A 71,485-nucleotide genomic window follows, 5' to 3' on the forward strand; every position below is an offset into this window, starting at 1 on the left:
TGGGGGTTGCATATCAGATATTCACATTACGATTCATAACAGTAGCAAAATGACAGTTATGAAGTAGCAACAAAATGATTTTATGGCCGGGGGTCACCACAACATGAGGAGCTATGTTAAAGGGTTGCAGAACCACTGTCCTCGGCAGTCTTAGCCACTTAGCCTATTCTGCAGAGTTTCTTCTGATCTATTGGTAAATCCATACTGCATCCAGAAATCCAAATGCATTTGCAGCTGTTGGGTTTGTGCCAGGGGCAGAGGGTGGGTGGGCAGCATGGTCTTAGAAGCATCTGAGAGTTGGCCGGGTTGAATGCAGGAAGTGTGACATCCTAGGAAAAATGTTCATGATCAGAACAAAAATGTTCTGATCCTACCATCTCACGTCTTAGAATGTTTGTGCAATGTTAGTTGTGACAAAATGTATTATAAGTAGGGAAAATTAGAAACAGCACAAATCTGCATCAATGGATTTTTAAATTAACTTATTATGGAGATAGCTTGTTTCTCTTTTCCTACAATTCCATCCTCATCACCTGGACCTGCAGGTCTTACCATGAAAGTATGTATACTCCCATCTGGAAGTAGCCTGCAGGGTCCCACCCCCATCATTTGTCTCAGGTGCCTGGGTGACTAAAGGGGTCTAATAGTTCCCACCTTTCTCCAGTGGTGTCCCTCAAGGCCATTTCTATACACAGTCAATGGTTCCCAACCCAGGGGGATGGCATGGCCCCAGGTCCTACCTCCCTACGTCCTTCAGATGCTCATTCTCTCCCCGATGGAGCCTCAGCCTTTGCTGCTCCTGCCTTGACTGTGCTATTCCCTAGTCTTCTCCTTCTCTTTCTCCAGGGAGAAGTAAAAGTGTCACTGTCTGTTCCAGCCCAGTATCTTTCCACAGCTTTGCCTAGCTTGTGTTCTTTGCATAGCATTCAGCATAAAGTGATGCATTCTCTATTGATTGTGTTCTTATCTCTCCCACTAGGACTGGGAGTAAGGATTTAATAGGCCATGCGTCCTTCTCTGGTATCCTTGCTTAGAAGTTGTTCACTATACATTTTGGCAAATGAGCAAATGAGAGAATGGATGTAAGTTGTTTTTTTTTTTTTTTTTTTTTTTTTTTTTTTTTTTGAGGTCTTTTTATGAGCTGTCCCAAATACACATGGTAAATAAGAGCCTACTTATGGAAAACACGAAGATTACCGGCTTAGCACAGCTGCCTGTTTTCAAGAGCTCACAATCACTTGGGTCTAGTCTAACTGCTTTCATATTCATTGACTTACATAATTTGATCTACACGATAACTATCTCAGGTTGGCATGGTGTTTGAGACCATTAACAAAGGAGAAAATGGGCAGAACGATCAAGAGACTTGAATAACTTTAATCCCCACACCCAGGAGGCAAATGCAGGCTGATCTCTGTGAGGTCAAGGCCAGGTTAGTATCTGTATTAAGTTCCAGTTCAGCTAGGGCCACAGAGTAAGACCCTGTCTCCAAAACAAACAAATGAACATCTAAATAAATACTGAACATTTTAGGAAGAAAAACTTGGACAAGAACAAGACATAAGGCCAGGAATAGATCTAGGAAGTCTGAGGGTCTAGCCTCCTGAAAGACATTCACTAAGTGATTCCAGTAGTCACGTCAGTGAATGAGGAGGTGAGAGCCAGGAGGCTGTAAAAGTCAGGAAAAGGTGCCTATGCCTGTTATATCCCCATAGCACCAAGGGACTTGAAGGGATCACCTCCCTTTTCTGTTCTCACCTGAGAACCAGAGCTGCTAAGAAGAATACCCGGGATCATGTGCTCAAAGCATCCATCTGGGCCCTCAGCTCTGTGGACGATAACAGGACAGCAGCAGACCTGTGGGAAACAGGCCTAGAAGCTGCATCCCAATACATTGACCGGGTCTCTGCAAGCCTGGTGGCTTGGCTTAAGGCATGAGTCTCTTGTGGAGCCCCAGCTGTCACCAATGCTGTTGTTCCTGTGTGGTAGAACATGACACTCTTGGAGTCTCCCCAGAGGAATGTGCCTGGGCCATTTGTGAAATAGCTGGGATCCAGGCAGTCTCCAGGTGCTAAGTGCAGGTGTGACCCCAGAGAGCCTCTCCAGCAGCCTGGGAAAGATGAGCCCTCACAACCTGGCTGCAGCAGAGCGAATCTCAGACATCAAGTGTCTGAGAAATGTGATACATGCTGGGCAGCAGCTTGTTTCTCGAAGAAATCTCCCATGAAGAGTAGGCTGCGTAACTCTCCATTTACATTCCTTCTTCCTTCCTGCTGGGGACTTGACACTGACTATGGTTCACAGTTCTTTTCCTTTTCCTTTCTTCCTTCCCTCCCTCCCTTCTTCTCTTCCTCCTTCCTTTCCTCCGTTCTTCTCCCCTTCCCTTCCTTCTTCCTTTCTTCCTGAGATAGGCAATTGTTACGTTGCCTCCGCTGGCCTCAAACTCCTAGACTGAAGCCACATCCTATCTCAGCCTTTCCAGGGCTAGGACTATGGACATACACCACATTATCAGGCTCTGATGTAATTTTGATTACTTGGAAATTCCCTTTATCTTCACCAAGGCCTTGGGTTTCTCAGCTGCTGTCCATATTCTGACCTGAAGTAGGCATAAATCAAACAATGTTCTAATTTTTTTTTCCTGCTCATTCTGTCCTGTTGGGAAGGCCCTGGAAAGAATGCTGCCTTCAACAATTTCAGGAAGCTACACGTGCACTTTGTTTCATCTTTGATCCATGATCCTCCTGCCTCAGCCTCCCAAGGGCTAGCATTACAGGTCTGGGCCACCAGGCCTGGCTCTGAAACTTGGCTTTTAAGTGGCACTGGGCACAGGGATCAGCCTGCCTGTATTTTAATCCATGCTCCATCTTTTACCAGATGTCACCTTGAGAGAGTTTTAAAATCTTTGTTGTGCTTCAGTCTCCTCAACTTGGAAATGGACCCACATGATACTTGTCTTAGATGCGTTTCTATTGCTGTGATTAAAACACCATGACCAAGGTAACTTCTAAAAGAAAACATTTACTTGGGGCTTACAGTTTCAGAGCATGGCAGGGAGCATGGCAGCAGACAGGCAAGCACCATGATAGAACAGTAGCTGGGAACTCACAGCTATAGCTAACTGGGAATGACATGGGCTTTTGAAACCTCAACACCCACCCCTCCTCCAAGGCCACACCCCTCAATCCTTCCCAAACAGTTTCACCAACCAGGTAGCAAGCTTTTAAACATATGGTGCCTTTCTCATTCAATCCACCACAGCACCTCTTCAGAGACTGGTGTAGGGAATATAAATGGATTTGGCATAAACAAAGAGCTTACGAGAAAAACTGGCACACAGTAGAATCGAATTAATACTTACTGTTATATTATTTCTCTTAAGATGATTTTATTAAAGCATATAAATAGTGTCCCAATTTTGAGTTTAGTTTGGCCAGCTCTGCTATCCAGACACTCCCACTGAAGCTGCATACAACATTCAAGGCACAGAACTCTTCCACCTTCTCCAAGACCCCTCAGCCACTTCTGGTCCCTCTCTTCCCCCAGTTCCTGACAGGGGAGCTGCACGGTCTCTTGGTTCTAACACTTTACATAAAAAAGGATACATGCCTGAGTGCTGGCTCCTTTGGATCAGCATCCTTTTTTGTGATTCCCTCTCTCAGTAGTTTACACCTTTTCTTAAATTGCTCTAAGTCCGATTATAGCCAATTATTTTCTTGACCTGAGTTTCTTTATTTGTAAAACAAGGTTAATGCCTTCCACTCTCTTGAAGACGGTAAGGTCACTGAGATTTACACTCTTCTCTAAGAACATGCTGTCTCCCATACTTGCCCTACTTCTCTGAAAGAGGTGTCTACTTGTTGGGGAACTTTGAGCCCAGAGGGTCAAAGGCATTCTGGAATCGAGCAGGGAGAGAGCTTCAGAGTAGATTCACAGCTGCAAAAGAATGGCTTTGTTTATCAAACAGACTGTTATTTTTTAATTTTTTTTTATTTTTGTCTGGGTAGCCTTTCTACCACCTCCCTTTTCTGAGCATAATTAAAATGCAAGCTGGCACTCCCCAGGAGGAGATAGCTGAACATTTAATTGCCCTGAGCAAATACTGCTAGCAAAAGGTCATGCTACAATGGTAACCCAGGCTCCTTTGCATTTCTCACACAACATCAGTGATAATGCATTAGTTTGCATGCATGTGGGACCCAATCCCGAGACAGCATCAGTCAGGCTACAGGGTTACCATTAAACACTCACCCAGCCTCATTTTGAAGAGTGTTTCTGTGGCTTGGATTTATGCCATTGACTGTGACTCCAGCTGACCCTGCCTGAGTGGACAGGCAGGGTCAGAAGGCCTTGGCCAGTGGGGACAGCTCTTTTTACCATAATGTCTTGGCTTGTTGTCCTTGAAGTGGGGCCAGGAAGACACGTCTGCTGAGTGACAGACAGTAGAACTCTTAGAATTAGGTCGTTACCAGCTGGGGCCGTACAGTCTTAGGATGTCAAAGGTTTCTTGCGTTCCTGTTTTCTTTTGTTTTTACTTTAACATATTTAAGAAAGTGGAAAAGTAAGATAAATATAAACAAAAGCCCGTTCTTAAATTGATGGCATCTTGTGGCTTCTGCAAAATCACACCTGGTACAATATCCTAAGTCCCTGTTGAAAGTCAAGGAAAACTGGGTGAAGATTATTTATTGTTTTGCTTTTTAGACAGGGTGACCCAAAATCACTACATGGGTGAGGATGATCTAGAACTTCTGATCTTTCTGCCCCCACCTTCCCTAGAGCTACTGTACCTGGTTTTCGAAGTTCTGGGACTCAAACTCAGGGCTTTGTACATTCAAGGCAAGCACTCTACTAGCTGAGCCACACCTAGAGCCTGTGAAGTTTACTTATAAAGAGTAAACAGAACTTAAATAACAGGACCTAAGGATAGAAGCCAGTCTCAGGATTGATTTAGGTACTCACCGATACCACCAGAGACAAGGGTTTTTCCATGTTTTTGCCTCGTTCTCCTCAGCAAGACGACTTCCAGCCTCATCTCACGCTGATACTGTGAATACTAAGCCCCCGTTTCTCCCTTCCCCAAGCTGTGGTAGCCACTGTTCTATTTTCTGTCTACACATTTGAGTATTCTCAATGTCTCATTCAAGGGAATCAGATAATACTCTCATGTCTGGCTTCTGACACTGTAACGTGCCAGTCTATCTGAATAGACTTTTCTCAAAGGAAGACATAGAGAAGGCTAACAAGTCTATAAAAATGTTCAAAACCACCAGCCATCAGACAATTGCAAATTAAAACGGTAAGGTGTCACTTCACACCTGTCAGGGTGGCTACTAGCAAACAAGCAAAGGCTATGGGAGAGAGTGTGGGAAAAAAGACAACCTTTGAACATTGCTATCGGAAATGTAAAGTACCTATGAAAATAGCGTGGGCTTTCCTCAGAAAACGAAAAGCAAGGCTGGGGAGGCTGCTCAGTCAGTGATAGGATACTTGCCTAGCACACACGAGGCCTTGGGTTTGATCCCCAGCACTGTTAAAATAACAAACAGAACCATCATCTGATTCAGCAAACCCACTACTAGGTATATAGCCAACAGGAGAGGGAATCCATTTTGAAGAGAGAGCTGCAATCCTAATTTCATGGCCACATTATCCATGACAGCTAAGATACAGCCTCAAGTGTTCATTAAACAGTATGCCTAATAAAACCTTTAAAGGTCCACTTTAAAAATAAGAAAGGAATGTGGTTATATAGGCAACAACAGGGATGACTGAGGAGGACATCATGTTACATGAAATAAACCAGACACAGAAAGAAAATTACTGCATAGCCTCACTTGTGCTTATAATCTGAAAAGGCCAAACTCACAGAAGTGGAGAGTAGAACAGTGGTTACCAAGTGGGGTGGGTGAGGAGCTTGGGGAGATGTGGGCCAAGAGTATAGTTTTAGTAACTCAAGCTGGATAAATTCTGGAGACCTATTTATAGTGTGGTGACTATAGATAACAATATAAAGTATTCTTGACAGTCGCTTAGGGGATAGATTTTTAAGAGTTCTCACCACTAAAAAAGAAGAGTAAAACACCCACTAATTAGCTTGATTTAGTCATTCCAAGATCTATGCATATCAAACATCTTGTTTGTGACATGTACCATTCTTGTTAATTAAATAAGCATTTTTTAAATCCAAAAAAAAAACTCCTTCTTAATGCTGAGCAACATTTCATCTATATATTAACCACATTCATTTGCTGATGGACCCTCAGGTTGCTGCCACCTTTCATCTGTTGATATTGATACTGCTGTGAACGAGTAACCACCGTTCTACTCTCCACTTCTGTGAGTTTGGCCTTTTCAGATTATAAGCACAAGTGAGGCTATGCAGTAATTTTCTTTCTGCAGTAATTTTCTCTCTGCAGCCTTGCTTTCAGTTATTCCAGCTATGCACACAGAATTAGAGCTGCAGGACACAAGGAGTTTTGTATTTGTTTTTGGAAACCATGTACAGCACCTGCACCATTACATGTCAGCAATGAATGAGTTTTCCAATTTCTTTACATATTTGCCAGTGCCTGTTATTTTTTATTTACTTGACAACAACAATGCAACAAGTGTGGGATGGCATCTCATTATACCACTTTCCCAGTGTTGTGGTTTGAGTGAAAATGGCCCCCATAGGTCCACAGGGAGTGGCACTATTAGGAGGTATGGCCTTATTGGAGTAGGTGTGGCTTTGCTGGAGGAAGTGTGTCACTGGAGGTGGGCTTTGAGATTTCAGATGCTCAAACCAGCCCCAATGTCTCACTCTCTTCCTGCTACCTTGTCTACCTGTGTGCTGCCATGCTTCCCTCCATGGAAATAATGGACTAAACCACTGAACTGTAAGTCAGCTCCAATTAAATGTTTCCTTATGAGAGTTGCCATGGTCATGGTGTCTCTTCACAGCAATAGAAACCCTAACTAAGACACCCAGTAAATCTGAGCATCATGTCATATCATTACTGGTCATTTGTGAATCTTCTTTGGAGAATTATCTAAAGACCGTGCCCATTTTAAAATATTATTATTATTGTGTTATTATTATACATAGTATTTATTCAATGATGTTCTATACTTAGTTACCACATGCTCTCTACCTGTTTCACAGTTCCCCACCTTGGATTGTGAGGATCACAGGGCTGGGTAGCTAGCTGGGATTTATAGCAATGAACACAGGGTCACAAGGAAAGAGTTTTGAGATGTTTGTGAATTGAAAGAATGAGAATGACATTGTGGGTCCTGAGTAAGGAACCAGACAGGCTGCCCAACCCACAGAACCTGAGGCCTGAGCAAGGCCTTAGAAAGTCCATCTAAGGGAGAATCTAAGGCACTGTGTGAAGGACATGATTGGTCCACCAAGTGTGGTCTCCTGGCCTCATGGCTGCCCCTTGCCTGGAACCGTGGCATAAGCCTTCCATTTAGAAGATCTTCCTGAACATCTGCAAGCAGCATTCCCTAATGAAAATGAAGAAAGGCCATTCTTGGAAGAGTGTGCCCCCAGAAGACACTCTATGTCACAAGACCAACCAGGTCCCTTTCTAAGGTCCCTGAGAATAGCAGCCTGGGAGCAACTAAGACTTTCAAAGGCTGACAAGGCATGGGTAATAATACATGGAAAATAAACTTTGGCGTATAAAACTCTAACCTGAGGCAGGGACAACAGTGACAACCAACATGCAGAAGCAGAAATGAGTGCAGCAGAGATGATCTCAGAAGTTGTCAGCATCCCCACACTGCCCGAATCCCAAGCCCAGCTCTCCCTCCTCCCCTGTACCCCAATCACACACACACACACACACACACACACACAACCACACACAGACACTCACACAGACACACACACAGACACACACACAGACACAGACTCATGCATAGACATACACACACAGACACAGACACAGATACACACACACACACAGACACACAACCACACACAGACACTCACACAGACACACAGACACACAGACACAGACTCATGCATAGACATACACACACAGACACAGACACAGACACACACACAGACAGACACAGACACACACACATACACACACACACACAACCACACACAGACACTCACACAGACACATAGACACACACACAGACACAGACTCATGCATAGACATACACACACAGACACACAGACACACAGACACACAGACACACACACACAACCACACACAGACACACACACAGACACAGACTCATGCATAGACATACACACACAGACACACAGACACACACACACACACACACAACCACACACAGACACTCACACAGACACACAGACACACACACAGACACAGACTCATGCATAGACATACACACACAGACACAGACACAGACACAGATACACACACACACACACACAGACACACAACCACACACAGACACTCACACAGACACACAGACACACAGACACACAGACACACACACAGACACAGACTCATGCATAGACATACACACACAGACACAGACACACACACACACACACACACAGACACACACACACACACACACACACACACACAACCACACACAGACACTCACACAGACACATAGACACACACACAGACTCATGCATAGACATACACACACAGACACACAGACACACACACACACACACACACACACACACAACCACACACAGACACTCACACAGACACACAGACATACACACAGACACAGACTCATGCATAGACATACACGACACACAGACACACAGACACACAGACACACAGACACACAGACACACACACACACACACACACACACACACACACACACACACACACTCTACAGACCAAGATCAGCAATTAAGGCCTGACATCAGGAGAGACCTCTTGGCACCCTGCACTGCTTCACAATGAGTCCTAACCAGACAGTGAAAGGAACTCTTGCCCAAGCTTGACTGAAGAGTCTTGGTTGAGATGTTAGGTGGTGCTCAAGACAGCCAGGTCTAGAAAGTCTATCACTCCTTCTTCGCTGAGTGGCTGCCACCCTGGTTGAAAGTCAGCTTATACTGCAACAGGATAGGTTCTGGTGTGGATTGTCAGGCAGCAGCACCTGAGCTATCGCAGCTGGAGGCATCATAGGACTGAATGCAGGGAGCTTGGAACTGGATGCTGGCCGCAGCTTCACTCGCATTGACTTTGGGAGAGCCACCGGAAACGTGATATCCCAGACAGGCTGGGTGGCGGTGCTCATCATGGTCAACAGCAAGACCTGCACATCTGGGTGGCCAGGGCCCCAGTCTGGGGAAAGTGCGGCAGAATTCTGAAGCCATGCTGGTCATACACGAGGATGGGCGGCAGGCTGCTGGATGTCACACACAGTGGAACAAACATTTGAGCCAGAGGTGTGTTCTGTGAGGCTGGGGAAGAAGCCGATGGTCTAGCTTCCCAAGACCAACTTGGAGAGGACTTGGTACCTAGTGGCACCTCCTTGGAGATGCTTTGCTTTTTTTTTTTTTTTTTTTTTTTTTTTTTTTTTTTGTGTGTGTGTGTGTGTGTGTGTGTGTGTGTAATATAATTCAGTGGTCCTGGAGGCAGCTGTGGTGAGAAGAGATCCAGCAAGTTCCTGTCTGAAGAAAGGCTCTCAACTCTACCCATCCAGAAGTGCGATGGCAGCCGGCTGCTTCTTGTCTTTACAGAAACTTGGAATTACAACCTTGTTCCTAGCAGGAACATTGTTGATATCCAGAGCTGCCAGGTCCTGATAAGCAAAATTGGAGCTGCCAGGTCAATGAGGGGACAGTTCTTCCCACAGGCTGTTTGATTCAGAAAGACTCTGAAGACAGGGCTGTCTCCCACTGCAGAGGGTCACTGGGCTGACTCATCCCTCCACCACACTGACTCATCCCTCCACCACCTGTTTGCACAGCAGAACCCCCTGGGTGAAAAGGTCATTTGCTTGAAGAATCTCTGCCAGTGCATCCTCATGGGTGGTGTCACTTGCTAGCTGGAACAGGACTGGCCACAGCTTCTCACATCTTTCATACACAACCTGCATGCAGGGCCTCCTGGTCAGGCAGGCCGGGCCTGGCGTGTGGTACACGCTCAGCATCTCCTGCAGCACCCTTCACATGGCTCCGTACTTCCTCCACTGAACTGACTTTCCTGGAAACCTTCTCAGACTTTCTTGTTTCTCCTTGAACTAATTCTTGATCGGCTGGTTGCTCTTGAGAAGTCTTGTCAGAGGCTTTGACATTTCCTCATCAACATCAAAGATGGAGCTCTTTGGCCAGGGAGAAGGTGGGGATAAGATTTTATCCATCATTAGTCTAGGATCTTGCTTTGCTAGTCTTTGCTTCTTCAGCATCTGATAAGCATCTCAGATCTTGATGTCTGCTGGAAACCAGACTGTCCCGCTAAAGAGGAATTCAGTTACTCTTCCTTTAACCTTCTCCATTGCCCATGCCCCTAGGTACTTTGGGGATAATACTTTGGTCAGCTTGTTCAGGAAGAAGAATTTGGCTATCTTGTTGTGGATCTTCCCTGCTATGGTTCATTCACATCTCCAGCACAGTCAGGGAATAAGAGGCTTCCTTCTCTTGTGGAAACTGGATCTTGTGGGCCAGTAGCCAGGAGGCATGCATCGGGTCATTGGGGGTCACAGAAATTCTGGATAGTCCACCAATCCTGCTCCATCATGCTTGAGTCTTTGTTGAGACATAGCTCCAGCACTGTGGTGGGGTTAGGGCATCCTCAGCCAAATTGGTCCCCTCCAGGGCTCTGGTCTCCACTGCTACTTCTGTCTCTGCCATCTGCACAGCCCAGTGATGATGCCCCAGTCACCCCTGTCCAAAAGCTGCAGCCACCGCCACTGCCTAGCTCTCTCTCCATCTGCGGACATGGCAGCAAAATTTTTTTATTATTATTAAGGTTTTCCCTTTTATTTTTGAGATTTTAACAAAATTATACCACTTCTCTCTTCCCTCTAAACCTTCCCTAAAACCCCTCCCCACTCTCCTTCAAAATCATGACCTCCTTTTTCATTAATTGTTGTTATATGCATATTTGTGTATGTATACACAGATACACTTCTAAATGCAATCCGTGTAGCCTGTGTAATGTTACTTGTATGCATGTTTTCACGGCTGACCATTTCCTGAGGAAGATTATCCCTTTCACTCTTAGCATTCCTTAGTTGCCTATAGTTCTTTGTGTAGGCTTGAGGCCTCGTGGGCTTTCCCTCATCCACTTTGGCTTGTCTATTGGTGCCATTTTTGTTCAGCTCATGTTTAGGCAGTCACGTGGGTTAGATTTTATGGGTGTAACTTCTGACATTACTAGGAGACACAACCTCACAGAAAACTCCCTGATCTTCTGGCTCTTGCCATCTTTCTGCCTCTTCTTCTGTAATATTCCCCGAGCCTTAGATACAGGGTTGTTTTGCAGATGTATCCATTGGGACTGGGCTCCAGAACTTCATATTACGAATGGTTGCGGATTTCTAGGATATTCTGTTGCAAAGACAGGTTTTCTTGAAGAGAGCTGAGGACTATACTTATTTGTGGTTATAAGGACAAAGGTTTAGATTGTTGTTTTGGATTATTCTGGTTTAGAAAAGTGGGTTCTCCTCTAAGACCCATGACTTTATTAACCCTAAGTAGTTAGCTAGGTTTCCAGTACCAGGAATGCTTCCACTCTTATTGAGCACATCTTAAGTCCATTGAGAGAATTGTTGGTTACCACGGAGTATGTATACCACTATTGCAACTCTAGGGTTATTCTGCCAGGCTGGTCATTGTGGATCACAGCCATCATTGTTGCTCCCCTCCTTTGGAAACTTGCATGGTATCTTATTGTACTATGAAAGCTAGTCCTAAGGGAGGAAGCATTCAGGTCAGTTCCTGCTCAGGGGCCTCTAGATCCAGTTTCTGAAGTGCAGGGTGTCTTCAGTAAGCCCCTATTACTAGAGGACGACAGCAATAGGCTGCATGTTTTGGGGGTCCTTTGGAAAGCCAGATAAGGGTTTTTCATGTCTACTACTGGGGACTAACTTAGAAGGAGCCTTTGGTTCTTGGAGGGTGCATTGTCAGGCCAGATGAGGAAAGTTTATTTGAACTATACATGTATATTTGTACAAGGAATTACACATATTATAGTGGCTTGTTTAGATAAGTAGCTGATTATATGATTTCTTATGATCTTTTCAGACATCCTATTGTTATTTTACCCTCTGCCCTCACTAAAGAGCCCACCCTTTCCCCACCTCCACTCTCAGATCTCTGCATCCTGCCATTCCCCTTTACCCTCCTCCTGCTTCCTGCTGTGTTTACCTCCTTCCCTCTCACTTAAGAGCCCCCCTTACCCCATCAACCTGAGCAGATCCCTTGTACACTGCTAGTGCCCTCTATATTGCTTCCCAACCCCACTACTCCAGGAATGGCCCCCTTTTACTAAAGGGGTGTCCCCTTTTACCTTCCTGCTTTCTGTTATTTACTCTGAGATATGTATCTGAGGATTTGGAGCTAGGGAGCCTGCTATGAGAGATAACTGTGATGTCTGTCTGGGTCTGGGTTACCTCACTCAATAGAACCCTTTCTAGTTCCATCCATTCCCTGCCAAGTTCATGGCTTTAGTTTCCTTTACAGCTGAATAATATTCCATACCACATTTAATAATCATATACCACATTTCATTATCAATTTGTAGGTTGTAGGGCATTTCATTTGTTCCCATTTCTTACTGTGACTAGAGCAACAATAGACATAGCTGAGCAAGTATGGGTACAATAAGATGTGAAGTACTTTGGACATATGCCAAGGAGTGGCATAGCTGTATCATATGGTAGATTTATTTTTAGCTCTTTGAGAATTCTTCCCACTGATTTCCATAGTGACTCTACCAGTTTGCAATCCCACGGGCAGTGAATCCATGTCCCCCTTCCAGCATTGCTTGCTAGTTGTTTTGTTGATCTTCGCCATTCTGACTGGGGCAAGATGAAATCTCCAACTTGTTTTGATTTGCATTGCCCTAATGGCTAGCAATGATGAACATTTTGGGGAGATATTCCTTAGCCATTTTTTCTTATTTTGAGAACTCTTATTAAGATCCCATGTCAATTTTTTTTGAATGGGTCATTTTTTTTCTAATTCTTTGGTTTTCTTTCTTTTTAGTTCTTTATATATTCTGGATATTAGTCCTCTGTCAGATGTAGAGCCGGCAACAATTCTCTCCCATTCTGTGGGTTTCATCTCCACCCAGTTGATTGTTTCTTTAGCTGTGAGGAAACTTTTTAGCTTTATGAAGCCCCCTTGTCAACGCTGGCTTTAATTCTTGGGCAAATGGAGTTTTATTCAGAAAGTCTTTCCCCACACCTGTGTCATATGTTTCTTTTAGCAGTTTCAATGTTTCAGGCTTCAAGTTTAGATATTTGATCCTTTGCAGTTGGTTTTCATACAAGGTGATGGCTAAAGTGTATCACTCTCCTGTTCCTGGACGTTCAGTTTTCCCATTTGTTGATGGTATTTCTTCTCACCAGCTTGTGTTTTGTGGCATCTGGATCAAATATTAACTGACTGAAGTTACATGTACTTCTGTTTGGTTCTTTGGCTTTGTCCTATTGGTCTATATGTCTGCCTTTTCACCAGTACCATGTTACTTTTCTTACTATGGTTCTTTAATGTTCCTTGAGATCTGGGATGATAATACCTTCAGCATCCTTCTTTTTTTCTAGGGATCATTTTAATTATCTGTGGTGTCTTGTGGTACCAAGTAAATTTTAGAATAGTTTTTCTATTTCTATGAGGAATGAGATAGGGGTTTTGAATGAGATCTCTTTGAATCCTTAGCTAGCTTTTGCAAAGTTTCCTGTTTTTATGTTACTCCAATCAATCCATGAGCATGAACGTCTTTCCCTTTCCCTTTCTCTCTCTTTCTGCAGAGGTTTAACATTTCCATTGTAGAGGTCAGTCTCTCCCTCTGTTAGGCTTATGCCTAGATATTTCATTTTCTTTGAGGCAATTGTGAATGAGTATGTGCCCATGATCTCCTTCTCGGTGTGTTTGCTGTTGATGTACAGAAAAGTTACAGATTTGTGCAAGTTAATTCTTTGTCCAACCACATTTATGAATTGATTTCTCATTTCTAGAAGTTTTATAGTAGAATTTTTGAGCTCTCTAATGTATAGTATCATGTCATCTGCAAATAGGAATACTTTGACTTTTTCTTTCCATTTTTTATCCCTTTAATTTTCTCCTCTTATCTTATTGCTCCAGCTAATACTTCCAGGAAAGGAATGGAGACAGTAGACATCCCCATCTCATTTCTGACTTCAGTGAGATGATTTCAAGTGTTTTTCCATTTAGGATGATGTTGGCTGTGGGTTTCTAAGAATGTTTAATTGTGTTGAGGCCTGTTTCTTCTAGCTCTACATTCTGTAGGACATTCATCATGAAGGCATGTTGAATCTTGTCACAGGCTTTTTCTGTATCTATTGAGATGATAATGTGATTCTTGTCTTTAAGTTCATTTATGTGATTTATAGCATTTAATGACTTTTGTATTTTGAACCATCCCTGAATTTCAGGGATAAAGCCAATTTGGTCATGGTAGATAATCTTTTTGATATATGTCTGTATTCTTTTTGTGAGTGTTTTATTGAAGATTTTTGAGTCTGTGTTCATCTGGCATGTTGGCCTAAAACTCTTTCTTTCTTATGTTGTTTCTTTACCTGGTTTGAGCATTAGAGCCATACAAGGAGTTTGGAAATGTTCCTTTTGTTTCAACTTTAAAAAAAATTGAATAGTGTAATAAGGATTTTCTGTAGATCTGCTTTGGATGTCTGGTAGAATTTTTTTGTGAATTAATCTGGTCCTAGGCTTCTAAAAGAATTTTTTATTACTATTTCAATCTCCTCACTTGTTATGGGTTTGTTTAGTTATTGACTTCTTCTTGGTTTAATTTTGGTGGTTTGGCTGAAACTAGAAATTCATCCATTTCTTTTATATATTCCAGTTTAGTAGAGTACCAATTTTTAAAATATTTGCTTATAACATTTCAAATTTGTTTGGAGTCTGTAATGATTCATTGATCATTTCTGATTCTGTTTATTTTGGGTCCTCTCTTCCTTTCATTTGGCTAGTTGGACCAAAGGTCTTTTAATTGTGTTCACCTTCTCAAGAAGAGAAGCTCTTAGATTTGTTGACTCTTAATACCAAGGATAACAATACAGTTTCCTTGTTTCTATTTCACCAATTTCTGCTCTAATTTCTATTATTTCTTACTATCAATTAGGCATGGATTTGTTTTTTCCAACTTTTGAGTTACATCATTAAGCTATTTACTTGTGCTTTTTCTGGCTTTTATGGGGGCTTTTTTTTTTTTTTTTTTTTTTTTGGTTTTTCGAGACAGGGTTTCTCTGTGGCTTTGGAAGCTGTTATGGAACTAGCTCTTGTAGACCAGGCTGGTCTCGAACTCACAGAGATCCGCCTGCCCCTGCCTCCCTAGTGCTGGGATTAAAGGCTGTGCCACCAATGCCTGGCTATGGGGGCTTTTGTTGCTGTTGTTTTGTTTGTTTTTGAGTCAGGGTTTCTCTGCTTAGCCCTTGCTGTCCTGGAACTCATTCTGTAGATCAGGCCTTGAACTCAGAGTGGTATGCATGCCTCTGCCTCTCAAGTGCTGGAATTAAAGGCATTAAAGGCATGTGCCACCACCACTTGGTTCTTTCTGTTTGTTTTTGTTTTTGTTTTGTTTTTGTTTTGTTTTTGGTAGGCATTTGGAGGTATAAATTTCCCTCATCGAACTGCATTTAATGTGTTCCAGGAGTTTTTTATTGTGTTGTGTTTTTACTTCCATTTAGTTCCAGGAAATTTCTTATTTCTCTCTTAATTTCTTCTTTGATGCATTCATCATTCAGTCACAAGTTATTTAGTCTCCACGAGTTGGTGTATTACTAGAAGTTGTTCTCTCTCTCCCTCTCTCTTTTCTCTCTCTCTCTCTCTCTCTTTCTGTCTCTCTCTGTCTCATTTGCTGTCAGTTTCATTGCATTGTGGTCAGATAGTATACAAGGAGTGATTTCAATCTTTCTGAATTTGTAAAGATTTGCTTTGTGTTCCAGGATGTGGTCTATTTTAGAAAAAACTTCCTTGAGATAATGAGTAGAATGTATGTTCTTGATGTTTGGGTAAACCATTCTATAAATATCTGCTAAGTCCATTTGATGCTTGATGTCAAATGATTCTGATGTTTCTCTGATTATGTTTTTGTTCAGATGACTAATATATTAGAGAAAATGGGGGTATTAATATCACTTACTATGAATGGATTCATATGGATCCGTGTCTTTAAATCCAGTACCAGATTTTCTTATGAAACTGTATGCTCTAGAATTTGGTACATGTATGTTGAGGACGTAATGCCTACTTGTTAAATGTTCCCTTGATTAGAATGGAATGTCCCTCTTTATCTCTTGTGATTAATTTTATTTGAAATCTATTCTGTCAGGTGTTAGGATAGCAATGCTAGCTTAACATCCTGGTCCCATTTGATTGAAGTACTGTTCTCCATCCTTTTACTCTAAGGCAGTGCCTAACTTTAAAATGAAGATGTTTCTTTTTAATAACAGATAGATGGCTTTTGTTTCTTGGCCCATTCAGTCAGCCTTTGTCTTCTGATTGGAGAATTGAGGCCATTGATATTTAAAGTTATTACTGAAATGTGTGTGTTAATTATGGTCATTGTGTTGTTGACTTTTAGTGTTGTTTATGTTCTCAGTGGTATTTTGTGTTTTAATAATTACATCTTCATATTTCCTTCCATGGTCTCTCTGCTGTGCTCTTTCATCTATCTTTACAGCCTGAATGAATCTTTCCTGTATTTTCTTTAGTTTTAGTTTGTTGTCTATAATTTATTTAGGGTGTTAATGTTGTAAAAAATTTTCTTTCTCCTTCAATTATGGCAGATAGTTTTTCTGAATACATTAGTCCATGTTTGCCATCATAGTTTTTTAGAACTTGGAATTCATTGCAAAGAGTCATTGGTCTGGTTGGAGGCCTCTGGTTTCTGGGCCCTCACTGGGGCTCCTCTTAGATACCCTGTTGTTGCCCCGTGGTGTGGAGATCCTGCAGCTTTGGGTCTGCAGGATGTACCCCTTCTCATGCTCCAGCAGATCATAGATGGGATGGATGTTGGGGTGGGTCAACTCATAACTCTGGTTCTGGGCCTGGGTAACTGCAGGGTTGGTCAGCCTGCCAGTTCTCACTGGTCCTCACTGTCAAGGTGAGCTCTCATGCATTGTCCCTACTAGTTCACCTTTTGCAGTGATGAGCAAGGGTCGAGACTGCTCCTCCTGCTTTCATGTCCTCAGGGTGGGCTCTCCTATGGTGACATCTTGCTTGTACAAATAAAGCCTGTCTGAAGGTTAAAAACTGGAGCTTGCCACTAGTTAACCATAAAGGTCTGGAGGTCTGTACAGACAGACAGGAAGTGAGGTAGCTAAGAGGTAAGGTGTGGCAGTGGCTTGCTCCTTCTCTCTGATCTCTCAGCATTTCCCTCTATATCTGACTCCAAGTTTTTATTATCTAGACCAATTAAGAACTCCATTTACCCTCACCCACACTTACACCATCAGGTTCTCTCTCTCTCTCTCTCTCTCTCTCTCTCTCTCTCTCTCTCTCTCTCTCTCTCTCTCGATGTCAGGGCCAACTTTTCCACCTGCACAGGCAGAGAGGGATGGGAGTGGGGTGGAGTGGGGAAATCTCTTCCCAGCCCAAGCCACCATATGGCCGATAAGAGACAGGGCCAGCTCTCCCAAGTTTGCATTCTTGGATCTGGTTCACCAGCACCCCAACCAATAGGGTCAGCTCCACAGTGCTGCCCAGGCAAGGTGCAGGGCCCTCTTTCCCTAGTGCTGTATCTGGCAAGGGGGAGGGTCAGCTCCTTTATCTGTCACAGGTAGTGAGGGGCAAGAAGCAAGGGGAGGCGTCTTTCTCCCACCCATGCTGTCATATGGCAGCAGAGGTGGGGTCAGATCTCTCACTCACACCTTTATCAACAAAGGTCAGCTCCTCTATGCTGCCCAGATGAGGCACAGGGCCTGCTTTCCAGAGTGTTGCAGCTGGCAAGATCACCACCACCATTATTTGAGACAGGGTTTATCCATGTACCCTTGGCTGTCCTGGAACTTTCTCTGTAGACCACACTGGACTCGAACTCAGATTCACTTGCCTCTGCCTCCTGAGTGCTGGGATTAAAGACATGCACCACCACCACCCAGCTCTGCTTGATTCTTTCTACTTGTACATCTTTCCAGTTAAATCATCAGGTTTTCAAATTCACCTTCATTTCAAATCAAGTCCTTTCCAATGTTACTATCAAATCCTTCCTGTCGTTATCATTTCCATCTGCCTCATGCTGTGGGTTTTTAATTTTTTTTCCCCATCACTCGGGTATTTATATTCACTAAGTTCTTCCTCCTTAATTTCTTTTTTTATTCATTGAAAAATTTCTTTTTCATATGGTAGTATTCTAATCATGGTTTTCCTCTGCAGAGGCATGAATGGGGGACCAAGGAGACTCACCTGGCTAGACCCTGGAGAAGGAAGTGGGATGTCTGACTTGGTAGGATGATTGTAAGAGCTACACTAGAGATCTGTGGAGTGTTACAGGTAGGGAGAGTCCTGGTGGAAGTCTAGGCTGACTGCAATGCAGGCAGGCATGGTTAGACCAGGTTGGGGCATTAGACGTGAGACCCAAACTAGATCTGGCAGGTTTGGGAGAAGACATGGATAGGGAAGTCAGTGTGGGCTAGGCCAGAGAGGTAAATGTGGAAAGTTTTATTATTGGCTTTTAGGAATTCTTTATATATTCTGTATGTTAATTTCTTAGCCGACGCATGACTTATAACTATTTTCTTGTATTGAATAGGTTGACTTTTTATTTTGGTAATAGTGCCCTTTGAAGAACATAAGTGTTTAAGTTTTTGTTTTTGTTTTTGACATGGGATCTTTCAATTTATTCCTGGATGTCCTGTGACTTACTGTGAACACCATGATGGCCTCAAACACAAAGAGATCTGCTTGCCTCTGCCCCACAATGTTGGGATTAAAGGCTTGTGCCATGATGCCTAGCACGTTATTAATTTTGATGAAGTCCAACTTGGGTTTTTGTTGTTGTTGTTCTCTAGAGGTTTGGTATTATATCAAAAATGTCACTCTTATATCCAGAGTCATTAAGCCTCCTCCTATGTTTCCTTAGATGAGCTTTATAGTGTCAGCTTTTATATCTAAACTTTTGTCCATTTGGATTTTTGTATATGGTAATGACAAAGTGAAAATCTTAGTTTAATAATTTATTTCTCTAAAATCTATTATTTATTTATTTTGTGCATATGAATATTTTATCTGTGAGTATTGCAATACATTCATGCTTAGTGCCCATGGAGGTCAGAACAGGGCATCAAATCCCCTGGAACTAGAGCTACTGGTGGCTGGGAATTGAACCTGAGTCCTTTGCAAGAACAAGTGCCCTAAATTGTTAGGCTGTCTCTCAGCCTCAACAATATGTCTTTTATTTAGTATCATGTTTAAAACAGCAATTCAAATATTTATCTTGTATGCCCTTTAAAATGTTTCCTGAGTTTATTTGAGTGTGGTTGTATTCTTTCATCCTGTTTTCTATGTATAGCCCCAGCTTCCCAACAAGAGGCACCAAGGGCTTAAACAAGTGTCACTGGCTCCTTGCCAGTTGGGAAAATGTACCCAGGACCATGACAAATGACAGAGAAGTTTAGTGGGAAAAGCTGGGAAATTAGAGCTTGAATCTAATGATTATCCTGGAAGTTAGGGGGTTTTAGTGTTCCTAAGATGCCAAATAGGCTTCAAACTATGTCCTTTCTCTTCCCTCTTCCTTTCTTTCCTGTCTTCCTACCTGCCCATCCATCCATCCGTCCATCCATCCATCCACCCACTTACCCATCCATCTTTTCATCTAGCAACCCATCGACTCATCCTGCATCCTCCTACCCTTTTATCCATTCTCTCACTCCCCCCAAACAATTATTTGTTGGATGCTATCTAGGGCTGGTCATGGGAATTGCGTTAAGGAACATAGTCCAATACCCTATTTATAATCAGGCAGCCTCCAGGGTACCATAGGAGAGGGATGCTAGTCAACCAAAACAAGACCCATGTGTAATTACAAATTGTGATCTGGGTTCCAAAGAATTGCTGGACAGCTATGGCGTGTCTAACAAATGAACTAGGCTTACTCTTCTGATTGGAGGGCAAGTAGAAAGTAAGCTTTCTGGGCAGAGCAACCATGTACAAAGACCCCGTAGCCCATTTTCCAAGCTGTCAGGAGGATGATTGCCTGTGCAGAGGTGACACAAAGAGTAACACGAAGTGGGGCAGCTCTGGTGGGGCCAGTACCTGCAGGGAAGGCTGGGCTCTCAGCTCTGGTGGGGCCAGTACCTGCAGGGAAGGCTGGGCTCTGCCTGTACAACATGACTCATTTGGGTCTCAGCTTGGGGATTCCCTCTCCAAAAGCTGCTTTGCCTCATGCAGGCTTAGGAAATCCGTGCGTTTCCATCTAATAAGAAAAAGTACCCCCAACTTAGAAGTAAGGCAAAAGGAGGGGGTGTTTCTCCTCCTCATCAGAGTAGAGCAGTCTTTAAACACACTACTGAAGGATTAGTCACTCCTGACAAGGAAGACACCTGAGCTTGTTTCTGTTGTTTGATTAGAGCCCAGATTATATAAAGTTATGACATATGCCCATTTGTAGATTTTGTCTTGGTGAGGGATAACTAATTTGTTTAGCAAGAAAGATAACTCTTGAAATCTGGCTTATCGCCTTGGGGATTGTAAACATGTTGTATCTCTAACTTGACGTTTTTTTTCTCACATCCCCTTTGTGAGAGCCTGTGGGCATCCATCTCCTCTGGGCAGCAGGGCTGCCCTCCTGCAGGGTACCCTTGCTCCCTGGCTGACGTTCTCATTCTGTGTTTGGGCCATGGGCAGTCACAGCAGCTGTTAGGACTGCTGGCTCTCACTTCCTCTTGCCCCATGAGCTCATATGGGTGTGGCCCACTGTCGTTCTCAGAATTTTTCGAAAGGCCAGGTTCCCAGCAGGATCTTGAGAAACAGTTATTAATCCAGCGAGTGATCTGGAGTGTGTCACTTTACCTCCCCAGCCACATTTTCCTTCCTGTGAAATGGACATCACAGTACCCATCTGCCAAGGCTCCATGAACTGAAGAATGCAAAAGACCACAAGATTTTCAGGCACACTGTTTTGCTTAGAGAGGAGAGAACTCTCCCCAAAGGCTTATGTGGTGAAGGCTTCATCTCTAGCTGGTGGGTGGAATCAATGGGAGGGGATGGACCATGAGAACTAGGTCTGATAGTCATAATCTGTTGGCATTATTAGGAGGTGGTGCCAGAATGGAGGAAGCATGTCCCTGGAGGCATGTCTTTGAAGGGTATGTCTTGGTCTCAGACCCTTCTTCCTGACTGCCATGAGGTAAGGAATTTCTGCTGACATGTTCCTCCTCCACCGCCATTATGTTCTGTTTTGCCACAGGCCCCCAGCAATGGGGCCAGCTAACCGCAGACAGAAATGTCTGAAACCTAGAGCATTAAGTTATTTTTCCAGATGTTTTGACACAGTGACAAAAAGCTGACTAACACACAAGGTGGACCAATGCCTCCCTTATTCTAGGGCCTGGGCACTAAAGATGGGGTGTGAATTTCTGGGGTGGGGAGCTCATGGTCTGGTTGAGGGGATGCCAAGCCACAGGGGGATCTCCTCTATGGCCTCAGCATTAGTTCCTGCCCTGACTTCCTTCGATGATTGACTATGATGTGTGTAAGTGTAAGCTACATAAACCCTTTCCTCCCCAAGTCCCTTTTGGTCATAGTGTGTTACTGCAGAGATAGAAAGCCTAGGGCAGGGGTCATCAACTCCATTGTGCAGGCAGAGAGGGCCAGCCCAACACCCAGTGCGGACCTGCTGTAGCAGGTGTTCCTTTAATCCCCAAGGAACCCTGGGAGGGGGCACAATTAAACCCCAATGTACATCCAAGGTGCCTGAGGTAGCAAGTGGGTGGGCAAAGTGTCCAAATCCCCACAAAACTGTAGTGGAGAAAAGATAAAATCTGCATTTGGGACTCCCTCCCATCTGTAAGGCCTGGAAGGGACCAAGTTACACAGAATGTTTTGAAGCCTTGGCACAGTCCATCCTCATTCCCAGCTCCAGGGGACAGGCAACTGGCAGACTCCAAGGACAGGGTCCCAAAGACAAGGATTGCAACACCCAAAGGCATCATTGTTACCCAGAAATCTTTATTACAAAAATATTTTGCAAGCCAAAAATTTTAAGTTGCAACTATGTACAAAATGGGGCCTGTTTCCTTCTCATCTGGTCTACAGATAAACTGGAATCCCACTCCTCTCACAGGGCGTTTTTCGCCTCTTCCTTCTACCAGGATTCCATACATACATTTGGGGGCCCTTCAGGCTGCCCCACTAAAGCTATAGCTATACACCTTCCCTGCCTCATTCCCTTTCTCCCTCCAAAAAAACTTAAGACAAAATCTGATGTCAGTGAGAGGCTGTCCTTTCAACTGGTCTATACACCTGTGTGTACTCTCATGTGTGCTGTCTCTAGGCAGAGGGGAAAGGGATGGAGGTTTACAAACCAACCCTTTGGAATTAGAAGACAGCCCAAGAAGATGGCAGGGCCACCAAGGGTCCCAAATGTCAGAGACACTTCTGGTTTTCCGGCCCAGTGCTGCCAACACAGTCTATTGGCTCAGCTAACTCCTGGATGCCATCATGGGAAGTATCAGGTCACCAACCCTAGAGAGCTGTGTTCCTGACATCCCCCTGTTGCACCTATAGAAACAGGCAGGTTGGCTCAGTTTCTTACTTGAATAACCGAGCCAGGAATCCCCAGGGATCAGAGACATTAGGGTCTCAACTTACTGAGCTACATGTTAAGACCAGATGGCCAGGTTGTAACATCCATTTGCCATGGGTCCAGCCAGGCCCCGGCATCCAGTTTGAAGGGTGTGGGTCAGACAGAGCCTCTGCCTAGATTTGCTAGCCAGTGACAGAGGGGTTTGCCCTGGCTCACAGCTGTGTGGTCAGTTATGACCAGGTTCTGTCCCAGGGTGACCCTGCTGAGGTTTTCTGGCAATAATGGATCACCTCAGAGTGCTAAACGCCGGCTGCTGGCCGAGCGTCCTTTCTCTCTGCATGCCTCTGAGGTGTTTATGAGTGAAGGAGGTTGTCACTGACCTTCTCCCTTCAACATGGAACGGCTAACATTAGGTCAGCATTGGGTCAGACAAGGCTGCACTTACCACAGCAGCCATGGAGGCAAAGAAAAGGCCAGCCAGTCACGTGGCTGTGTAAGAACCGGGCCCGGTTCGTCCCAGTGAGGCTGAGTGCCTGAAAGTAGCAGCTGAGGGATCCCTTTTGGTCCTCAGAGTTCTGGGAATTGGAAAAATCGGTTTCTGCTGTAAGAAAATCCTTCCAGGACAAGAAACTGTTAGACCTCAGACTTCACAAGACCCAACCATTCAACACATGACAAAGAGCCAAGATGCTGCTGCTGTTGTCTTAAGAAAAAAATAAAATAAAATAAAGAAAAAGAAAAAAAATGAACCAACAACAACGAAACAGCACAAATCAAATTTTCTAACACCTTAGCTTCAAGACTGCACAGTTCACATTTCTCAATAATTTACAGGTGTCCACAGAGCGATGCTGCTGAGTTAGTGCTAGCTGGAGGAAGCAAGCTGGGACTGGAAAGGAGGCGGGGCCACACTGAACATGCCCAGGGAGTCTGCTGGTCTAGGAGAGAGGGTTCCGTCTCCCCCGGGGCTAGTCAGCCTGGCAGGTGGGAGGCCAGCGCTGTTGGCTGAAAACTTGCTGTCTCCTGATGTAGTTCTTCCATGGACGGGGCAGTCTGATCTAAAGGAATTCTTGCCCCACAGCTCAAGTTGGGTGGAGGTGAGGGGGGGGGGCTCTTCTCCACACAGAGAACCAGCATCAAGGAAGCAACCTGGAGTCGCCAAGACCAGGATCCAGACCCATGTGTGATGGGCTGAGGCACACTTCCTGGATTCCAGGAAGCTTCCTCCAGTTCCCCCTCTGGTTCTGCAGCCTCCAGAAGAAGGGGACATGGCTGTCCTACAAATGTTGGAGAGCCAAGGAGGGAAGACAAAGGCCACCCTTACTCCTGGTCCTAGGACCTGTGCCATCTGGCCTTCTGGGGTTGTCCTCATCATGGCCACTCCATGTGAGATAAGAAAACATGTGGATATGGGCCCTAGAGCCGACCACAGTCCCATTCACTTCCTCTGGACCTGGACACTGGCATACTCTGAGAAGGAGGGCTCAGGCTTGGGGCCTGGCTGTGCCCGGCTAAGGTGGACCATGTCCAGGTCGGCATAGGTGAGGGTATCCTCTGGCCTAGGCAGTTTGCCTGTCTCAATGCTCGCATATTCTGTGTGGTTGTTGGGCTCAGGGACCCTGGGGGCAGGCTTCTTCTCTTTAGGCAGATTCAGGTCTGCATATGTGATGTCATTGATGTCATTTGTGTCCTGGATCTAAAAGACACAGAGAGAAAGTCATTCTGGAGCCCTATCCTGCTCACCCATCAATTGACTACAAAGTCTGCCTGCTACTTTGCCAGTGGACTCAGAGTTAATTCAGGTCCTGCCAATGTGATTTTATTTTCAGCCTTTCTCCCTTCAATTCACCTTCCTTCACACAGAGCTTGAAGGGTCTTCTGAGACACTAGGTGGTCATCTCATATCCCTGCTTCATGTCATCTCCTTCTTTTTAAGTGGAACCACCACAGCTCTCTTCTCCCCTTTTCCATGTCCTTTCCTTGGCCTGGAGTACCGAACCCCACTTCTCCTTGTAAGAGATCCAGTGTACTACATACAATTCTGCTCTAGCCTGCTCCAGCCTAAGGTACTTACTTCTTGGCCCTCAAAGCCTCTGGCTGGGCCCAGAGCCCCTCTGAGCTCTTCAGCTCACATCTCCTTATCATGGCCTCTGCCACCAAAGACTTTGTCTGTTTTGTAACCTTAGTAAATGTGATCTCCCAGGAGACAGGGAATACTTCATTTTTCATGTTTATCCCACAACTTTTTTTTTTGGGGGGGAGCAGTTTTCAAGACAAAGTTTCTCTGTGTAGCCCTGACTGTCCTGGAACTCACTCTGTAGACCAGGCTGGCCTCAAATTCACAAAGATCCACCTGCCTCTGCCTCCTGAGTGCTGGGATTAAAGGAGTACACTACCACTGCCTGGTTTATCCCACAGCTTATTACTGGGCATTTTTTATACCATAGACAACAAGGCTAGCACAGAGGCCTAATCCATGGTGACAGGATGGATGGAAAGATGAATAGATAGGAAGACAGGTGGCTTGCTGGCTAGATGAAATCACACAGTCGCTTAGGCTCAACTACAACTCTGCTCAGGAAGAATTACTGACCCTATTTTACAAGGGGAAAAAGGTGACCTATGGAGTAGATGAAAATTCAATAATTTGGGCTAAGTCACTCAGTTGAAAAAAGAGATAAAGCCTATTGGACCCTAAAGTGGTGGAGTTCCCATACTGTGGCACCTCTACCCTGAGCCCTGTAGGTAGCTGTCCGGGAAATCATGTGGACTGAACTGGTGTCCCTCCCTGAGCAGATAGCATTGGGAACCTAAAGCAAAAGTGGCCACCTTGATCCGGGTCTGGGCACTTAGTTGCATATTCAGTAAGTCTTGGGCTGTGAATTTCTACAGGCTTCAGTAACCAATTCTCATCATCATCTCTTACCTAGAAGATTCCAGAAGGAAGCTCGAAAACAAAGTATCGGGGGAAAGGATTCTGGCTGCCATGATTAGAAACTGTTTTATATTTGCTGATGGATTGCCACTCATCGTATGCCTAGGGCAGGTAGGGACTGGGCAGCAAAACAAGGCGTCCAGCCTCCAAACACCGAATCTCTCTCAGCCTGGCTGTGTCAGCAGATGACACCTAAAGTGGTGTCAACTGCCCTGGGACTGGCAGGAAAGCTGGTGCTTTCATTCCAAGTCCAGGACAGGACTTGTCATGTTACCAGGCTCAGAGGGACCCTGTGTGCCCAGAGCCGACATGGTGGACAGAGATTATGGGACTCTGGGGTTTGGGGTATACACTAACAATGCTGCCTATAAAATCTCCTTATCAATGCAGGGAGAAGCTACCAGGTCAAGAAAGGTGCCCTTGTAACCCAGGTAATTAGTGACACGGGGCCTTTCCGCCTCCGCAATGACTGGCAGCGAAGAGCCAGGCCACAAGTAGGTGGGAGTGAGCTGCTGCTGGTAGAGCAGGGATGCGCAACACAAAGGAGGCTGTAATCTGATTCCAGGGCACCCTTTGCTTGGGGCACTTTGCTCTTGGTACCCCCGGGAGTTGTGCAATGGCCAGCAATGAACCAAGCAGTCCCCAGACTGTGGGCTGGAGCAGAGAAAAGGGTGCAGAGGACTCATGGGTGATTCAGTAATGCACAGATCCTCCCTACCCCCAGAGTCTTAATTTAGAACTAGATCTGCAACTCCGGCTGGAGCAAGGAAATCACACCCCAAGTTTCCCAGGAAGGGCAGCTCACCAAAGACTGTACCTGGGTTATTTCCCTGGCATTCTTCTCGGGCTCGTGCAACCTAAAACGGAAAGAGACACAGATAAAAATATCCATCGCAAGAGCTTATGCAAATCACAGTCAGGCCCTACTTCCTATACCAGTGGGGGAGGGACCATAACTGCTTATCAAATGTCTGGACACAGGAGCCGGTGTCACGGAGGGAATTCTAAACAACACACACTCACTTTTGTAAAAGCCTCTGTGGGAAGGATCTTTAAAAATGGTGAGGGAGAGCGGAGGAAGAGGCACCTCCACAGCCTGCTGTGGGGGAGGCAAGCCAGGGCTAGCCTTTGGGAAGTAGGGGACAAATCATGAACAAGGAAAATGTCCCATCTTTTAATGCGCGACTGTCCTTTCCTGTGCCCTGGATAAGATGGAGAAGTAAATTCACATCTTGGTACTTTGCCAACCGGCAGTGGTTTGGGGAAAATTAGCATAAACCAAACCATTTTGCGTTCCAAAAGTAGATGAGAAGTTTCCATTTTATTTTTGTGGTGCTGGGGAGAGGACCCACTGCCTTGTTCATGCTAATAAAGCGGCATATTTGAGTCACATCTCCAGGCCTCGGAGTTTGATGTTGTTGTTGTTGTTGTTAAGTTACAAATGCATTCGTTAAAATAAGGAAAAGTCAAATCTCTATGAAGTACCCTCTCTGAAAACATGTGGGAAACTGGAAAGAAAATGCTAATAGCAGCGGTCTTCCGAGCATCTTTCTTTGTTTTAGCTTCCCATATCGCCCAAGATGTTCTATATTATAAATATATCTATACAGTGCTGTTAAAAGTAAAGGAAGAAGAAAGATCAAAATGCCTTGCTTAATAAACAGCAACAATAACTGCTCGTGCCCCCAATTCTGAAGTCAGAGCCCAGGCTTGGCTCACTGGAGGGTCATGGTGAAGGTGATGAGCAAGCTGGGGCCACTGGTTCTGCAGAGGTTACATAAATGTTCAAGCCAGAGACTTGGTGCACATGAGCATGAATGATGTTGGAATGAGCAATGGGGCTTGGCAGCAGGGTTTCTGATAGAGCTGTCACGAGTGCTTGGATCATAAAGTGTCCCAGGTGGCCAAACAGTCCTCTAGGATCCAGGACACAACTAATGGAGGTCATACTACTCTCTCCCGAGTCACCAGCTCCCATCTTCTGCAGTCTCCTTTGCTTGTTTGGTTCATAACCAGTCACCACCGTGCTCACACACTCCCACCCCCCACCATGGTCTGCTTTGTCTGCTCACTTCACTACCCGTACTCGGCCCCATGTCTACACACTGACTATGCATGAGGGCTACTGCTGCTTTGCATTTTCTGCTTCAGCGATAGCCTTGGGTGACTCAGTTCTACTGCTGTGATGAAACACCATGACCAAAGCAACCTGGAGAGGAAATGGTCTATTAGGTGTAAGCTTCCTTATCACTGTTATCATTGAAGGAGGTCAGAACAGGAACTCACGCAGGGCAGGAACCTGGAGGCAGGAGCTGATGAAGAAGCCACAGAGGGGAGCTGCTTATTGGCTTGCTCCTCGAGGCTGGCTCATCCTTCTTTCTCACAGAACCCAGGACACCAGGGATAGCACCACCCTCAATGGGCTGGGCCCTCTTCCTTCTATCACTAACTAAAGAAATGCCTTACAAGCTTTCCTGCAGTCTTAAGGAAGCTTTTGCTTGATTGTGTTTCCCTCCTCTCAGATGACTTTAGTTTGTGTCAAGTTGACAAAAAACTAGCCAGCAAGGCTCCTTATTACTTTCTCTTGGTTAACTTACACCAAGCATCCTTTAAGACTCAGCTATGTGTTTCCTCCCTGGAAGGCTTCACCAACAGGGCTGGGTTGGCAGGGCTGCTTCTCTCTGACAACCTCAGATCTTCATTTCTGTTCCTCCTTGCCATGATGCCTTGCCACATAGGCACAGGCACCCAACCTTGAAGCTAGCGCCCCTCAAACAGCCCCAAGGCCTTTGCACAGACAACTCTTCCTTCAGATCTTTGAAATCCTATTTTAACACTTTTCTTTGGAGACAGGGTCTCACTGTGTAGCCTGTGCTGGCCTTGAACTCATAGATGTCCACTTGCCTCTGCTTCCTGAGTGCTGGGATTAAAAGCGTGCACCACTGCGCCTGGATGAAATCCTATTTTAAACAGCCTTATCTGAACCTTTACAGAACTTCCAAACTCTGTTCTCAGGAGACTGTTCCTGTCTTTCAGAGCAGTATTCAACACTGTAAGCATTTGTCTGCTCTGTTTTAAAAATAAGGCACCATCATTACTCATCCTGAGCTCAGACAAGAGTGGAGTGTATCCTGGATTCTTCTCTCTCTTCACCACAAGGCGAACTAGCCATCTCCAAAAGCAACATCACATTCAGCTACTTGGTCATCTTATGTTGCTGGTCTCAGGTCCCCAGGCTGTGGAAATTCCTAGTTTCTCTGCCTATATTTCATGCTTTTATAATGCATAAGTGAAAGCCAGGCATGTTGGTTCATCCTTATAATTCCAGTACTCAGGAAGCTGAGGCAGGGATTCAAGTTCAAGGCCCCACCTGGGTTACATATTGAGACTTCCATCACAAAACAAAACAAAAAAGGGAAGAGGAAGAGGAGGAGGAGGAGAAGAGGAGAAAGAAGAAGACGAAGAAGAAGAAGAAGAAGAAGAAGAAGAAGAAGAAGAAGAAGAAGAAGAAGAAGAAGAAGAAGAAGAAGAAGAAGAAGAAATCATCTTTCTGTCCAGATCCCTTCCCATACAGTGTAGTCCACTCCACACCCTGATTGGCAAGGTTGTGCATAGCTTGTTCCTGGTCCCTGCTGTAGGCTTCTTTCCTTGTGCTCTAGCTAATCTAGCTCATCCATACTCCTGCCTCAGGGCCTTGGCATTAGCTACTCCTTGTCTGGTGCACTTCTGCCCCTGATAGCCCCACACTAGAGCTTTCCCTCCACTAGCTGTCTTCTAAATGTTGTCTCCTTAGGGAAGCCTTCCCTGATCACCCCTTTGCTCTGCCTCGTTTTACCTTTGCTAGCTCTTGTTACACATCAATTATGAAGCTTCTAGTTTGCATGGTAAGCTGCCTCCCCAAAGACTATGAAACCCTAGCACCTAGCCCCGGGCTAGCTCAAGGCTTATACTCCCTCCATAAACACCGGCTGAATGAATGGCTGAGTGTTTTCTCACTGAATTCCTTGAGTCTGACTCCAAGCTGAGCTCAATCTGCACAAATAAATGAACAATCGGGGTAGTCCTGGTATTCTGAGAATAAATGTAGTGAATGCGTCATATTTAAACAATGGCCGTCCAAATGAACCCCAGTGTCCAATAAGAGAGCAGACGACACTCTTGTATGGGTGGTGATAACAGTGTTCTGCCTGTATGTCAGAGGCTGGGCCCGTGGCCAGCCAGCAGCCTTCAGGGCCCTTTGAGTTCAAAGGCGCAGGATCCCCGTCAGTCAGTCACCCTCTCTGAGGTGCTAGGCTGTCTCCTACACCAGCACCAGTGTCTTTCAGAAAGTATTTGATCCCATGCTGGGCCGGAGCCACTGCTGCCCAGGAAACCACCATTAAGGCTTGCTACCCACCATCACTTTGGTCTAGAGACATGAAAGAAGCTAGTCATTTAGCTCCCTGGGTAGGCTCACACTGGAATGACATGAAAGGACTGAAAACGTCCTGCTTCTCTGGAGGAAGAAACAGACGGCGGGATGCTGCCGAGGATCAATGGGTACAAGCAGGTGTCGGTACCAGAAGCTCTGTACAGGCCTGGGGCAGCCCGGCATTGCGTTGCATTCTCAGATCTTGGCTGCCTCCACCACAGCAGGCAGACTATAATAACCTCCTGAGACAGAGGCTCCCAAAGGGTGGCCTTGGAGTCAGAATCAGAGGCTCAGCTTTGGTTTGTATTTAACAGCGCTCGAGGCTTCAGCTACACTCAAGTCTGGGAACCACTGTCCTTCAACAAGGATAGGAATAACAACTCATGACCACCAGTGGGATAATATGAGTAAAGGGACAGAAGGGCCTTGGGACATCGCAAGGGCTCACTAAACAGAAGCTGTGGTTGCCGTTGTCAATCTCTTTGTGATGCCACTTTGTCTTCTAGAACTACACTGTCTAACAAAGTAAGACAAGTGAAAAACAGCGTCCAACTAGACAGCGACCCCTCCATGGGGAAGGCATTGCAGGGGCTCAGAGCTCACAGGCAATGCACTGGTGGGGGTGACAATTATTCACTCACTCTTTCTTTCGACAAGCCTTTATGCAAAACTTATCCCATCCCAGGGATGGTACCAAGTGCAGGAGCTGCTGGCTGTGAGCAGGAGGGACACAGTCCCTGTGTTCAAAGAGCTATGGTCAGGAAAACGGAGACGAGCTAGAGATACTTCATCATACCAGGATGCTTATGCAGGGCACCAGAGGCTCACAAGAAGCCTCCTGACAAGAGGAAGTACTGGCCTCATTGAAGGAGGGGACCAGGTGAAAGAAAGATGGCAACTCTAGCTACTATGGTGCACAACTCCAGAGGTATTGTTTGCAGGACCCACGGTGTCCCCATATCCTTTGGAGCCCCTGGAGGGTACATGTGTGGAAGAGGCCAGTGAGAATGGGCTAGGAGGAAATCTAGGGCCCTATATGTGGCAGGAGAGAAAAGAGGCCCAGAGTGAAGCCTCAAGGTTGGCCAGAACTAACTGTGTGTAAGCGCAAGGGCCAGGCCATAAGGCCTTTGGACTTAAGCTTGAAGGCCCACAGAGAGCAAGTGAAGGTCTTGGAGCAGAGGAGACAGACATGCCTTGTCCTTGAAGACTGTAGCAGGTGAAGGAATATAACAAGCAGAGTTAAGTGTGAGAGGACAGGATTCCTGAGGGTGGTGGGGGTGGTTGGGAGGCTTGGACAGGGAGACCAAAACAGGAGGCAAGGCTCATCCCAAGGGCACTGTGTACTCTCTCAGTGGGCAGACAGAGGCAGATTGAAGCTCCCCAGGGCCCCTGGAAGTAGGCGAGGTGCTCCTGCTATGTGTGACCACAATTCCCATTACTGATGGTCCTCTAGCCAGGACAGAAGCCTTACTGTCCCCAAACGCCAGTTGTCCTTGACTCTACGTTCCGTTTACCAGCAAGTCCTCTTGGCTCTGTCTTTAGAATACAACCAGAATCTGACCACATCTTAGCCCACACTCCACCTGGCCCAAGCCGTCACCATCTGCTTAGAGAGCTGCAGTCATTTCCTCATTAGCCTTTTTGCTTCCACCTCACCGGCTGCCTAGCCAGAGAAGGTGACACTTGTCAAACAAAAGCTAGATCACATCTCTTCATAGAATCACCCAAGTCCTTCTACAGTCACAAGCTCTATAGTACTGGCTTCCACTCCAGACCCTAAGTTCAATTCTGAACTCCAGAAGGAAGGGGAGAGAGAGAGAGAGAGAGAGAGAGAGAGAGAGAGAGAGAGAGAGAGAGAGAGAGAGAGAGAGCAAATGACGGAGTAAGGAAGGAAAGACCTGTGCATGTGATAGCACAACCTAACCCGAACCAACATGAAACCATTTACGGTTTTATATAGCACATTGGCACATTCACACAACAGTCTATGGGATGCTGCCCATAGAGCACCAGGACCCATATATGAGCCAGAAAAGGCTTTCTCCAAAAGGGGTGACACTTGGCTGCGTGGATGTCCTCATCTCTTGCCTTCCTGTGCCTCAGTCAGTTGGGTCTCCCTGCTCCAGGTTCAGCTCTACCTGTTTTCTTGTCCAAGCATACTAAGCTTGCCATAGAGTCCCTGGCTTCAGGTCCCTGCTCATATGTCTTTTCAGAGACTGTGGCTTCCTCTGCCTAAGCCATACATGGCCACCCATCCCTGCTGTGTTAGAGCCACCATACTCTGGATGGCTGTTTCCACACTCACTACTTCCCCAAGTCTGAACCTGGGGAAGTCTGAAGCTGTACCCCAGCTCCTAGAACAGAGCTGAGCAACTAATCCCCTTGAACATAAAAAACTGCATTAAGGTGTCCTGTGATGTCACCACCTGAGCTCCTGAGCAGGCTGTCACCTCAGAAGGACTTCCCCTACTACCGTAGCAGGTCCTCAGGCTACCTTCTAGTAAGGTTCTTGGCAGAAGTAAGTGCGGGGTCATGGCTAAGGCCTGGAGAGATGAGTCCAGGCCTTAGTGGAGTGTGCAGGATTTCATGAACACAGGGGGAGTAAGGAAGGAGGCTACCCCTGTCACTGTCACTGGGGATTAGACAAAGGCTCCATGCTATCAACGCCAATGTGCCCTGAAACCTACTCCTTTCAGGCAATAATTAAAAACAATCCTAATGAGAGGGAACAAGAGAGAAAGGAATGTGGACAGGTCTGATCCAGGGTCAGTGATTTATAGTGTTTTGGGGTCTGTCAGATAACTAAAAAAAGGGGGGGGGGTGGTCTGCGTAGATGGCTCAGTGGGTAAGTGCCTGCTGTGTCTGAAGATCAAGTTCAGAACTCCAGAACCCACATAAGCCAGATGAGGCAGTTTAAGTCTCTCTGTAATCCCAGCGATCCTAAGAGGAGATGGGTGATGAAGACAGGAGAGCCCCCAGTTCATTGGCCAGCTATCCTGGCATACATAGTAGAACCAGAGACCTCATCTCAAACCAGGTGGAGCAAGGACCAAGGTGTTTGCTGACCTTCGGATGCATACTGCAGCACACATGTGTTCACACATACATACACACACACACACACACACACACACACACACATACGCACGCACGCACGCACGCATGCACGCACACGCACACGCACACGCACACACAGATTTAAAAATAAAATGTGACTACGATAGTGTTCTGGTCCACAGATGTGCTTACCTTGTGGAAGAAGTTGACCCCTTGGCTGAAAGAGAAAAAGAAAAAGTGGTTATTTAACCAGAAACAATTCAATGTGTAACTTTCCTTAAGCCAAGATTTGCTTTAGGGACATGGGGAGATTAGCTCAGGGAAGGCCTTAATGCCAAGCCAGTAAATGGTCTACCATCATCCACCATATTCCAGGGAAAAGCCAGAGGGCTAAGCTAGGCTACTGCATTCCCCCTTTGTAAGATGCCAATAGTCGTAGCCTTCAGCCTCCGAGGCCCCAGGTGGCTTCCTATGCTCCACTGGGTCCCCTCTCCATTCAAGCAAGTTACTTTGGCAGACCCCAATGAGGTCCCACATTACTGGACAGTAGATTTAAACAAGAATTTGAGATGGGGAGCAGGTGTAAAGCCCAGTCCTGCTCCCAACTAACCTACTGTGTGACCCTGGGTGGGTCATTTGCTGTCTGTGAACTTCTTTAACTCACGGGGCATCCATTATTTACCTAGCCTCACTTTCTAAGAAAGCCGCTGTCTGCTTCAGTGTTTTTAGGTCTGTGAGGTAGGAAGGGCATCTCACAGATTAACTTTGAGGGATTATATTATTTATATCTACAGCAGTTTGATTCCCACTTTATTATTAAATTACAACTAAGAAACAATATATGTGCTGAGACAGGCTCAGCCCTGCATTTTGCATGGGCCACCCAAGGACAATGAGCCCAGGCAGCTGAGTGGGGCAGGCTGGGACTTCCCAGGAACTGGATCTACAGGAGAGCAGGTGTAGAGGGGGCTGCAGCCAGCATGCCATATCTGAATGAGGGCCCTGGACCCAAGTCTTAGGCACAGTTGTCTTTGGGAGTCCAAGGACAGAGACTGTCCTCATTTTAAACCAAGCTATGATACCTTCTTAGACCCACAAAGCTGGCAGGTAAAAAGGGGTCCTTCACCGGGAATGCATCCAGGATCGGGAGACAGGGAGGGAGTGTGGCATGGAGAGGAGATCCTAATGTGCTTTCTGGTTCTGAATTCTGGCCTACCAGCCATGAGGTTCTGAACAAGTTTTATAATGCTGCATGCCTCCGTCTCATCTGTAAAATGGGTCGGTGAGACCCCCAAGGTCTGTGGTGAGAATCGATCCCATTATTACATGCAAAGCATCAGGGACACTGTGGGCCCAGGTGAAGCACATGTTGGCCATCTCTGTTGCTTGAGCCTGTGTTTGGGAGCTGGGCCCCAAACCACTCAGGGGCTGGCTGGTCTCCTGTGTTCATAGCCCTCCAGGCTGCTTGCTAGTCCTCCTCTGATCTCTTAGGCCTTGATGCTGAACCACGCATCAATGAGCTCCCATGAGGAGCTTGCATATACCCAGTGCTGGACCTCTGGCAGGACGGCTGGGATTTCACCAGTGTCTACCACCTCGAGTGGAGCAGGGGCTCCTCCTGTGTGCCCCCTCAAGGCATTCTGGGAACAGTCAGGCAAAAATAACCGAGGACTCAAGTCCTCAGACAGGACTCGAGGCTTGGCTGCTGACTCAGAGATGAGTCCTCTGAGTTGGTCCAGGCAGGACAGAAACTGTGGGACATGGATGGAGGGGTGCCGAAGGGACAGGAGACTGGTGGGCCACACTTTCCCTCCTAGGTAGACACACAGCTACAGAATGGCAGCTCTGGCGGTGCTTGTTTTCAGGCTGTGGTTTATGAGGGTCACACCTGGCATTTTTTTTTTTTTAACAGCAAAGAGAACAGAATATAAAAAAGAAGATCTCAGAGTTCTACATTGATATAAATGGGTGTACTGAGTTGAGATATAAAATATTATATCTTTAAACATTATGGAAACCCATAACAAAACAGTCTTCTCCAGCAGAGTGAAGAAGATCTGTACTGGTTAAGTCCCAGAACGTGGCAGACCTGCTATTACACAGCAGTTCATTTGGGCCTCATAGCTACCCTCCAAATCAATGCCCCTAATTAGCAGCGTGACCTCGAACAAGTCAGATGAACTGTGTGCTCCCCACCAGTTTCCTCTACTGTTGCTGTGGCCAAATACAACACTAAAGCAATCTCAGATGGGGGAGGGGAAGCAGGTGGAGGCTGAGATGATGATTATGAAAAAGGGTCTGGAGTCTGTTTGCTGGCTTCAGGGTCAGAGGCCTTGCACAGCCATAACCACACACAACAGAAAGATGGCCTGGCCTGGAACTCGCAGCTTCCCCTGTGGAGTTGAAGGCCATGTACCTTGCTGCTGCGTGGGTGCTTTCCTGGGAGAGGCTTATATATGACACTGGCTGTAGGAGCTGCCTTTATTAAGTGTTGTATATCCGGGCACTTGCCTAATACCTTCTATGGAAACTGCCAGCTCTCCCACTTTGGTTCCCTTGGCGGTAGATGGGAGAGCCAACTGGGACTCTGCTAACACGGAACTTGCACACATATAAGGGGAGTCTGCTAACATGGGACCTGCACACATGAAGGCTGCAGACAGCTCAGGCATTTCCTCTCTGAGGTTGGCAGGAAGAGTCCCTGAGGTCCCCCCTTGTCACCCTGGCAGCTCTGTGTTTCCTGCTACCTTAGTAGCGATCCCATGAGGACATGAGACCTGGGTCCGTGAGGGAGGAAGGCTGAGGTGTGACTCTCCCAGACTCTAGCATGGAGAAACTGTTCCATCAGGCCCAGGACTACCCTCTAGTCTTCTTGTCACTGGAAGTCACATATGCTTAAGAAGCCAGTGGCCACCCTGTGAGAAGGACCACCCTGAGAGAAAGCAGAGATGCCACCCACCTTTCCTCTGTTTGATCCGGAGGAGGTAGAGGGCTGCCATCAGCAGGACTACTAGCAGAGCGCACACCACACCCACAGCGATGAAGATGTTCTGGCTGGAAGAGTCATTATCTGAGGACAAGGAAGAAGGGCTTCAGATATGCACCTCAGAAACAGAAAAAAAAAAAAAAAGAAATCCCACCTCTTTCTCACCAGTCCCCCTTAGCTGTGGGCATCTTGATGGTTCTCCTTAGACTAGCTTGCCTACCCACCCATGCAGGCCACTCGGGAGCAGTGCAGACGTACACTGCTAGCAGCCACAGAGAAAGCAGCTACAGGATACCAGCAGAAACCATACTCCCAGTCCCGAGGAATGGAAAACCATCGCTTCTCATCTGCCACGGCCGCAGGACAGATCCACTGGAAACCAAGTCAGTGACTGTCACGTGGAGGGTCAGGGAAGATGGTGGGAGTGAAGGACACGCTGCTGGCATGGGCTCTGCAGAGCACACAGGGCTCCACACCTTCTGTGCCTAGGACCTAATCCACAGAGTGTGTGTGTGTGTGTGTGTGTGTGTGTGTGTGTGTGTGTGTAGCTCATGGCAGGGTCCAGGCAGGTTCTAGACCATAGACCAGTACTGTCAAAAGCAGGGCTCCGTGACACAGAAATGAGAACTCAAAGAAGTGCCCCAACCTGTCCTCACCCACATCCGTGGAACCATGTTCCCATGATGGTTTCCTCTATTATCAAGGCCAGTATTAATCTCTACCTCATTCTACAGCACCAAGGACGACTTAACAAACCACCTGCCCAACCTTCCATCCTCTCTCAAGGTGCTTATTTATTGATTCCCTACTATGTTTTGTATGCTCTGAAGCTACAGTGTTGAATAAGACAGTCACGTCCCTTACCAACTGAGGAGTGACAAAAATCTATCCCTTTCAACATGTCCACAACAAGCAGGGGCTCAGAGAGAGATACCGACTTGATCAAGATCACACAGCAAGTCAGTGAGTGATAGAGCCACTGTGGACATCAACACTTCCTACCTGCAAGTTCTATGCGTCCTATGAGAATCAAGCATGGGTAAATCAAAGGAGTACAAGACAGGTCTGAGGGTTTCCTGGACTGTCTCTGAAGGATGAGTGAGAAAACGGCCTCTGTTCTCTTCCCTTCAGAACCTCGGCTATGCACAAAACATCAGCTGTGGTGGTGGCGGCAAACGATGGGACACAGCCACAAAGCTAGTGTGTGCGGCCATTTTCAAAAGGAAGAACTCTTGACTGACTCAAGGGACTGAGGTGACACTGCTGACACTCTGTCACAGAACCGTGGAGCACGGCACTGTCCAACACAAACACACACTTTGTTCTAGAAAGTCATGGAAAAGCTGTCTCATGGAAATAGCCGTTTGGAGACAGTATGAATGATGATGCTCTTTGCAGGACTGGCCGTCCTTGAGCCAAACCCCAGCATCTATGGGAGGCGGAGGAGGCACAATAAGCACAGGGCAAGGAGCAAAGGCCAAAAAGAGTGAGGGGTAGGGAGGGGCAACGTGGACAAAGCAGTTGTTAGGTGAAGAAGACAGGGGGTAGGATGCAAGCAAAGACCGGGCCTCTTGCCTTTCCCTCTTCTTTGTGTCAAAAGACCCAACAGGACAGGAACCAAACTCTAGGGGTATGACAGTTGGCGAAGAGGATCCCACTTTGAAACTGTGCTTAGTTTATAGACTTTTAGGCAGTTCTATAATAAGCATTATATATGACTTTAGCATTAAAAAACAGATAACATTAAAAAAAAACAGATAACATCAAGGTAAAGTTAAAAACAAAGACAAAAAAAGCCAGCCAGTGGGAGTTGGAAACCTCACCAGGAGTGGTGTCCATGCCTGGCTCCTTCTGCTGGGCCAAGATCAGCACGGTATGATTTTTGGTGCCTACTAGCTTCCCATCATGCTCCACCTGGCATGTGAACACCACGTTCTCTCTATAGGCAGATTTGTTCACCAGGAGCCAGCTTGTCCAGTTATAGGTCCCATCCTTGTTCACTGTCTGGCTATAGGTGTTGTTCACTGGGATAGAGGAATTTTCTATCCGCGATATGTTTCCATTCTCCAGCCAGATCAGCTTGAGTTTGTTAGGGTAGAACTTCTGCACGTGGCAGGTGACGTTCAACTGGTTCTCTGCCATTGTGGGCTGTTGGGTGACATCCAGGCTGGGTGAAACTGAAATAGTACAGGCAGAAGCTCTAATCTTAAGCTGCAGAGGAAGGGCTGTAGAGTTGAGCCTCTCCCACCACAGCAAACACAGGACTACTAGGCATGCATCGGCTACTGGGGCCTGAATATGAAAGGGGTCACCCAGAACACAGTGGGTGCCTGGTCTGGGGACTGGTAGCTACTGTTAGGGTGGCAATGAATGAAGTCAATGCATGCATCTTCCAGTACGAGTGGGAATGCAAAATAAACGAAACTACCAGGTAAGGGGGGCGGGTGAGGGGGGGGCGGGTGCCCAGCAATTGCTGTTGCTGTTGATAAAATAAATGCAACTACCAGCATGGCGCTAGTCATAGGGTGATGGTTGCTGTATGCTTGGGCTACTAGTCAAGGACATCTACCTCGGATGATGTCAGACAAGTTTGCAGTCCCACGAAGAGGGCCTTCTTTCAAGGTGACATGGGCTACCTCGCAGATGACCTGAGAACGAACATCCCCGGTGTTCAGTTCCACCTGGGCTGTGCTGGAGACGTTGTAGGAGACGCTCTCTCCCTGAGGGTCCACGGTGGTCTGGAAGTGGGAGATTTCGTTCCCATCTTTGAACCACTTCAGGGTAATATTCCGGGGAGAGAAGCCAAAAGACTTGCAGGTGAAGTTCGCTTTCTGTTCAGATTTGACCCTGCCTCCTGGGCCAAGTACCACGGGTGGAGAAGGTTTGGCTAGAGGAGCATTTATAGACAAGAGATATGATTGTGAAGGCCAGGCAAAGGCAGTGATGGTGTAAGCAACCCGCCTAGATATCGTCATCATTACTGGAGCACTAGGGGTTGGCCCCGGGGCTTTATGCACACTAAGTACATGTTCTAATGCTAAACTGTACCTCCAGCCTAATGACACTATTCATTAATCTTCATCCTGACAAAGCTGGGATGGCCATGTCCTTAGCCTCCTGTCTGAGGAGGATGCAAAGGTTCCACAAAATGAGTGAATCAGACAGTAAGGCAAGGCCAGGAACTCCAGACCTGAGGTCTAAGTCTTCTCTGCACTGAGGGTTTCCATGATCTGGGCATACACGAGATTGCTGACCTATCTCATTCTTTGCTTTAACTACTCCTAACTGCATTCCTGGAAGCTCTGCCAACCCAGAGAAAGTATTTGCAGACGTAAACATAGGAAACAAATCACACTGTAGGACAGCCACAAAGGTGGAACCCGATGGGCTCAGATATGTGCGCACCTCCCAGAGTTATACCTGAGAATGGGTGGCAATGTTTCTCCTTTTGGATGCAGTGAGGTTTGGATGACAGACACACAGAGATGCTTCTCAAACATGAAGACACATGGATCTGTCATTGACCCAGATTTATATTTAAAAAAATAAGTTTTTAAGTATGTCCATATGTGAGTGGGTTCCTTAAAGAAACCAGAGAAGGCACTGGATCCCCGGGAGCTGAGCCGCCCGATGTGGGTGCTAGGAACTGAACTAGGGCCCTTGGCAAGAGCGGTACAAGCTTTTTAACCATTCTCTCTCCAGCCCTAGACTTTATTCTTAAGATTTCCTAAAGAACTTAGGGATTCACTGAATGGTGTTTCTTCTCACTCTATACATCTTAGTAGCTCTCACTCATTCCAAGTTCCACATTTGAAAGAGAGAGGCTGGGAACTTTTCTTTTTTTTTCAGTCTGGAGGGCTTTATTTCAGGTTGGAAATAAAGATCACTGTGCGCTGAGAAAGTCAAAGGTGGTTCTTGATTTCTAATGGATTATTAAAGAGCCAGATAGTGACCAGACAGACAGCGAGCAGCCCCACCAAGGAAGCAGAAGCATTTCTGGTCCTGAAAGAACACATGGGTGACTAGGAGGGAGGTGGTGTCCCTTGGATATTAATTCAAATTGCTCTTCATCAACCAGCATTTCAGACAGCAAATGCCACTTTTCCATTTGTGAACACATAACTTCCTCCCTAATATCCACCTAATATGTTGAGGGCACAGAAAGGAGGATGCCATTGGAAGAAGTCACATCATCAAGACACCAGCAGCTTAGGATCCTAAAGAAGTGAAGGGATGCAGAGTCATCCTTCTGACCCCAGGGGCTCCCTGTGCTTAAATCTAACCAACTGCAAATGTGAAAGACTGCTGAAAAAGCTGCATCTATACTGAATAGTAACAGACTTTTTCTTGTCACTATTCCCTAAACAACACATAGAACAACTATTTACATAGCATTTGCATCATATCGGGTATTATAAGAAATCCAGAGATGACTTAAAATAGATGGCAGGATGTGTGTAGGTTACACGCAAATCTCCCCCATCTTGGACGAGGGCCTTGAACAATTTTGGATCTGGGTATCCCATGGGTACTGAGAAACAACTGAAGTTGCTATCTATTGAGTTCTTGGGGGCTGACACTGGTTGCTCCCTCTGCGCTCTCCAGCCATAGAAGGGTAACTAGGATGAACTCCTTCTGCAGGACAAGGCTCAGAATAGTGTGACTGGCCAAAGGCACATAAGGGTGAGACTCATCTCTTCCAATCAGATGATTAGTTTAGTATTTAAAAAAATTCCTCTGTGCATCAGGGCATCCTCTGCACAAAGTGGACAAAATCCTCACCCTGGGAAGATGATGTAAACATGACTTCTGGCATACAGTAGGTGCTTAATAAATAACAGCCATGGCTACTCACTTTAGCTCTGAGACTACACATTTCTTTTTTGGAAGCCAGAAGGCGTAATAAAGCCACCACCATCGTGGCACTTTTCTCTTCTGTAGTAATCCCTCAGGACCTAAGGTAGGCCAGCAGCTTCAAAACCTCAGTGGGGTCACAGGTGTTTCATCCAGAGAAGCCATTTAGGGAGGTTGGAGCACTGAGAAAGACTGTGACATTTGGGGGCCAATCGAGGCAGGGAGGTCTGTGCTGAAGACAGGATTTATTTGGCTCTGTTCAGACACAGATGTGTGATGTGTGTGAGAGAGGAGTGTCCCTCTCCTAGGGGTCTGAGCAGCTGGCAGGACTGTGTGGGATGCATCTCCAATCCCCTGGGGCCGGCCCCTGGACATGTCTCTGCTCATCATGGGCCCCAGAGAGCAATGCTGAGGAATAAAGCTTTCTGAGCATTGGCTTCATGGGGGAACAGCTTAGCCAGGGGAAAAAGAAAAGTCATAGCATCTCTCCTGTGGTTTCAAGACATGTATCGCAGCCTGGCTGTGGTGAGAAACTTCAGATGCAAGCAGTTGAGATGGATGTGAAGGTAAGACACTTGCTGAGCAAGTATGAGGACCTGAGTTCAAATCCTTAGAATCATGTTTTAAAAAGGCTGGACATCTGCCTCAACTTGACATGGCAGACTTTCTTGACTCCCCAGGATGGTCTTATCCCTCTGAGGAGTGGATGGTCGGGGAGGTTGGAAGTGGGGCAGGAGAAGGAGAGGGAGGGGAAACTTGGGTTGGTATGTAAAGTGAAAAAATATTTTTTTAATAAAAGAAGGCTGAACATGATGGTTGTGCCTATACCCCAGTGCTGTGGGAGCGGTGAGGATATAAAAGGATCACTGGGGTCTGCTGGCCTCCAACCTAGCTCCAGGATCAATGAGAGACCCAGTCACAAGGGAGTAAGGCAGGGAGTAATATAATAGGACACTACACATTCTCCTCAGTCCTCTGCTCATACACAGGTAGGTGTGACCACACACACACACACACACACACACACACACACACACACACACACACACACACACACCACACACACACACACACACACACACACACACACACACACACACACACACCACACACACACTTCAGATCCATGTCAAGCCAATTACAGCAGAATTTCTAGGGTAGATATGAGATATGTGGGTTTTTTTTTTAAGTTTCATAGATGAGTCATGCAAGCAGACAGATGGAAAGCCACCAACTCATCACAACCCCACCAACACTTGAGGCCTGGGAAAGGCAAGTGGCCCACCCAAGGTCACATGGATACAGCTCAACACATTTCCCACTGATGGGATATTTTCTACAAGCCAGACACTGTTCTATGTGTTTGATATGATGTCACTGCTTCAGTCCTGACCACACACTCGGTGAGAGTGTCATGGACAGATGAGGCCACCAATGTGATGTGTGGAGAGGCTTGTCCAGGACAAAGGCAAGGGAGTGGCTTATCTGGAATATGGCTCCAGACAGTTAGACTCTGTCCCCTGTCCTCATGGCCACTGTACTTCTGATACTCAGTAATGACCCTGGCACCCCATCTAGGGCTCTCTGTCATACTTACAAAGTCAGGACAAGCTACCTGCCCTGCTTCTGTGCAGGGGTGGATGGCGAGGAGAGTTGGCTGCTACCTGGAGGGAAAACTGGTACCATCCACATAAATTAAAAGGAACACATTATGTGATATAGTAGGCTTCTTGCAATGGGTATCTCTGCCCTAGACATGTGGGCTGAGCCATCCAGGGCAGCACTGTTTTCAAACTCCACAGCTGGGAAGAACGGAACTGTCTACCAACAGAAGACTACAATAAGTTGTGGAATATCTAGGTGCTGGAGTAAAATGCAGCCATTTACACAATGGCCCTTAGTGTCCTGATATGGAGTAAGGACCTGGACGACATTTGGCAGAGGTTTTCCTGTCACTAACAGACCTCAGGTTTTAAAGGGAAGGGGCATCCGAATCTCTGTGAAAGTGATGCATTTCCTCAAGGCTCAGCATCTCCTCAAGGCTCAGCATTTCCTCAGCACCTCCGTGTTCTTGGCTCATCTATGGAGATGCTTAGTGCCTGGGCAGCAAGGAGCCTGGCTGGGATCTGCATTCTGGTCTACACTCTGGCACTCACTGGTAGCGTGACCCATGTGCAAGGAAAAGAGAGGGCCGTGGGGCAGGTGGATGAGGGTGCAGATGTCCTCTTACTTGCTGGCACTGGAGCCTGGAGCAAACAACTGGCTTTGGCTACCCTAATCTGCCGGAGGTTGAGGTCAGATGATGACCACGCTCTCCACTGCACCTGCTATGAGCCACACTCACGGGATAGGGGATGCTCTCCTCTGACATGATGCTACACACCAGGGGATGAAGAAGGCACAGGCTTACTCACCAAGCACATTGAGCACTGTTCCCCCTCCAGACCGAAGTTCCTTGTCAGCTTCTGCTTTAAGGAACTTCACACAGTAGTAGGTGCCGGCATCTGCTGGGGTGACGTTGCTGATTTGGATGGAAAAGTCCAAGTTGTTTCTCTTGGTAGTATCTGTTACATTTGTAATTCGAGGAAACTTTTCTCCTGTGAAACTGTAGATTAGATGTCGGCTTTGCCCTGTTCCTCTGAACCACTTAATGGGTCCCACAGGCAACAGCAAGGTCACAGTGCAGTTCAGCGTGGCCTGATCCCCAGCAGCAACAGACACTGACTTCTCAGGCTGAATCACCTTCAGGTCCTTGGTTGTGGCTCCTGAAAAGACAGATGGCAGCTATGACTCACCTTAAGGGATCCTGCAAGTCCATCAGTGATTTTCACTGATTGAGCACACACAACGGTGTTGAGTTCAGCACACTGCATGCGTTATCATGTTTAATCCCCATGAGGGCCTGTAACTCAAGACAAGAAAACTAAGACAGAGTGCTAAGTCACACAGCTTAGTGTAGCAGAGTGTCCAAGCCCTTTGGGGAAGTGTCACGTCTGAGCTGGGCTCTGGAATTCAAATCTAAAATTTTCGGTTAGAATGGGAGCCTGGATTCCCCACTGAGGGAACAAACTTGGTAGAGATGAAGAAGTAGGAGACCCTGGTGTGTGTGGTGCTTTTCAAAGAGGTAGATTCTGTGCTTGAAAGCAAGTCCTGGCAGAGCAGTTGCTCTCAGCAGTCTGGTGGTAGGAGAGCTGAGAACTCGGGCCCTAGGTGGGGCTCAGTAGCATGTGGCTGCATCACTGGGGGCCCTCAGTAGGTCGACAGAGAAGGCCTAGGTGCTCACCCACTGTCAAGAGCTGCAGGGGTGTGAGTGTGGCTTCAGCTTGGGCTATTTATGGTCCCTAGCCTTCATTTCTTCGTCTGTAAAATGTTTACCATGAGCCCATCTTAATGAACTTCTGACAGAAACAAACAAGTTCAGGCCAATGAGCATGTTAAAAGGCAGCATTTGGGGCTGAGGGGTATCTCAGTGGATAAAACCCTTGCCATCCAAGCACAGTGGCCCCACTACTTTCCTGAGTGATGGCTTGCTGGATGTGTGGATGTGGAACATGAGCATTTGAACACACAGACATTAGAGACAGGGTGACCCAAGACAGGATGAGGAGGATGACAACAGCAGGAACAGTGAGTCAGGTGATCTTGGTCTCAGCTGGACTGTCCACTGGCTTCTAATGTGACCTGTCTATTTGACAGGGCTGTAGCAGAATCTTTTACCAGGCCCTCTTATGCTGAACCAGTAAAAGAGACATTGTATGTTAGCCCATGGCCTGATATTGTTGCACTGGCAAGGCAAGAGCGCCTAAGGCAAGAGAGCTCCATGGATTGATCGGCTCTGCTCTCACTGCAGGTACCCAGGGCCTTGGCATAGGCCTGTCATCTGTTGCTCACTGTCTTGTCTCGTCCTCTTCCCCAGCCAGGGATCCCCTTGAGGGCCACTTTTCATGCCAGGTGTGAGCAGAGTCTGCAGAACCAGCCTGGGCACAGCCTGATTCTCACACTCCAGGGGAAGAAATGAGAACTAGAGAAGTCAGGGGCTCAGGCAGCATTGGCCAGCCTAGAAGGTAGGCCAATGACAGGCAAGTGACTCACACAAGGAGGGAACAGGCTTGAAGAGACAGGAAGCCTCCCAAGGGCATCGATGACATCACCAGCTACGGCCAATAGCAGGGAGCCATGAACATTCCAGTGTGTCTACAGTGAACCACGGGAGACCGGTTGAACTGGAACCACCACTTGCATGAAGCACAGGCCTGGGCGAGAACAGGCCCTCTTTGGCAGCTGGGTACTCATGAGTGGACTCCCATTCAATCAGACATAAGCAGGGAAATGGTATCTGCCCTCTGCTTTGTCATGAAGATTGTTCCAGAGCTATGCATAAGCTCTTGCTGTATACTTGCTGGCTTAATTCAAGTTCTTAACCCTCTCATCTCATTGCTGTATTCTTTATGTATCTGATTTGCTGTGGACTGTTATTTTCTCCACCATTAGGATGGTAGATCTACTAGGAAGTACTGTCTAGCCTCCTGCCTGGTATATACTGTGTCCTCAATAGAAACAGGCTGGAGAGGCACGTGGATCTCTGTGATTTTCAGCCCAGCCAGGGAGACTGGGTACCCAAAACACGTCTATGCTGAAACAACACACTGATGAGCTGAGAAAGTACGGGTTTTATTTGCTCTGTGACCCTGGCACAACCCCGGGCCTCTTCCATCATCAGTTGAGCAGAGCTAACCCTGGTGACCCGGAGCTGGTGCTCTGTTATCATTATCCCCATCCTCAACTGAACACAGAGCTGTGAGTCAGCGGCTGACGAAGGAGCTACGCTCAGGAGGAACTTGGGAATTGGGAGCTGACAAGTTGGAGCAGGGCTATTCTTGTGGTGCAGCCAGAGGCTTGTAATCACACCCCGGGCAGGTGACAATAAAATCTGGGCTGGGGAGGGCTGGCTCCTCCCCTTTGCCCCCCTCCTTTTTTAGCTCCTCTGGAGATCTCACCCAACTGCAAGCAGATTTAGGCAGCTTAATTAATTAGCCAGTGTTTCTAAAGCGTTTGAAGAATTTTAAAAGTGTGATGTAAGTGCCAAACATTATTTTAATCTCTGTGTGTATTTTCCAACAGGGTTTTCTTTTCTTTCTTTATTTATTTTTTGCTTGCTTATTTGCTTTTCTTTTGCTCTGCAGGTTCTGTTCTGGGAACTGTGCTTGTTAAAATTCACTCCCGTGGGCCAGGCCTGGGGTCATCATGCTGACATTGCCAAAGAAACCATTTCCTGCTCTCTTTGGCCTCCTGGCAGAGAGCACAACCATTCCAGAGCCTGAACCTGACAGTGTCCCTGTAGGTGTCACACAGCGATGGTGGTGGTGGGGAGCAGTCCAGCCGAGTGGACCAGCAACAGCATGACAACTGCTCACTGTGTGCTAGGCACTTCCTTGAGGACCCAATCACAGATACAGGTGGGTCTCCCCATAAAGACCTTGAAAATGTGGGGAAACAGCCCAAAGGGCAAATGGCAGGGATGAGGAAGTGGATAACAACTTGTCCCACAGGTGAGTTATAGGCAGTCACAGCAAACTGTGATAACATTTTCTATGGCACTGTTGAAAATAACACGGTGGCTATGCAAAAACAAACAACAGTGGGAAAAAACACAAACTTTTGCAAAGCATTTAAAAGAAACAAAAAGCCTAAAAACTAAATAATAATATTGGGGCTACAGAGACTTCTCCGAGGTTAATTAAGTAGGTACTGATCTCCCAGAGGACCTGGATTTGGTTCCCAGCGCCCACAGGAGGCTCACAACCACCTGTAACTCCGGGGGGGGGGGGGGGTATCCGATGCCTCCTTCTGGGACCTGCATTTACATCCACATACCCTCCCCTCATGTATATAGAGTTTAAAATGAAATAAATCTTTTGAAAAGCCTCATATAATGCTATCAAAGATCACTGCTGTCGACACTTTGATGAACTGTAGTTAAAATAAGTGAATAGAAGCACCGTAAAATCCCACCTTCCAAAAGCTAAGGGCAAGTGCAAACACTCTGCATTCGCTTAGGCATCCTCAGAGCAATGGGAACTTGAGGAAAGCATATCCAAGGAAAGGAGACCGCTGATCCCACTGTGGATTCATCTGATGGCTAAATCCACAGCCCCAAAAGGTTGCACAGAATCACAACAAATTATGCTGACCATCGGGGCTATCGAGTGACATTTGATGTGATCCCAAACCTTGAGTTTCAAGGGAAAAAAGGCAGTGGGGGGAGGCGCTTTCCTATCACTTTACAGTAAGTACAATGTTGAATATATTAGTCTTCCTTTTTGTAGCTAATGTTTAACACTTCAGGGAAAGGTACAAATAACGAGGAGAACATGAGTGTGTTTCTAGGGAGGAGTAACTACCCTGTGTGCTTGTTGCTGTGGAAGGCAGTGATGAATCATGGGATCCCCATGGACTGAGGGCTATTGTACATGGCTGTCTCTGGCACACTAGTCATGAAGTCAGATTCTGATCATGTAAGTGATTACATTCAGAAGAACAGCTAGGACAAACAGCTCTCGATGGCTACTCTGATCACACCTTCTACCCCACCCCCAGAGATCACTGCCCCATCACCTGAAATCCCGTTTTTTCCTTCTACTGGCCAAGATGTCAAATGCTTAACCAGTATGCTAAATGCTGCCAACCTATGCAGTAAGGTGGGACTGAGAACTGACTAATGGGTTTAGAAACACATACTTCACTTAAAAAAGGACAATAATATTGTATTATTCATGTGTAGCTTTGAAGATGGAGAAAAATGAAAATGGTTTTATAAGAAGTGAATAAAGAGAAACTGTGCTCTTTCTAAAGAGAAAACCAAATCAATGTAGAAGTGAAGCTAAGGCGGAGGGCGGGGCCTGGGGACACTAGGGTGCGAGACCCCCAAAGCCTCATCCCTGGAAGAGTCCATAGCAACGGCCCAGAGCTCCAGGTCCCAAGAAGCCCAACACTTTTAACCTCAGCACAGCAGCAGGACACCCCTTCCTCACCGTCAGCATGGTCAAGTGTGGTTTATCTCTTGCACTTGGGCAGTGATCTGTCTTCTCTGTTAACTTGACTAGGAAAGCAGACCTCCAGATGAGATGTGTTTGTGAGGACATTCCCCGGCAGGATTCACCAAGGACCAAGACTAACCCTGGATATGGGTGGACTACCCCATGGGCTAGGAACTCCAAAGGAATGAAGGGGGTGTGGGAGGTGGGAGGTGGAAGTGGGGAGATAGAACCAGCCAGGAGCCAGCATCCCTTTGTTTCTGTCTACCAACAGCAGTCCCTCAGTCACACATATCCACTGCCATGATGTTCTGCCAAGTGCACAGGGCCAAGAGACCACGGACCTAATTCTTTGACATCATTGGCAAAAATAACTCTTCCTCTTTTTATGTTGGTCTCAGATATTCTGCAATGCAAACGTAATCAACATACATTTCATTGGTGCTATTGCCCATACCTTCCGGTTGTGACTTGGTAGCTGGGTAGAAAAGCCTGTTGTGCCAGCACTTGTGCATACAATGAGATATGAATGGGTGGGTGTGGGGTGGAGTGCTTCACAGCATGCAAAGTCCTGAATTTAATGCCTAGCACCATACATGCACACATAGACGATATGTGAACACAAGCATGCTAAGTGTACCCGGGCGGTGGTGGCGCATGCCCTTAATCCCAGCACTCGGGAGGCAGAGGCAGGAGGATCTCTGTGAGTTCGAGACCAGCCTGGTCTATAAGAGCTAGTTCCAGGACAGCCTCCAAAGCCACAGAGAAACCCTGTCTCGAAAAACCAAAATATGGTTCTGAGTAGAAGCACAGCAGGGTGCCATATGCAGAAATTTGGTGTATGTGTGCAGAGACATATTGGAGCACACCACTGGAGTGTGTTCAGACGGGTGTGGGGTGAGTGAGTGAATAACGGGTGGTGGTATGAACCATGGGAAGAGATCGTCTGATCGTCTGTGGGGGAATGTCTAAGGTTGAACGAGTGTGTACATGGGGAACTGCAAAAGCATGTATGTATGGCATGTACATAGAGATGTGTGTGTGTGTGTGTGTGTGTGTGTGTGTGTGTGTGTGTGTGTGTGTGTGTGTGTTTATGCATGTGTGCAGGTGGGCATGTATTCTATATGAGCAGGGAGGCACATAGAGATCACTATTTATGAACATGCTGTGCACCCGTGTACTCATGTTTACCAGTGTGGCCAGATGGGAACGGGCCTGGCTCAGATGAATCTGTGGAATGAGATTCTTCATAGAGTGTTGTCAGAGGAGGGAATAGCAGGATGGGCACTGTCATCCGTACCATCAACTCCTAGTGGGCAAAGTCTGCATAGCACTAAACCTAGGTTCCTGCCCTAGGGAGGTGGTACTAACCTCCCAAGAGTCCCTGATGCTGGATTCTGCGCCCCAGTGTACGGTTACATGGACTCCGTCGAGAGCTTAGTTCTCTGACAGCTGTGGCTGGTCAGTGGTTTTCCTCCAAATGATTCATCTATTCCCACCCACAAAGCTCCCTCCACTGGCAGGGCCTGTCCTAGATGCCACAGGAAAATGAGGAAGTTGGGCCTTATCCTTCAGTAGCTCACTTTGGGGGCACCCAGAAGATAAGTAATGACTACACATCAGCTGATAAGTGTCATAAAAAGAAGTGTGGAGGGTATTGGAAAGGGGCCAAATCCAGGAAGACCTCCCTGAAGTTAGTAGCTCCTGAGCCAGGTCTTGAAGCCAACAGAGATGAGGTAAAAGCAAGAGTTCCCAGAGAAACCCCTTGGGTGAAGACACGGGGGTGAGGCAAGGGACTGTAGGCAGGGACCAGAGCAGAGTCTTTGGGACTCCAGCAATGTACTGGAATGGGGCTGGCCTGCAGCTGGGCCAACCTAGAATTTTGGAGGACGGCTTCCAATACACATTTGAGGGGCAGACCATCACTGAACTTCCTGCTGGCACCACTGGACAGATCACTGAGTAGACATGTCCAGACGGTGCAGTAGGTACTGCCACCCACCCTGAAGCATCAGAGTCAGAGATGGGAGAGCTGGTCAACAGGAAGAGCTTCCACTTTATCTCCACTGCAGGCAACTCCACTGACTGGGCATGGTGCCATGTCCCTGGTGGCCTCTCTGTGACGCTGTAAACTCCTAAAGTACCCAGACAGTGCCAAGCTCTGGCTTCGGGTTGGAGGTCTGCATGTCTTGTCCCCAGAGGGGTGACTTGGCAATGCAGCTTCCTCGTCTGTAAGCGGGGCTCCAGTCCTGCTCCTACTTGAAAACACATGCTCAGCGGTGGAGAGCTGAGCGGAGAACCACGTGGCTTCTCATCCCTCTCTCCCAGGCTGCACACTCCACCCACTAGCAAATCCCACTGGCTCAAACCCTAAGCTATGGATGGAATCCATCTTCCTATCCCTCCTCTCCTCTCTGGCACTCCACCCCAGTGGCCTCCCTGTCTGCACTTCATCTCTCCACAAGCCATGCTCCCTCATAGTCAAGACAGCCTCTAGGCTTGAATCAGGGGGCATCTCCCCTTTGTTCTCTGCTGAGGTCCCCACTACACTGAGACCCGGGATCCTTACAGTGCCCCCCCTCCAGGACCCTGTGTCCTTACTCTTTTGCAATCATACCAGATTCTCGGATCACCCCAGAGCCTTGGCATGCGCCACCCATCTGTCCACTGCTCATTCCTTAGATGTCTACATACATGGCTTGTCCCCTCGCGCAGGCCTATCTGGAACTTTCCCTGCCACCTGCATGCAATGGTACTCCCCACATTTGCTCTGATTGAGTTTTCTATGTACCACATACTATTTAACACACCGCAAGTTCATGTTCATAGTGTATGTCATATTCTTCATGTTCCTCATATTCTCTGCCTTGGACTGACTTGTATGTTCGCCGAGAGTGGGGACTCAGTTTTGTTCCTCAGGCTTAGAGTAGCACCTGGCATTTGCTAAAAGTTATGTTTTGGTTTGGATTCTCATCCTCCTCCCGATGAGAGTCCAGTCGGCATGCTGAGCACTGTGGACCTCTAGCGTCGCTGTAAAATAAGGACAGTGTTGATATTAGGTTTATACCACAGATGGAAGGAGCCAGCATGCTTAAGGAGCTCAGCACCGCACCCAGGAGAGCAAGTGCTCAGTGCAGGCAGCGACTCCCATGTATCTCGGTGTTTAAAGGAGGAGAGAACAGATGACTATGTCCTTCAGCTGGAGGGGTTACAGAGTCTCTCTCTCTGCCCTAACATACACAAAGCCACTGTGCAGACTATACAAACAGGCCAGTGGCTTGATGAGCAGCAGCTAGGTCAGACAGAACCTGAAGGTGACAAAGCAATGCTTGTGGCCTGGCCCTGTTTGCACAATAGCTGGAAAAAAAAAAAAAAAAAAAAAAAAAAAAAAAAAAAAAAAAAAAAAAAAAAAAAAAAACAACCACAAAAACTGCAAGCATATGTGTACTATGAATGCCCTTTGAACTGTAATGGACCTCTGGGGACCAGAAGTAGTTGAGAGGTTGAAGTCATTACTGTCACAATCACTGGAGTGATGCCTCAGCAACCTAAGAGCCTTCTTCCCACCCGGAAGTGAGGGTGGAGGTTAGGAACCCATTGGCTGCTTCCCAACTTCCAGTCCTGACTTGCTCTGAAACAAGCACCACACTGCCCAGCATGCCCTCCTAGGGCAATGGACAGACTAGATAGCCAATGACAGCTGCTGCTACATGGAGCCCTCAAGCCTGAGAGCTGGCACCACCCTATGCTGGTGCTTCTCTCAAGATGGGGCCTCCTGCCCAGGCTTCTACATCCCTGGGCTGCCATGGGTATGTCAATGCATTCTCCTGGCCAGGCTAAAGACTTCACTAAAAGCAACAGCTTGCCCGGTGGTTACCATGCACCAAGCCAGCAGAAGACAGCCTCTGGGTGGGATTTCTCCCCCAGCTAAGCTGATGTGATTCACTGATTCCTTGCATAGAGATTTTCCAGCTTAGCCATTAGTTCTGTAACCCTTCACAGCCTCTGCAGGAGAGGACAGGGGATGAGTGCCAAGAGGGGGCCTGCCGCATGATCTCCTGAGCCAAAGAAGCCGGCCAGGGTGCCACAGCTGGAGAGACCTGTCAAAGCTGCCCCTTCAGAGGGAAAACTCAATGAAGTCGGGGAGTCTACCTGCCCTCTGGAGCCCAAAAGCACACGATGGGCTAGGATAGGCAGGGCCATAAATACACCTAGAGACCATCAATGCTGGGCAGAGCAGGGCAGGCCTTAAGTATGGAGCCTCTACAGGGACCCAGCAGGACAGTTTGAACCATCACCACATGACTCCAGAGTACCATGAGGACAGGGAGAACAAAAACATAGTCAAGTTCACAGAATGGTTGTGGGGTCTCATTCTTCCTGTCTGTCCATCTTCACCATCCCTCACCAGACTGCCTAACTGGATGCCTTGGCGAAGTCACAGGAATAGAGTCCTCCTAACAATGCCTGGCCTGGAATGCACAGCTCTTGCCATACCACAATCATGGCAGCACCTCTGAGGTCACCATTACTGTGAAGTCTGAAGGGGAGGGTGTGTACAATGGAATTTACGCAATAGTTCCAGGGCTGCTCAGCTGCCTCCATACCACGCACTGATGTGGGCTTCCTGGGATTTCAGCTTGTTGGGAGAGATCTGTAGCACAGTCATGGCCTAGGCCCTGGAGGAGGGACACTGTGGTAGATGGGGAAGCAGTCTTTGCCCGTGCAACCTCATGGCTCCCAGTCCTTCTCTTTAAAAGAGGATTTCATACCCATGTTATCCCCTTAGTCCACTAATGTAGATTAACCCACCCACTGTGGGACAGGTCCTGGGCTAAGGTGCCAGTAGGCTCAGTCATTGTCTCTACCCTCACATAGCCTGTATCCTAGTTGGGGAGACAGGAATGAAAGAACACATCATTTGCTTATTTGGGTTTGTTTTTGCTTTCTCATTAGAATGCCAGTTCCATGAGAGCAGGAGATGTGCCTACCTTATTCACATTTACAGATCCAGGTACCTGAAGCACACAGCAGCTGTTCAATCCAAGGGCTCCTATCACATGCTCAAAATACTGCATAAATATAATTGAAGCTACCCTAATAAGGGGGGCACAGTGATCAAGACTAAACAGACCATGGCTTAGGTTCTAGCTGGCTGAGTGGCTTGGAAAGAGCCCTGCTTGGCTTCTGGGAGCCTCAGTCTCCTCATCTATAGAATGGGTAAAATCTATACTTTTCATGCCCCCTGAAGATCAGACAACAATGGAAAGGAAGACATGCAACCTAAGCATCCATGAGGAATAGCTGTGTCCAACATTCACTGTGTGAGATTCCTTGTGCTTGGTTACATCATCCAGTAAGGCCAGGAGAAACAAGAATGACAGAAAGCCATTTGGTATCAAGGCTGGGACCATTATATCATCCCTTCTCATTTTGCACATGTCTGAAGTTTCCAAAAATGGAAGACTATGGGAAGACAACATGTGTTCTGTGCCAAGGACAGGTACACTGAGCATTCTCTTCCACCGTATGCTTCCATTTCTGGAAGATTTAGATGGTTTGCTTGGAGAGTGGGGCAATGGTTGTATAGTCCTGATATGGCCATCACCTATTCTAGCCATTTCCCCCAGCAGCTGCTCACTCCAGCGTCCAATCTCCTCCGACCGAAGCACCGCATGTCCTCAGCTACTAAACTAATCTGCAGCTCTGGAGCCCCAAATGGATATGCCAGGAAATCCTGCTGGCACCGAGGACCGTGCTGTATGTTTTCCACTTCTGCCTCTGCTGTTCCATTTCTTCCTGGACCAAAAGCTTGGCAAGCCACTCGACAGGGAAGACTCATCCTGCCAGGGTTCCAGGAACCCCGAGCGCACAGGAGAACAGCAGCAGCCGTCATAGCAGACCCCTCTCCAGCATGTGGACGGAGGCACACTCTGGAAACATCTGCTGTCCTCATCTCCTGGAGGGTACGCTGATCAATAAAACTATATGAGATCTCCCAGGAGAGCAGGGTGCCAGAAGCCCTGGTCACCAGCCTCCCTACTTGTCAAGTGGAGCAAGGAGATGTCTAAAGCATGGTGAAGCATGGGCTTTGAAGCCTGGGCTGATTGATCCTGGTGGCCATCCGATGCCGACACCTTGCTGAGCCATCATCCCCTCACTGGCCAAGTGAGTTAGATGATCAATCATCAATGGTGCATCCTCCAGGGTAGCTCTAAGACCACTAGGATCATACACAGTAGCACGGAGCCCAGGGTTATGATGGCTATTTTTAGCATTTTCTCACAGAATTCAGGATCCTGTCAGAACTCTGGCTTTCACAGTGGAAATGCCCTGCCCCATTTTAAAAGTGTCGGCCTGTATCATAGGAAGCCTGGCATCCCCCTTCTGGGTCTGGCCTGACCTGACTTTGCATCCGGAGACCTGTGCTAAGCTCAGTCGGCCCTCTATCCTGCTGCACAGGGAGCAGCTCCCAGCCCCCTCCAGCCTTTCAGGGCTGGGAAGCCACAATTCCAGACACTGAGTCCAGAGGGAGACACCTAGAGTCAGGTTGGGTCCAGAGCTCATTGGCACTAACAAGGCAATTAGATCACAGTGCTGGTTTCCTCTCAACCTGTCCATCCCCCAGGAGAAAGCTTCAGGGGAAAAGAGATCACTGAGTCACAATGACATTTACTTACTCATGGCCCTTGTCTTCTGACTGCCCACTATGTGCAGGAGCCATGCTAGACTGATTGCTTTACAAAAATCCATCCCAGCTTTACATATGAGCAAGTCAAACAGGATGAAACACTGGCTGCATGATCGCTAACAGGTACCAGGACTTGCAAGTCAAAAAGCATAAAGCAGTGATTGCATGATAGCTTACAGACACCAGGCATGCTTCAAGCAGCATTTGAATTTGCATTAATTGACTTATTCCCTGAGAATGAGCTGTTAATGACATCCTTCCATTCTAGAGGAGAAAAAGGCCCAGAGAAGTTCAGCAAATTGTTCATGTAGGTAGCAGGACCAGGCCTGACTCCCAGGGGGGTCTTGGCACTGTTGTGTGTACGTGGTGAGGCTAATAGACGGTGAGGCTGCAGAAGCAGATCTCAGAGCTAAACACGCAATGCACACAGTCACCAAACAAAGAGGTAATAAGTAGCCTCAGAGAGGAACAGATAAAATCATGGGAGTGGACGGAGGAGTTAGCTCCTTGGAGCGGAGTCGGGTAGAGTGGACCTGGAAGGATGAGGATTCAGGCAAAGGGAGGCAAGGAAGTACAGGAAAGGTCATTTCTGATGGAACAGCAGGAGCAAAAGTAGAGAGAGATAAGAGGCTAGCTGGGGGCATGGATTTGTCCAAGAGCCAAACTGGGTTAGGTTGCATGTTAACAGATACTATACAAATCAATGTCTCCCATTCATGTGGTGAGGCAGCTGGGTGGTCTTCTACATGGGATGCCCCTGATCTTTCGGGTGTGTGTTTGTGTGTGGAGAGCCAGGCTTCAATCTGCAGTGAAGAAGCCCCGTTACCTCACAGCATATGAACGAGTGTGCCTGTTGGAAAACATGTAGGAACTGAGGTCTGGGGGTGGGGTGGGGGGATACCCAGGCCCTGATGCTTTTTTTTTTCCTCAAGAAATTTGGTTCAAGGGATCACCACTTTTGAGTTGGGGAGTGACATGACGTAAGGGTCAGAGCTATCCCCACAGCCAGGAATCTGAGCAGTTAAGGAGGGTCCTCTTCCATCAGCCCATGATGACAAATAAGAAATAACCTGTCACACGCAAGCCCTGCAAGCAGCGAGGTGGTGCATGTGGGATCCACTCAGCACTTTTAGACTCCCTTCCTTTCGCCCACTGTTCTCCATCTGTTGCAAAGGGCAAGGCGCAGGGAGGAACATTCCAGTGCTGGGGAATCCAGCGCTCACCAGCCCAGATGGGGCCTCTTGTTCGAGCCACATCACTCCCCGTGTATTGACATCTGTGAAGCCAAGAAGCTGCCAGTTCCACACTCAGTGGGCTTCAGAGAGACTCAAAAGCTTTTGCTCACAGGAGCCTTCTCACAGTCCTCCAGCTAGGCCTCAGGTGGCTATTCTTACCCCATCAGTGTGGACTGCGCACTCCTAAGTCATTTACTCCTCCCACCAGAAGCTGTATTCAGAATTCTGGCTCCTTTACCACTTACTCCTGGGACAAGCTTTGGACTCAGTTTTCCTCATCTGTACATCACTGGTAAGAAGAGCCAAATGGTACACCGCTGGTAAATGGGATTGTGCAGATGAAGCACCAGGCCTGGAATGCAGTTAGCTACTTAATAAACATGGGTTCTCCTCCCTCCCCTTCTCAACACACAGTTTGAATCAGGACTTCTTATGGACTGAGTGACTGCAAGCAAAAAAAAAAAAAAAAAAATCAGCCCATGTGTGCCTGTGGGATGGGGGATAATTAATAGCCACAAAGCACCCAGTGATGAACACGGAGCCTTCAACGAACCTTCCAAAATCCTCTGCATGTCAAACATCGCAGCTAGCCCCCACCCCACCCCTTTGTTTCCTATGAAAGAGGAAGTGAGAACAGCTATGGGGCTTAGGAAAGCACATAGGCGCTATCAGCATGTTATCTCTCTACCCAAGGGTCACAGGTTCACTGGAGGGGGACCTCAGCTTCCCTCAGCCACCTCCTGCTAGAGCAAAGGAGTCCATCCAAGTGCTCAGGCCCTGCCTGGGCCAGATAAGCATCCTGTAGTTGACTGTGAGACTTGTCGGCATCCCGATGGGACTAGAAGGGCTGGCCCCTACACAGGCTGCAAGAACCCACAGTGGTGACTTCACCGGAGTCTTTTTAGAATTTTCCTTTGGCATAATCTGTGTCAAGTGCAATCTTTAGAAACTTCCTCTCCTGCCTCCCGGAGGCAATAATTCACATGACCAGCTCCCTTCACCCAAGCAGTGATCTTGTGAAGCCCGGCAATCACATGACACCTCCCAGGATGACAGTTCTGCCAGAGACAGCAGTCATTCCACCCAAAGCTGTCTTTTCTGAGCTGACATTTGGGTTTCTTGCTCAAACAAATCCATTTTCCTCGAAAACTGGACAACCGCCCTCCACCTGCCTATCCTATCTTACCTCTTCTTCTTCGATGTAAATCCCACGCCTCGAATAAGAGAGGCTGAGTCCAGCGGGGGCTGAAGTCCCCTCCCTTAGAAAAGACGGGAATGCGATGCTGAGACCCCTGGACTAAGTGTGCAGGTTGCCGGGAGGCTGCAGCTCAATGGCTATACACCGTCCCTTCCTCACTGAGAATCTCATTCTCACCTCGGAAGACTTACACTATGAAGTTAACCTATGTCCCTCCTCTGTTCCCACCCTTTCAGGTTATTGACGCTGAATGGATTGGGACAGAAGGTCCATCTTGGCTATTTTATAGACTATTTTTATAGGTGAGTGTGGGGAAGGGGAGGATAGATAGGCTCTTAAGAAAGGTGCTGTCATTCTCCCAGCCAGCGCCCAGGAAAGACAGGCTGCTGGGTTGAACACTTGTTAATCACTACCTATTTGCCAGGGACTGAGCCATAGGGGCCTGGTCAGAAAGAGGTCTAGAACAAGCCATGTAGATATTAATCCCGGCCCAGCTTTCTGTACTTCGGAGAGGTGCCTGTGGGTTCCCAAGCCCCGGAGGATGGCAGGGCACGGCTGGAACTTTGGCAAGGCAGGAGGAAGCAGATCAGACGCCAGAGCCACTCATAGGAGAGAGGTGAAATTCATCAGCTGGTCCTGAAAGGGCCCAATGGTGACTGAAAACTATGAATGGGGAGAGGCACTTGGTGGGTTCCTGGGGGGTCTGGGGAAACTACAGGGCAGTAAAGAGAGCTCCTGGCTGCCCCACCTCTTCCAGCTTGCCTCTTCTCTCTTCCCCGGGGCTGGCTCCCCCGCCCCCCCTTCTACACTGCTATCAGATGCCAGGCTCTAGGCAAATGTTGGTGAGGAGGGCGCGCTGAGAATATCTTTACCTCCCTGCAAAGGCAAGGTGGCACAGAGATCTCTATGCCGGTTAACACCGATCCAAAAAGACACTAAATAAGGCCCCCTTCTCTCCCTCCCCAGCTGTGTCTCCAACCTTCCTATCCTTCCAGGAGAGACCCAGGATTTTTGCAAACCCCCTTTAAGACGCAGGACTCCTGAATGGTGACCTCACTCCTTGGCCAACCGGCCTTCAGAGCCCTCCTGCGGGAGACAGCCAGGTGTTTGATGTAGACCAACAAAGAAGACAAGCTCAGAGCCACAGGTACATGCGGGAACTGCAGGAGCTTCTGGGAAGCTGCCTCAGGAAGGCAGGAGAGGAGGGTAGCGGGAGAAGATCATCCAGGGAGAGGCTGTGCCACCACAGGTACATCCACCGTGTCTCCCAAGGGGCTGTTGATTACCCAGGCCTCTCTTCCTCTCTCCCACACCTCCACACACTAACAGTGCTTGCTCTGGTACTAGGGGGAGAGCTCACTCTTCCCTCATCCCAACAGCCCAGCAGCAGCGCGGGAGGACCTCTGCCCCCCACCCTCTCTCCAATCAAGTCTAGCAAGGGAGCTATTGGGGAAGCCAGGCGCCCTACTGCCGAAAGCAAATTGCCAGCCTGCCTCCTCATTCGGGTTGGGCAAGGGGTACGGTAAACCAACTCATTCCTATACCTTGCCGCTTAGCGCAGGGCTACACAGTCACAGTCCACAGGGCAGATCCGCATAAGAAGAGTTCTAGCCTGGCTTCTAGCCTGGGCTATGTGACCTTGGGCAAGTGGCTGACCCTCTCTGGGCCTCAATTCTGCATCTGGAACCCTGGTTACAGGCATCTGTCGACACGAGCTGAGCGGCAGTGTGCGGGGCCTGAGCCCGCAGCTTGGGGAGGGTGGCAGTGGGAGCTGAGGGTGCTTACCTGACAAGGAACAGGACGCGGAGAACAGCAGGCAGAGCAGCAGCGGCCCTAGGCGGCCAGCGGCCGGGCCGGCGGGCTCCATGGGCCGCGGCTGCAGAGCAAGGAGGGAGAGCGGCGGTGAGCGCGCTCGGCAGGCGGGCGGGCGGGCGGCGGGCGGCGCGGGCGAACGACTAAGGCCCCTCCCCCTCTGCTGCCCCCCAGCGCCACCGCCCGGCGGGGTGATCTGACCCCCTCCTACAACGAGACGCCGAGCGGGGAGACTCCGGGAGCGTGACGCCGGGCCAGGCCGGCGGGAAAGGGGAGCGGACCCGAGGGAGCCAGGCGCAGAGCCAGAGGCACGGGGGCGGGGGAGCGGATAGCGAGGGAGAGGGAGAGAGGGGGAGAGGAGGAGGAGGGAGAGGGAGCGGGGACCGAGCACTGAGAGCGAGCGCGAGCAGGGACAGCTCGCAGAGCGAGTGCGGGCTGCGCCGAGCCGCCGCGAGGCCAGCGCGAGGGCGGCCCGGCCGAGCGCCCCCGCCCCGCGCCCGCACCTTCCCGCCCGCGCCCCAGTGCGCCCCGCGAGCTGCGCCGCCCGCCTCGCCTCTGCGCGAGCCCGCTCTGCCCGTGCGGGTCCCCGCCAGCCGCTCGGACCTGCGCCGCCGCGCGCAGGGCTGCCAGGCGGTGGAAGCACCGCTCCCGCTGCCCAGAGGCTGGCCGCGCAGCACTTTGCGCAAACTTGTTTGTCTGAGGTCGGCACCGCGGGCTGGCTACTCCGTCCTCTTAAGGTGGACTGGAGAAGTGGCAGCCGATCGCTACTGGCCTCGGCCTCTCACCCTGGCCAGTCCTCGCCTCCAGTGGGCAAGAGGCTGCCCGCGGCGCGCTGGCCCAGGATAGAGAATGGAGGAGGCGGGGAGGCTTGCTTTCTGCCCCTCCCCAAGAGGCCCTGTTCATGTATCCCAAAGCAGAAGGTCTGCCTCCGGGTGGGTGTGGGTCTTAGGGGCCCAAATCTTTCCAAGCTGGCCCGAGGTAAAGCAAAAGCAGGAAGTGAATGCAGGGGGAAGGGGGGAGAGGAAGGAGAGAGTGATGGTACAAAAATAGCGTGTGTGTAGGAAGGACTTCAGTGCCTCTTGGTAAAGACGCACTGGGGGAGAAGAGTAGCACGAAAGCTGTGGCAGGGAAAGGGGAAGGGTAGGGTTGGGCCTTGGGGAGGAGACTGACCAGAGGCCTTCTCAGCAGGGAGAGTAGATTGAGGTTAGAGAGGGCACAGACAGAACTGTGCTGAGAGAGGCCTGCTGCAAAATGATGACCCTAATGAGCCAGACAGAGAAAGGAGAGCTAACCCCAAAGGACAGAGCCTCTGGATTCAAAATGCACCCTAGCTCCGGGGTTTCCTGAGGGAACGCTAGAAGCACTCAGATCAAGTGCTTGGTCATCTGCAGAAGGCTGCCTGCGCACCAAAGCAGAGAAGAGGAATCAAGACCCTCCACTAATTGGAGAGTTTGAGTTGAAGTAAGTTCAGAGATAGCCAATTTTGCTTCCCATGATGGCAGTTGAGGGACATAATGAAGTAATGAAGCAAAGCAGGCCCTGCTGTCTCGGTCTCTTAATAAAGAGGATGTTGAGGCTCAGAGACCAGGAGGGTGATTGCCTAAGGCCAGGCCTCAGGTAGAAAGTCCCTTATGCAATGTCACCCCTCTGTCCTCTGCACCTCTGGCCAAAAGCCTGGTTCTGGTTTTTTGTTTTGTTTTTGTTTTTTTGTTTTTTTTTTTCTTCCAGAGAGGCAAGCAGCGTGCAGCTGTTAGACATAGGGACCAGCATCCAACGCTTAGATCTTAGAAGCTGCAGACTAGGAGAAAGACCTTGTTTCTGTGCCCTGGCTTCCTTTTAAGCAGCCAGGCCAACATGAGCAGCGACCCAGAACTGCCATTGGGAGGGTTACATGAGTTGATATTTGCACTGCGTTTTAAGAAGAGCTCACCATGTACCAAGGGCAAGAACTGTGTTTGAGAAGTGTTTGGCAGCAGGTCCTTGAGGGACCACAGGGCAGCCCTAGCAGAAATATTAGTTGTATTTCTTTGGGCCTAGGGGATTATAACAAGAACCCACCTATAGTCTACTAGAAGGTGCAGGTATGTGCAAGCCGAAAGTCTGGTAAGGAGGTATGTGCACACACGCACATGGGTGTCAGCTCATTTAGCTAAGGACGACAGTGTGTAGAAGCCATACTTCTGGAGAGTAGTCCAGAAGACAAAGAAAATTAATTCTGTGGATGGGAACCACTGCAGGCAGGATCAGATAGGGACTACCATGTTTGATTTACATGGAATACACAGGACTGGAGGGAGAAGAGTGTGGAGTCAGGGGATTAGGCGAGAAAGATAGCCTGGTTCTAGCATCCGAGATAGGCTACAGTGAGTCTCCAGCTCTTTAGATTATGTCTGGCAGGACCATGAAGGTATCCAGTGAAGCCTGGTGAAAATTCTCCTCCAAAATCCTGGGGTAGGAGGGGGTAGGGCCTACTACTGTAGTCAGAGATGACGGAGCCTCCTGCCATGTGCTGCTCCTAGTTCTGGGGCAGGCACACACTCCTAGACACAGAGCTGCCTGGGATTAGCCACTGTGGGATTAGGGAGAATAAGCATTGTACCACCTGCTATTTATATATAGCATCTTTGGCAAAGGCGCTCAGCACAGCTTCCAAACTACCCTCTTCACTCTCACATCCAAGCGTGGGGGAGTTGACATTTGTCCATATAAAAGTCACTTTGCTCACCCATCAGTTACTGTGAGTCCCCTGGGATTTGTGGGCAAATGTGTAAACTAAATGGGCAAGGTACAGCTTGCCTGGGGTCACACAGATTATGACAGATAATTGATATGAGCCAGCCATCATAGCAGCCGGTCTGGGTGCTTTAATTCGGATATTATTCGTTCATGCACTTACCATGTGCATTAAGGGTCTACTATGTGTTTGACAGAGCACTGGGTGATAGAGATGTGGCAGCTGAGAGGAACAAACCAGGCACAAATCTGTGCTCAAGGAGGGGACAGATTAACCTATAATGCTTCACATATCAAATGGGCATCGGTACTCCAGGGAAGAATACGGGGGGTGTGATTAAATCTTTATCATGCAGCCTCGTGTGTGTGTGTGTGTGTGTGTGTGTGTGTGTGTGTGTGTGTAGGGTTGGGGGAGTGCTAGAGAGGAGACTTGAATGAGCAGGAGCAGGAGGAGGGAAGAATCTGGGGGATTTCAAAGCTAAGACACAAGTGATTTGACTTAAGCAACCAGGGCTTTTTTTTTTTTTTTTTTTTTTTCCTCAGTCTATGAAAAAGGACTAACAAAGACAATATGAGTGGCTTCTAGTGGCTAGGATGTGAATGTGATCTCAGGAGTTTTTGGCCTCTGTAAGAGTGACAAAAGCATCCCAGTGTGTGCCAGGTCCTAAAATCCATGTTCTCTCCTTGAGGCCCACCCCTTTGTGTTTCTAGATGAAAGGAGCAAAGCCAGACAGACACTGACTTGACCAGGGCCATTCTGCCAAGCATGCTGAGGCCTGCAGAGACTCAGCACTGCTGATCCAGCCTTGCCCATGGTTCCCATAGCCCTGGGCTGGCATCAGCAGGCCAGGCCTGGCTGCCTTTGTATGGAACCTGTCAGGAGGATCGAGCTGCCAACGACCTATTTTTGCAGGGCAAGAGGAGCCATTTAGAGTTAGAGGCCTCAACTCTGAAGCCAGAACAATTAAAAATAAGTATCACACACCCCTGGGCAGCTTGGAGCATGGGCCAGCTGTACTGGAGAGAAGCTGCTGAGTGGGCTAGAAGCAGGGAGTGATGTGAGAGACTAGTTCCCATGTGCTTTTTGACCCTCAGGTGGGCCACTTGGTACCTCACGGCAGTCCCTTTCTGGGGATGGCTGCTGTCATTCCTATTTTATAGATGTGGAAACGGAAGTTCAGAGAGGTGTCATAACTTACCTAGGACACACAGCTGTTAGGTGCTCTCAATAATAATAATTAATAATAATAATAATAATAATATTTGTTTAGCATCTACTATGCTTTTCAGTCTTTGTTCTTGTGATATAGTCATGCCACACATGGTAGGGGTGCTGGTAACTGCTTCATTTTACAGCAGAGAAAGGCAAAAGTTGAAACTACCCCTTCTACTAGGCCTCTCCCAGCGTGGTCTTGCCAGAGACCCCTGTTGGTCATGCCACCCCTCCCCCAATTTTATTTTACCTTTGCAGCATGCGCTGTTGTATGTCACTGTTGTGAGCCTTATTGCGTTTCATCCACCTCCCTACAGGCTGGCTCAGCCCAGAGGCTCAGTGGTTGTCTCTGGGGAAAGACCTAAAGTTTAGCATGCTGAGATTAGCCACGGAGCAAGTTACCATCATGATCTCCTCGTTTGTGTTGATTGGGGCAATGATAGGGCCCTGCCCAAAATGTTTCTTGTAAGGGTTAAATGAGTTCATATTACTATTGTTTTCCCTGGAACTGCAGCCTCGGGACTTTCAACACTAAACAGTAGGATGTAAATTAGTATTATTAAATTTATAAAGTGACCTGTCCCAGCTCACCAAGTGAGGGGTCACTAGAGCCCACATTCAAAGGCAGGTATCTCTTTGCCAGCCTGTGCTGCAGCCACCACACTTAACCACCTCTTCAGCCGCAGCCCTCCACATCTGTGATTTTCCAGTGTGGGTGAACTTCAGATCCCCTAGAAAGATTGTTAAACATAGGTTCCAAAACCCCACCCCAAATTCAGTAGGTGTCAGGGTAAAGTCTGAGAATCTGCAGTTTTAGCAAGGGCCCCAGGAAGCTGATGCGGCTGGTCTGGAGACCACACTGTGACCTAAGATAGGAATGGTTTGGTTTGTGAGCCCAGCCCCAGGTTCCCTGTTGATGGTCACTTTGTTGCGGCCCTCTGGATTCTGTCTTCTTGGGGGAAGGCCAAGGTCAGGACAGTACCTTCTCAGAGATGGCAACAGTGCTCCCAGGTGTGTGTGTGTTGGGGTGGGGGTTGACAGATCATTCGCCAGCCCCCCAGGGAGCCATGTGGTAATTAGTGCTTTCCCAGGAAAATAAGAGACTGAACCACTCAGCAGGCAAGCAAGCAGGCAGCAAGCAGGCAGTTATAGCTAGCCAGCCAGCTTGCCTACTCTTCCACCGAAGCTCATCAGGGGTGGGATGCACTGTCAGGCCTTAAACACTGTTCTCCGTCTCTGGGGATCTGGTTTTACCCTGAGCCAGCCCAGCTGTGCTGAGCCGAGCCTTCCCCACAGCACGCTGAGGCAGAATGCTGATTATAAATATCAAAAGACCTGGGTTCCAGGGCTGAGTGCCTGGTTAAGACTGCTAATCAGAGCCAGCGTGTAGGAGCCCACGTCAACCCAGCCCTGAAAGAGCCCAGCTTGTCTGACTCCTCACTGTGACTATCCTATCTGGACATAACTCCCCGCCCTTACAATCTTATCCCCATTCCACAGGTGAGAAAATGGAGGCGGAATTTAAGGTGCCCATCCATGGCACCAAAGTTGAAGGCTCCAGAGGAAGGCTTTCAAGTGAAGAGGGAACAGTGCGACAGCCCTTCCTCTTCACACGCTGGCTTTTGCTTTGCCCAGAGCCTGGGACACTGCACAGGACCCTCTCTGGGTCTCCTCACCACTGAGGCTATAGCTTAACGGTATACATGTCTTTCTGTGGTCCCAGCACTGAGCCTGCTGATAGGTCAGGACACACAGGTTCTGGTGAATGAAACAGCAAATGTCACACAGCTTTAGCTCTATTGATGGCTTGTATAGCTCAGGGGCTGAGAGACCTGGTTTGTTCCAGGCTCTGCCCACCATAGCTGCGTGACCCAGGGTGGCTGTAAGCCAATTTGGAATCAGGATTATTGGGTGTGGGGATGGGAGAGCAAGATGTAGACCACTAAAGTCCATATAGTGTGACATGAGAACTTACTTCAGCCCCTTCTCCATTTTGATTCTGCTCACGGGATATCTCAGGCATAGTAAAGGACCTTGGGGTCCCTTTACACAACTCTTTCTTCTCATAGCCCCATTAGCCAATCTTCTTGGTTCTCTCTTTATAAGAAACCAAAAACCACACTACCCACATCAGACCCTGCTCTGGCACCTGCCTTTCTCATATCCTCTCTGGCTCCTTTCTCCTTGTTCCTCATTGATTCAAACCTCTCAGAAGCCTTCCCCATCAGTTTTGAAATGAAATCAGAAATTCTTATGTAGCTCAAAAGGCCTCACACAGGCTACGCCATGCTTCTGCATAGTTCACTCCATTCCAGTCATACTCATCTTCTTAGTGTCCCTTGAATATTCTCCGTGAGTCCCTGCCTCAGGGCCTTTGCACTTGGCTGTTGGCTGTGACGGCAACCCTCTCTCCCCAGTTAGCTCCTTGTTTGTTCCAACTCTTCCTGCTCTCCTCAAATGCAGTCTCCTCAGGAAAGCTGCCTCAGCCATGTTGTCTAAAACTGCTCTTGCTTTCCACCACCTTGTTCCTCATTTTTTTTTCTTGAATACACTAAAATTTCCTGGTGGCTTATAAATGTTCCATATTATGGGCTGGGATGACTCTGCCCTCACACTGGAACTCCATGTAGACTCTTCCTTTATTTCCAAGTACCTGAGCTGAGCCTGAACAGAGGAAGGCCTCAAGAAGTAGCTGATGGCAATGGAAGGAGTTGAGGGGGAAGCAGGAAGCTCTCCCTGTAAGGCAGCTTCTTGGAGAGACTGAGGTTGCTCTATCCTGAGAGCCTGCTTCGGCCTGGCTTGTCTCTAGGAACAGGTGTTTTTGTCTGACAGACAGGGAGTCCAAGCCTCATTCATGTTCTATGGTTGGAGTATCGGTCCCTTCTACAGGACCTGCTTGAGCCTGAGGGAAAGCCTGACAACATATACCACTTCCTCTGTGTCAGTTTCTCATGAGCCTCGACAATGGCTTTTGAGGAACAATAGCCACACCAGACCTGTACAATGCCATTGCCCTTGGGGCAGAAAGTCTCCTCAAAATATCAATAGGAGCCTTCACCACACGGGGTCAAGGCTGAGCTCTTCTGTGTACACTTGCCACTGCTTACTGAGCTAGCAGGCTGCTTGAGGAGACAGGCTGCCCAAACACCCTACTGAGTTGGCATTAAAACCAGACATTTTGGTACCATTTCCATCTCCACCTCTAGTTTCTACCAGGCTCTCCTCTCCTAACCTCCAGCCCCAACTGTCCTTCACACCTGAGATTCACATCCCCCTCGTATCATTGCTGTGCTCATCACAAAGAAGGCAGGGGCTGTCCTTAGCAGGACATGGGAGAAGGCTGAGTTGCTTTGATGAAGAGTCACTCACTACCTGTTTGGGGAAATCCATTTTTTTTTCTTTCTCAAGACAGGGTTTCTATGTGCAGCCCTGGCTGTCCTAGAACTAGCTCTGTAGACCAGGCTGGCCTCAAACTCACAGAGGTCCTCTTGCCTCTGCCTCTGAGCACTGGGATTAAAGGTGTGTGCCATTTTCTAGCTCTGAGAAATTCCAGGCCTGCCTATGTTCCAGTTGCTTCTGAGTTTCCAGGGTCTGACTGAAACTGTCCCCCCTCCCCACCACTGTGTCACCACCCTGGAGTCTCCAAAGGGCCCAGTGTCAGGCAGTGTACATGGTGATTGTAAAATAATGTCTGGTGAATAAATGGGTAATGGCACTTGCAGATGAAAGAGTGGCAATTTTGCCATCTGCCATCTAGAGGACTTGTAGATAGTACAGTGCAACTGCCGTGTGTGTGTATGTGTGTGTGTGTGTGTGTGTGTGTGTGTGTGTGTGTGTGGTACTGAGTATGTAACTGTGTCTCTGGACTTATTTATATGTCTTTGTCCATGGGTGTGGACACATGTCTATTTGCAAATATCCAAATGTATTGGGCTCATCTTTGTGTCTTTGCATGTCATTGCGGGTTATGTGTCTGTATGTGGCTGCTTGCAGATGTGTGAGGACTATACACATACACATATGTATATGTGCTGTTTGTGGCATCTGTGTGCAGCATACATGCCTTTCTGTGTCATGTATCTGCATGTCTGGGACTTTCTGTGATGGATCTTGCTATGTGTACTTCTGCCTTCTTCCCCTCCTGGGCTCTCCTGGGGGAGCTGGAGTACTGCTGTAACTTAGAGTTACCTGGCTGGCAGGAAGAAGGGTTCCACACTCCTCACCTCCAGCTAGAGGTGCTAATCACTGGGTTATATACAGATGGTAAATGTGTGGCTGCCAGGCCTAGACCAGGGATGGTGGAGGGGGTGTGCAGATGCCCAAACACAGATATACAGAGCTAGAGAGGTCAGGAGGGAGAACAAGGGAGTAGGGAAAGAGGGAAAGAGAGAGGGAGGAAAGGAAAGAGGGAGGGAGGGAGAGAGGGAGGGAGAGAGGGAGGGAGGGAGGGAGGATGGGTTTAGAAGTAGAATAGGCCTACTTGCCTTTGGGTGCTGTGGGGTCAGGGTCTTTTCCCTAAGTATGGCTTTTCCAAGAGGAGGGGATAGCTATGATGTTTCCCTTTCCCTATCACCATGGAGTTTTAGTGCCACAGGGTTATAGAATGAATGCTAAGGCATTTTAGGGCTGTGAGATTGTGGCATCCTCAGCCTGTGCAATTCTAGATTCCCAGAACCACATTGAAGGACCCAACTCTTCCAGGGCTGGTGGTATTTTCAGCTGCATTCTTCTCTTCCTTCTTGAGTCAGCCTTTCTTTGAATCCAAGCATGGTCAGGGAGTGACTTTGGAAGCTCATCAGGCTCAGCCCCTGGCTTACACAGGGCTACAGAGCAGTCCAGCTGGCTGGCACATTCCTGGGGCTGGCAAACTGGAGTCCATTCTCACTGAATGTGGCTTCTCACCTGAACGGTCTGCAGAGTCATATTCATAGACTGTGCTTCCAGCCAACACAAGGTGCCTGTGTTCCCAGAATATGTTTGCAGTGTCTTAGCTGCTGCAGGTGTAAAGACAATAAAGGAATAGGTATCCATCCCTAATGGAGGTTAAGTAACCCAACCTGAGGGCGGATGGCCAGCTAAGCAGGCGGACACATTCACCAGAATATCCAATGGGGGAGAGTCCTTCCCTCCCTCCTCCCTCCCTCCCTCCCCCTCCTCCCTCCCTCCCTCCCTCTGTACCTCTCACCCTTCCTCTGTTCCTCCCTCCCTCTCTCTCTTCTTTTATTAAAAGACAGTTTCACATAGCTTAGGCTAACTTCAAACTCATCATATAGCCAAGAATGATCTTGAACTTCTAATTCTCCTGCCTCCATCTCCCAGGAGCTGGGATTACAGGTGTACATACTACACCAGCTTTTATGTGTTGCTGGAGATAGACCCCAGGGCCTTTTGCATGCTAGGCAAATAGTCTGCCAACTGAGCCTCATCCCAAGATGGACCTACCTTCCTTCCTTCCTTCCTTCCTTCCTTCCTTCCTTCCTTCCTTCCTTCCTGTTTCTCCTAATGGCAGCTTAAAGGACCAGAGTGGGAAAATGTCCTTTCCCAGGGATCTTAGGGATCATCCCTGAGGCCAGTCACTGCTCTGGACTTTGAAATCCCCAGGACTCTAGCACGGTGGCCCATTGGGCCCTGGCTGCTAGCCTCCACCACCATGTCCAGTCCTTTCTCTGCATGGATCCTTTCTTGCCTTTCCATGCTGCAAACCCTTATTCATTAGTGGAATGAAAGCTCCCAGTTAATTCTAAGTGCCATCAGAGAAAGAGTTTAACATATTTAATTTGTAGTTTCCCAGAGTTTTCAACATTTGCTACACAGGAGGCATTGAATAAATGTTTGTTGAATGACTGATTGATTGTGTCCATTAAATCCTCTTCATTTCTCCTTTGTAGTCCCGGTCCCATAAACCCTTGCAGGTGTTTTCCCAGGTCACACTGTCCCCAGGAGCGTGCGTGGGTGGGAATCTTGGCAGGCATGGAAACCATGTAGCTGACACTGGACAGATCAATCTTCCTACCTGTGGCATCCAGTTGGGGCTGCCTCACATGCCTTTGACTGGTAAGGTCACCCAGAGTCTGACACTCAGGAAATGCAGGCAGTTGCCAGCAGCTTAGCATGGTGACTTGTAGTCTCCTGTTGATCTCAACTGTGAGTGCCAGGCCAACCCGTTGGCAGCATCTGCTTCAGAGTCTAACTTTCAATTGCACATTCCCAGGTTCTCACTGCTTAATATTTAATAAGCAGACAGCTGGCCTTCGCTGGAAGCCATTTAAGAATCTGATTACCTATTATTTGAACTTGGCTTTAAGTGAGGCCTGGACTGTTTTGAGATTACGCATAAAGCCAGTATCCTAAGTCTGGCGCCAGCCTAGACCTAGACCATTAGGTTCTGATACAGGACTGCCTACAGGCTTTTTGCTCTTGGGTGACCTTACAGGCAAGAGGGAGTTGGGGCAGCTCCAGATGGCCCCGCCTCTCCTCTTGTGCCACAGGTCCATTTGGGCAGGGAAGAGGAAAGAGGAAAAGTGCTAACAGGACCTTCCCTGACTCATATCCTAGCTGGATAAGGGGGAAAGGGGGATTCCGCCTGGGCCATTTCCCAACAGGAAAGGTGGTTCTATCCTGTACGGCTTGGCCACTAGTAGCCAGAACTAGTTTATGTAGATCTATCAATGCCATGGAGTTGGGTTCAGGTTGCCATGCCAGTGTACTCTGGCATAGGGCTTTGGATTCTTCCACAGAAGGATGCGAGGAAACAGTAACACTCCTTGATAGCCAAGCCACCCCCTTCCACAACCACAAGGCCTGGGGATGCTGAGGTCAGCTCTGAAGCCTAAACTCTGCAGAATTGTTAGGTCAAGATGGAGAGGGTCCAGATGACCTGTGCAGTGTTGAGAAGGATCAGGAAGCAAGAACATCAGTCTCTGTTATTGTCCCCCCAGGGGTCCACAGGGTCAGGAAACAGACTTCAGAGTCTGTTCTCAGCGGATGTGGGGAGAGGTGCTGTTGGAATTCACCCCTGGGAACACAGCTTCCCTGAGCCTAGGGAGAACTTCAGAGGGTCAGGAGGCTCGGTTTCTGGTTCTTGCTCTCCCCTAACAAGCCCATTAGTCTTGGGAGAGTCTCTGCCCCATACACTGCACACGTCAGGCAGCCTCACAGCCCAGCCCTCTCCAGCAAATGCCTGTTTGCTTCTGTTCTCCACTCCTAGGTCATCTGGTCCAACAGATCTCTGAGTCTGTGTTTTGGTGGAGTCTACAAACACCACTCGTGGTGAGCTGCAGGCTTGGTGTCTTTACTGGATGGTGCCTGTAAATATCACCGTGTTCAGGAATGGGTGATTGTACATAGGTACTCTGCATGCTAGGTAAGCAATTGACCATACACATCTCCTTCAATCCTGACCATCCAAGCCCCACCTTTTCCCTTGTTCTGACATCATTCCCAGATGCAGGTGGTGCCTTTGGGATGCTGCCCTGCTCCATCACCATCCCCACCGCCCCCTGAACCACCACCTCCATCAACCACCACCAGAGCTTCTTCTTAGCTCTTCTGCCTCTATCCTGACCCCTCCAACCCACCCTTTACCAGCAGCCAGGAGGGCTTATAACCACTTAAAATTAAGCTCAGATCTCACATCCAATGCTGCTTCAAAGGGCACTCCATTCTCAACTGTATGGTATAATCTTCTATTCCTGATGTGATTCAGCCACATGGACCTTGTCCTCCTCAGATGAGCCTGTGGAGACCAACCTAGGGCCTTCCCATTGCTACTGTGGGTCCCTTGAACCTCTGGTCCAATGTCACAATCCAACATTATTCTGTAAACCACCCCTTCCTGGTACCAGCTTCTTGCCTGGCTCCAAATTTTATAGTTCCCGTCACCTTCTGGTACTTCTCTTTTATTTATTTATTTATTTATTTATTTATTTATTTGCCAATTCCCATGTAAACTTCCCTTAGAGTGGAACTTTAGGTCACAATGTTTGCTGTTGGATCCTCAGGACCTAGAAAGTGCCTAGCACATTGCAGGGAACGTATGGAGTTTGTTAAAGGACTGTGAATGTGGCCTAGGAATAGATGATATGGTAGCATTATCCCAATTTACAGAAAGTCTGGCAAAGTGAAGTGCAATTTACCACCTCAAAAAGAATGAAGTCAGCTCCAGCCCTTGTCTCCATGGCTCGGCGCCCAAACTGTGATTCATCTCCTTGTATCACCCCCACCAAAGCTGAGGTAACATCATGGAAGAGGGAGCAGAAGGATTATAAAAAACAGAGGATGGCAAGGGGTTCAGCGAAATGTTATCTTCTGGATATAACACAGCTATTGCAATCCTGAACACACAGCAAGCAGCTCTGGTTCCCACCACAAGACCTGCACACAACCGGAAAGACAGGGGAGTAGGAGGGGAACCACTTAGGAAGAG

At 47.9% G+C, this 71,485-nt stretch overlaps 1 protein-coding gene and 1 pseudogene across 5 annotated transcripts; both read right to left on the reverse strand.

The window, feature by feature from the left end:
• Nucleotides 1-9,891: 9,891 nt before the first annotated feature.
• LOC100751188 lies at nucleotides 9,892-12,967 on the reverse strand (annotated as a pseudogene).
• A 9,337-nt stretch (nucleotides 12,968-22,304) lies between these two features.
• Nucleotides 22,305-59,918, reverse strand: Sirpa (signal regulatory protein alpha). Of its 5 annotated transcripts, none has more exons than XM_027421827.2 (9): nucleotides 59,900-59,918; nucleotides 59,088-59,178; nucleotides 43,559-43,909; nucleotides 38,860-39,177; nucleotides 38,114-38,467; nucleotides 36,264-36,374; nucleotides 33,497-33,521; nucleotides 26,642-26,693; nucleotides 22,305-24,597 (listed from the first exon to the last, which is right to left on the reverse strand). In XM_027421827.2, exons 2-9 carry the CDS (start codon nucleotides 59,167-59,169, stop codon nucleotides 24,340-24,342), a joined length of 1,551 nt encoding a protein of 516 aa, XP_027277628.1. In that variant the 5' UTR covers nucleotides 59,170-59,178; nucleotides 59,900-59,918; the 3' UTR covers nucleotides 22,305-24,339. The 5 variants fall into 5 exon arrangements, with proteins under 5 accessions (XP_027277628.1, XP_027277627.1, XP_027277626.1 ...); XM_027421826.2 differs by lacking the exon at nucleotides 59,900-59,918 and adding an exon at nucleotides 59,718-59,845; XM_027421825.2 differs by lacking the exon at nucleotides 59,900-59,918 and having other exon boundaries at nucleotides 26,654-26,693; nucleotides 59,088-59,697.
• Nucleotides 59,919-71,485: the final 11,567 nt, after the last annotated feature.

This window comes from Cricetulus griseus, chromosome 6, assembly GCF_003668045.3.
Source record: "Cricetulus griseus strain 17A/GY chromosome 6, alternate assembly CriGri-PICRH-1.0, whole genome shotgun sequence".
Lineage (NCBI taxonomy): Eukaryota > Metazoa > Chordata > Mammalia > Rodentia > Cricetidae > Cricetulus > Cricetulus griseus.

What these genes read in the sequence shown, in the direction of transcription:
- Sirpa (XM_027421827.2), bottom strand. Translation starts at nt 59,169, where the DNA reads ATGGAGCCCGCCGGCCCGGCCGCTGGCCGCCTAGGGCCGCTGCTGCTC. An exon ending in AACAGTGCTCAATGTGCTTG is followed by an intron (nt 39,178 to 43,558) that starts GTGAGTAAGCCT and finishes ATGCTCCTCTAG; the next exon opens with CCAAACCTTCTCCACCCGTG. An exon ending in GGGTCAACTTCTTCCACAAG is followed by an intron (nt 26,694 to 33,496) that starts GTAAGCACATCT and finishes TTTCCGTTTTAG; the next exon opens with GTTGCACGAGCCCGAGAAGA.